Here is a 53,383-nt window from a genome sequence, read left to right as displayed (position 1 = left end):
ACCAAGTCTGTTGATCATAGAGTGCTGCAAAGCTTCAGCTCTAGGGGAAATAGGATTTAGTTTTCCTTTTTATTTTATTTTGTTTTATTTTATTTTTGGATCTAGTTTTTTTTTTAACAAGCAGACCAAACACACCTAGGATATAGCTTCCCCTGTTCCCCCCACCCTGCCCCGCAAACAAAATGACAAGAGAGAGACATTCACTCCAATAGAAAGAACAGGAAGAACTAATGGCAAGGGATTTAATCAATACAGATATAAGTAAGATGTCTGAACTACAATTTAAGACAACAATTATAAACATATTGGCTGGACTTGAAAAAAGCATAAAAGACACTAGAGAATCCCTAACCACAGAGATAAAAGAACTAAAATCTAGTCAGGCTGAAATAAAAAATGCTGTAACTAAAAAAAAAAAAAATGCTATAACTGAGGGACACCTGGGTGGCTCAGCAGTTGAGTATCTGCCTTCAGCTCAGGGTGTGATCACGGGTCCAGGGATTGAGTCCCACATTGGGCTCCCCACAGCGAGCTTGTGTCTCTGCCTCTCTGTGTAATTCTCTCATAAATGAATGTATAAAATCTTTTTTAAAAAATGCTCTAGGGATCCCTGGGTGGCACATTGGTTTGGGCCTGCCTTTGGCCCAGGGTGCAATCCTGGAGACTCGGGAACGAGTCCCATATCAGGCTCCCGGTGCATGGAGCCTGCTTCTCCCTCTGCCTGTGTCTCTGCCTCTCTCCTCTCTCTCTCTCTCTCTCTCTCTCTCTCTCTCTGTGACTATCATAAATAAATTTTTAAAAATTAAAAAGAAAATGCTCTACCTGAGATGCAAACCCAAGTGGATACCATGAAAATGAGAATGGACAAAGCAGAGGAATGAATCAGTGATATAGAAGATACAATTATGGAAAATAATGAAGCTGAAGAGGGAAAGAAAGGTATTGGATCACGAAGGTAGACATAGGGAAAGCAGCAACTCCTTAAAGTGAAATAACATTCATATCGCAGGAGTCCCAGAAGATGAAGAGAGTGTTCAAGGGGCAGAAGACTTAGTTGAGAAAAGTATATATAAAAACTCTCCTAATCTGGGAGAGGAAACAGACATCAAAATCCAAGAAGCACAGAGAATTCCCATTAAATTCAACAAAAGCTGGCCATCACCAAGACTTACCATAGTCAAATTCACAAAATACAAAGACAAGAAAGAATTCTGAAAGCAGCAAGGGGACAAAAGCCCTTAACCTACAAGGAAAGGTAGATTAGGTTCACAACAGATTTGTCCACAGAAACTTGGCAGGCCAGAAGAAAGTGGCAGGATATATTCAACATGCTGCATGGGAAAAATATGCAGCTAACAATACTTGGAAAATATCCAGCAAGGCTATCATTGAGAAGAGAAGAGAAAGAAGAGAAGAGAAGAGAAGAGAAGAGAAGAGAAGAGAAGAGAAGAGAAGAGAAGAGAAGAGAAGAGAAGAGAAGAGAAGAGAAGGAGTTTCCCAGACAAAAACCAAAGGAGTTCATGACCACTAAACCAGCCTTGCAAGAAATATTAAAGGGGACGCTTTGAGTGGAGAAAAAAATCAAAATCAACAAAGACTAGAAAGGATCAGAGAACATCACCAGAAACACTAACTTTACAGGTAACATAATGAATGGCACTAAATTCATATCTATCAATCACTCTGAATGTAAATGGACTGAATGCTCCCATCAAAAGACACAGGATGTCAGAATGGATTTAGAAAAAAAAAAAAAACAAACAAGATGCATATGCATCTACATGCTGCCTACAAGAGACTCATTTTAGACCTAAAGATAACTGCAGAATGAAGTGAGAGAATGGAGAACCATCTATGATGCTGATGGATATCAAAAGAAAGCTGGAGTCGCCATACTTATATCAGAAAAACTAAATTTTCAACAAAAGATTGTAAAAAGAGTTACATTAAAATTAAAGGATCTATCCATCAAGAAGATCCAACAAATGTAAATATTTATGCCCCAACTTTGGAGCACCAAATATATAAATATATAAATCAATTAATAACAAACATAAAGAAACTTACTGATAATAACACAATAATAGTAGATGACTTTAACGCTTCACTTACAGCAATGTACAGATCATTTAAGCAGGAGATCAACAAGGAAACAAGGGCTTTAAATGACACATTGGACCAGATGGACTTAACAGATATACTCAGAACATTTTATCCTCAAGCAGCAGAAAACACATTCTCTTTACACATGGAACATACTGGGTCACAAATCAGCCCTCAATAAGTACAAAAAGATTGAGATCATATTATGTATATTTTCAGACCACAATGCTATAACTTGAAGTCAAACCACAAAAAAAAAAAAAAATGGAAAGACTGCAAATACATGGAGTTTAAAGAACATCCTACTAAAGAATGAATTAGGTTAACCAGGAAATTAAAGAAAAAAATTAAAAAGTACATGGAAGCAAAGAAAATGAAAACATGACAGTCAGTCCAAAACCTTTGGGATGCAGCAAAGGCAGTCCTAAGAGGGAAGTATATTGCAATACAGGCATACCTCAAGAAGCAAGAAAATTCTCAAATACACAACCTAACCCTACACCTAAAGGAACTAGAAAACTAACAGCAAATAAAGCCTAAAGCCAGCAGAAGAAGGAAAACAATAAAGATTAGAGCAGAAATAAATGGTACAGAAACAAAAAAAATCCCTGTAGAACAAATAAACAAAACAAAGAGCTGGTTCTTTGAAAGAATTAACAAAATTAATAAACCCCTAGCCAAATTTATCAAAAAGGAAAGCAAAAGGACCCAAATAAACAAAATCATGAATGAAAGAGGAGAAATCACAACCAACACAACAGAACAAATAATTAAAAGAGAATATTATGGGGCAGCCCTGGTGGCTCAGCAGTTTAGCGCTGCCTTCAGCCCAGGGTGTGATCCTGGAGTCTCGGGATCAAGTCCCATGTCGGGCTTCCTGCATGGAGCCTGCTTCTCCCTCTGCCTGTGTCTCTGCCTCTCTCTTTCTCTCTCTCTCTCTCTCTCTCTCATGAATAAATAAATAAAATCTTTGAAAAAAATATTATGAAAAGTTATATGCCAACAAACTGAAAAATCTGAAAGAAATGGACAAATTCCTAGAGACATACAAACTACCAAAGCTGAACACGAAGAAATAGAAAATTTGAACAGACCCATAACCAGCAAAAAAAAAAAAAACCTTAATCAATAATCAAAAATCTCCCAATATACAAAAGTCCAGGGCCAGATGGCTTCCCAGGGGGATTTCTACCAGACATTTAAAGAGATAATACCTATGCTTCTCAATAAATAAATAAATAAATAAATAAATAAATAAATAAATAACAAAAAACAAAAACAAACAAACAAAAATACCTATGCTTCTCAAATTGTTTCAAAAAATAGAAATGGAAGGAAAACTTCCAAACTCTTTCTATGAGGCCAGCATTACCATGATTCCAAAACCAAAGACCCTCCTAAAAAGAATTATAAGCCAGCATTCCTGATGAACATGGATTCAAAACCTGGACAGCAACATGTAGAAGAATGAAACTCTATTACTTTCTTCCACTGTACATAAAAATAAATTCAAAATGGATGAAAGATCAAATGTGAGAGAGAAGATCATCAAAATCCTAGAGAAGAACACAGGCAGCAACTTCTTTGACCTCAGCCATAGCAGCTTCTTAGTATACACCTCCAGAGATGAGGCAAGGGAAACAAAAGCAAAAATGAACTATTGGGGCTTCATCAAGATAAAAAGCTTCTGCACAGTGAAGGAAATAATCAACAAAATTAAGTCAGTTTACAGAGTGGAAGAAGATAGTGCAAATGACATATCTAATAAAGGGTTAGTATCCAAAATCTATAAAGAACTTATCAAAGTCAACACCCCCCAAAAAAACCAAATAATCCAGTTAAGAAATCAGCAGAAGACATGAATAGACACTTTTACAAAGAAGACATCCAGATGGCTAGCAGACACATGAAAAGATGCTCAACATTACTCAGCATCAGGGAATACAAACCAAAACCATGATGAGTTACCACCTCACACCTGTCAGAATGGCTAAAATTAACAATACAGGAAACAGCAGATGTTGGCAAGGATGCAGAGAAAGGGGAACCCTCTTACATTATTGGTGGGAATGCAAACTGGTGCAGCCACTCTGGAAAACAGTATGGAGTTTCCTCAAAAAGTTAAAAATAGAACTACTGTATGACCCAGCAATTGAACTGGTAAATATTTAATCAGACAATACAAAAATACAGATTCAAAAGGTACATGCACCCTGATATTTATAGCAGCATTATCAACAATACCCAAACTATGGAAAGAGTCTAAATGTCCACTGACTGATAAATGCATAAAGAAGATGGGGTAAAAAAAGAAAAAAAGAAAAAAACAAACAAAAAGAAGATGTGGTATATAGACATAATGGAATATTACTCAGCCATCAAAAAGAATGAAATCTTGCCATTTGCAATGACATGGATGGAGCTAGAGTGTATTATGCTAAGAGAAATTAGAGAAAGACAAATACCATATGATTTCACGCATGTGGCATTTAAGAAATGAAACAGATGAACACATGGGAGGGGGGAAAAAAAGGTGGGAAATAAACCAAAGCATAAGAAACTCTTAATAGGAGATAGAGAACAAACAGAGTTGATGGAGGGATGCAGGCGGGGGCTGGGCTAGATGGGTGATGGGTATTAAGGAGGGCACTTGTTATGAAGAGGATTAGATGTTGTATATAAGTGATGAACCACTAAATTCTACTCCTGAAACTCCTAACTAGAATGTAAATAAAAATTAGGAAAAAAAAAAAAAAGAGAGAGGAGGAAGAAACTTTGAAGACACTTTTCCCACACCAACTCAGTACTTTCCCCTTCCTTCTACCCTCCACCTCCACCATGGAAGTGTCCAAAAAACTTCCATAGCTTTTTTTTTTTTAGATTTATTTATTTATTTGAGAGAGAGCGAGAGCATGAACATGCATATGAGTGGGGGAGGGGCAAAGGGAAAGGGAGAGAGAATTTTCGAGCAGACTCCCTGCTTAGTGTAGAGCCCAACTTGGGGCTGGATCCCAGAACCCTGAGATCATGACCTGAGCAGAAATAGAGTCAGCTACCCAACCTACTCAGCCACTCAGGTAGCTTTTGTTCAAGCCTACCTCAACAGTGAGGTAGCACTGATTTGCACTGATCCGCCTGGACCCCCACCATTCATCAGTCGATGGAAGAAAGTGCAACAAAGAGGTCTTTGCTTTCTCTGCTTTTAGCATCTTGCTTAATGACATTGTAGTAAATGATTTAAGGCTTTCATTTTGGACTTGTTGCTTAAATCAGCTATTCAGACACTTGACAGCTCTGCTCTTTATCAACACACTTGAGTTTCCAACACTGATTCTATTACATTCTCCACCACTAAGAAGTGTGAAGCCTTCTGAATGATAGAGAGGCCTTGTGAAGGCATGACCAAGGTGCCAATGTGGAAATACTATGCATGGAGAGCACCACTCCCCGGACATGGTGTGTATATACCTTGAGTCAACAACCACTGTAAGATGCCCAGTGCCCATCAGGTGGAATACAAGGGTCCAGGATACAGGAGTTGGGAGGAACAGCCCTGCTCATCATCTCTTCTAGTGATCCCCTTGAGAAATTTGTGCTCCCTTCTCCACATCTTGAGACCCTGGATCCAGAGGTCCTGGTTCCAGGAGAGTGACACTTACACCAGGAGACACAATAGAGCTCCAGAAAAGTGAAACTATAGCTACCGTTCTGCCATTTTATTTATTTATTTTTTTAATTTTTATTTATTTATGATAGTCACAGAGAGAGAGAGAGAGGCAGAGACACAGGCAGAGGGAGAAGCAGGCTCCGTGCACCGGGAGCCCGACGTGGGACTCCATCCCGGGTCTCCAGGATCGCGCCCTGGGCCAAAGGCAGGCGCTAAACCACTGCGCCACCCAGGGATCCCCGTTCTGCCATTTTATAGGCTCCTCATACCGAAAATTAGGAGGCAAAAAGTCAATATGGCAGGTTTAACGGACCTTATTGGCAGTAGCTGTTATGTACTGGGGGTAGAGCAAATCGTTGACACCAGATAATCCAGTAGGGCTTCTTATATGACCACTCACCAGATTGAGCCATGGCCTGAGAAAGGTATGGTGGTGACCAAAGACCTTTATCCCTTTGGATATGGTAGGTGCTCATTAAATATTTGTTGCATGATTGAATAAAGGAATTAATGGAACAAAGTATGAGGATTGCTGAAACTTTTAAGGGCAGCAGGTAGCTTCTACTGCCCAAATAATCTTTCTCCATCAGCAGATTAAAACTTATAATTTTAAGGTCAGAACTGAATCCATTTGCCTTAAGGTTCTCATTTCACTTAACATGAAAATGCCCTTGGAGCGCAAGGGTGGCTCAGTCAGTTAAGCATCCAGCTCATAATTTCCACTCAGTTCATGATCTCATGGGTCATGGGATTGGGTCCTGTTTCAGGTTCCCCACTCAACAGGGAGTCTGCCTGAGATTCTCTCTCCCTCTCCCTCTGCCCCTCCTTCCACTTTGTGCACACTCTCTCTCAAATAAGTAAATTGATCTTTAAAAAAAAGAAAGAAAATGCCCTGTGCATTGGTAAGAAAATAAATTGGTACAGCTTTATTGAAAATAAACTTGGCAGTTTATGAAAATGTAGAACATCCATTCCCTTTCATCTAGGGCCAGCCCTTCCAAGAATTTATCCTCAAGAAATACACACACATTCGAAGATGCATAATGCACTGTTGTTTCTAATGGGGGACAAGGAGAAGATGAAAGGGGAAAAAAAACTAACCTAATCTAAATAGCCATTGGTAGGGGATTGGTTAAGGGGAAAAAATTTAACCATGACTCTCCTCTTCCATCAATCAAAGATTATCTTGGGGCCTTCACTCCATTTTTCCTCCAGGATGTTTCTGAGAGGTATGAGCCAGTTCCTTAATGCAAGAGGGAAGCCTGAGAAGCACAGAGGACAAGAGACACAGTCAAGTGGCTCAGAGCCCACGTGGAACTGGAATGAGAGACAGGTGAGTCTGGGAAAATCTAACCTGATGCATAAGAGCATCTGATATAGTGAAACGTATTTTTTAAGAATTCTCATCTGTTAAAGATACATTACATACAAGAATACTTACAAAAGAAATGATATGCTGTCAGAAATTTGTTCTCAAATAATTTGGCATCAGGAGAAGATGGTGGGCTTATAGATCCAACAAGATTGACTCGATGATGGGTGTATGGGGGTGCATAATTCTGTTCTCCCTTTTTTATATACTTGAAATTTTTCCATAATGCAAACCAGAAAATTTTAAGGAAATGTGCTCTTTTGTTTCTTAAATTATTTGAAGTCTTCCCAAGTTCCCAGTTTTAATCACTCAATAGAAATGTTTGGCATCAAGCCAAAAGATAACAACCTGAAAAAAACCCCAACCAAATCAAGGCAGAAAACTGCTTGTTCCAACTGGGTGATGTAATGTTTCCAGAATTCAGAGAAAAGAGGGAGAATCATAGGTGGGGAAGTCAGAAAGCTTCACAAAACAGGTGGGACAGTAAGGAGACAGGTCTAATAGTTATGAGCACATACCCCACAATGATACGGGGATTATGGATCCCCACAAATAGGAGTGGCAGCCAAATGAGCCCGAAATGTGTCCTCATAGCACAGTCCTTAGGGGAATGCACTCCTGTAATATTAGCATTTGATCTTGGGCTCTTCAAAAATTCCTCAGAACTCCATCATTTCTCCCAGACACACATCATACCCATTCTTAGTCTCTGCTCCCAGGTGGCAGTGATGTTTGTGATGCCCTTCCTAACATCCGTCTTCTACCAACCTCCAACTGCTAGTCCTAAATAAAGCTGAGGTGCAGAATACACCCACTTCAGCAGATGGTGGTGTGTGGTTTTGCAGTTTGCAGTGTGGTGGGCTAACCAACCCTTACTGGTACAGAGGGCTACAGTGGCCCTCTTTGGCTGAGCACTCATAAGCACACTCAGTGCAAGGTTTCACATACACATACACACATTACATACATACATATAGTACCATAATGAATTTTTATTATATAAATATACTTTTATGGAAAACATTTTAGACAGTTATAATTAATCAGTCCTGAACAGGGTTAAATAATAGGATATGAGTATGATATATGTGCCAGGCATATTTACACATAATATCTCATTTAATTTTTTACAACAACAGCCTTATAAGCAGGTATTATTATTATTATCCCACAGATAAAACCCTCTTGAGTAAGTAGCTTACTCAAGATCACTTAAGCGTGGAGTCAGGATTCAAATCCAGAACTCCTGTGTTTAACTGTTTAAGCTATACCATTTACTCCGCACACAAAATATCCTTCCTGATATGACCAGATTCTGGTGCAGAGTTCTAAATGAGTACTCCTTTATTACCCACACCTGTAGAGCAAAATACCTCCCCCATATTTGCCTTTGGGGAGGAGAAGTGGGATTAGTTAAAGCCAAGATCCTTGGAGAGAACTGGGCTATATGCGGGGAAGCTGCTAGCCCATCTGGTAGCACTGTGGAATCTAGAACAAAGTTCTCCTTCCTCCATGGCGAATGGCTGGAGTCGGACTGGATTCCAGCAGGTCTGGACCTTGCCTACCATAGTTGGTGAGCCTGGCCATAAGAGTGGAAGGAGTAGTGAGAAGCCTCCCTGGAGTATGACACACATCTCACCACAAAAGCTGGGGCCCATAGAGTCTCCCCTCTTCTCCTGGGTTGCCAGAGGGAATGAGTAACTGCTGACTTGGCTGGCTCTCTCTCTGCCTGCACTCTTGCTCCAACAGCTAATGGTTTCAAAAGCACCAAAGCTTGTGTCAAGGATCTCAACCCAGGGTAGAGCAGATCCCTCACAATCCACTCTGTCATTGCAGCCCAATGTAGTAAAGGGTGGCCACCAGTCAGTCAAGTTCCTCACCTCCATTTGCCCCCCTGCAATCTAACTCCCACCCCCTTCCGTGTCCCTGAAACTCTTTCCACCATGTTCAGTTGTTATCCTCTGGGGACTGCTCTGCAGCATTCACTACTGACAAGGATTGTTTCTGGGATCTTCTCTTTTGACTTTTGAGATTCTCCTCCTATTTCTCTGGCTGTTCTTTCTTAGTCTCCCACATGGCATTTTCCTCCTCAGCCTCTTTGACTACTGGTCTTCTCTAGGTTTCATGCTTGGATCTGCCTTTTCCCTTTCTTCAGATGCTTCCTGGGTGACTGCATCCATTTCCAAAGCTTCCCCATCATCTCTTCTGAGGATCTCTGAATCTGTTTCTGCTGCCCAAATCTGTCTCTTCTAAACTGAGAAAAAAAAATTAATTTCAACACACCTTTGTTACACATTTTTTAAATGAAGTGCTTTCATTTTATAATCTTTTAAAAATAGGTTTTCAGCAAAATCTTGGAGCTGAAGATTTTGGTCATCCAAAGTCTGGAAAATGCCCACCATTTAACTCACTAAACAAAGACCATCTTTATTTTAAATCAGCTTAATCATACTTACTGTTTCTTAGTACCCAACTTCATTTTTCAATTCAAACAGATGAGTTAATACTTGTTTCAAGAAATAGTGTAATAACCACGGGGAGACAAAATATGGAAAGCAATTTGTAAAGGTGATGATTAAAAGCAGTTAAGTCAATATTAAAATAACGCAGATACAATGTGACTAATGTATCCATTTTTATAACAGCTATAAAAACAAGAGTAAAGGTACGTGTGGTTTCTCATTCTTTTAATTTATAATAATATACTGTAAGGTATAGTTTAAATAAATTATGAAGTAAGAAGTATGATGAAAGGTTTTAAATATTTTTTCAGTAACTGTGTGTATCTATAATTCTGATATTTAGCTTTCAGGAAAATTTAAAAAGTACCATATAAAAATAGATAAAAACTGTGATCATTCCTACTGCCTTCACCGCTATTTTTGATAGACATCATGATCAAACTTCTCATATGTAGGTAATTGAAAAGAAAAGCAAATGATTAAAAGGCATTTCATCAAGTACTGCTAAAAACTTTGAAAACTAAAAATTCAGTTGCTAGCATAAAATTTTCTTATTTTGTTAATAAACAGTAGGATATATTAAATATTTTTATAAGATGGGGCTGGCTATATCTGGAAAAAATACCTCATAGTATGTTTGATAAATATCTTATTGAATATTGCACCCCAGCTAAAATAAATCATATCAAAGTTTAATCTGCTAGCTTGACGCAAAGTAAGGTAATGTGTTGGTAATTCGGGAAAATATTACAGCTTGATTGAAAAGAATCAGCATCATTAATCTGCACTGCTACAGCTGTGTGAAGGAAGGTTCTTTCCCAGCCAAAGATACGTCTCTGGGAAAATAGCCCTTTCTTATTGAAATATAGTTGACGTACAATGTTGTATTAGTTTCAAGTGTTCAACACAGTGACTCAACTCTATATGTCACTCAGTGCTCACCGTGATATGCGCAGTCACCATCTGTCATCATATGTTATTACAATCTCATTGAGTATATTCCCTATGCTGTACGAAAGTTCATCACCATGATCTATTTGTAGCAGAAGTCTGTACCTCTTGATCCCCTTCACTGATTTCACCCATCCTCCACCTCCTTCCCCTCTGGCAACATCTGTATGATTCTATTTCTGTTTGTTCATTTGTTTTTTAGATCCCACATATAAGTGAAATCATAGGGTATGTGTCTTTGCTTGATTTATTTTATTTAGGATAAATATTCCCTGGGTTCATTCATGTTGTCACAAATGGCAAGATCTCATTCGTTTTTAATGACTGAGTAACATTCCAATAGCCTGTATGTTTTAGAGATTCATTCTGAAATGTTTGCATAGGGAATGATATGATTATCTAGGATTTGCTTCGAAATTGTAAGGGAGTGGTAAGAACCATACTTTACCTGTGTGGTCTTCCTCCCAAAACTCATAACCATTGTTTAATCATGAGAAAAATATCAGACAAATCCCAATTGAGGTATGTTTTGCAAAATACCTGAGCAGTATACCTCAAAACCATCTATGTCGGGATCCCTGGGTGGCGCAGCGGTTTGGCACCTGCCTTTGGCCCAGGGCGCGATCCTGGAGACCCGGGATCGAATCCCACGTCGGGCTCCCAGTGCATGGAGCCTGCTTCTCCCTCTGCCTGTGTCTCTGCCTCTCTCTCTCTCTCTCTGTGACTATCACAAATAAATAAAAATTAAAAAAAAAAACATCTATGTCATCAAAACCAAAGTCTAAATAATTCTTACAGACCAGAGGAGACCAAGGAGACATGACAACGCAACTTAATGTGGTATCCTGGCTGGAATCCTGGAAGAGTAAAAGGACATTAGGGGAAAACTACCAAAATCCAAGTCAGGTATGGAGTTTAGCTAATGGTATGTGCCAAAGTTGATTCTTCAGTTGTGATAAATGTCGTATAGTAAGATGCTACTAATAGGGAAAAATGGGCATGCAATATAGAGAACTCTGTACTATCTTGTACAACTTTTAATAAATCTAAGACCATTCTAAAATAGATTTTTTTAAAGATAATAGAAATAATGGAGAAGGAAAAGCAGAGAGCTATGTTGCTGGACCAGGAATGGCCATATGTTGAGAGTTACTGGGGCTATATAATGGAAGTCCATTATACTGTTCTGTCTACATTTGTGTATGTTTAAAATTCTCTTTTATGTGTGTGTATATATATAGTGTTGGGGATCCACAAAACCATCCTCAGTTTCTATAATTTGCTAAATTCAATAATTTGCTAGGAGGGTTCATAGGACTCAGCATATAACTGTACTCACAGCTATCATTTATTACAGCAAAAGGATAGAAAATAAAATCAGCAAAGAGAAAAGACACATGGTGCAGTCCAAAGGAGACCAAACAAGCAGTCTAGAGTCTTCTTCCTCTGGAGATATATGGAATGCATTTAATTGCACTGAAGCATCTGTGACAACACACATCATGCTATTTATCAGGAAGTGCATTAGAGAAGCCCAGAGTTTTTACTGGGATCTGGTCACATAAGCACCCTCTAACTAGCATATCAAGATTCCAGACTCTTAGAACAGATGAAGCATAAACCACATTGTTTGCACAAACATTTTAGACAGAGTGAGCCATCTTTATCATTTAGGGAAAGTGTCTTATCAGTGTAGGGAACTTTTACCAGTCAAGTTCCTAAATGCCAGCCAAAGGCCAACCTTGCAAGCAGGCCTTTCTAAGAATAGCAGTCTCAACCCTACACACAAACACACACACACACGCACACATACACAGAGGCATAAGACTCTCTGAGATATAGCAGAGAGAGGCTTCTTAACCCACACCCTCTTCCTGCTATGGAAAGTATCCCCACAACCCTCACTTGGATACCTCATCTATTATGCTGGGCCACAGGTGCATGTCTGAGGGAGGAAGGGAAAACCTGTGAGGTTTGGAGAGCTGAGAAGAAGAAATCCCAATTTTCTCAGTGGGCATAGCTCCAAACTAGCTTGGAACTCTGTACTTTTTCCTTGCTTTTTCCCTTCTGTGTATGAGACTAAAGTTCTGAGAAATCGACCCTAAGGATAGAAGAGAAAGAGGGCAGGAAGGAAAAATGGGAAAGAAAGATGAGACCTTAGAGAGGAAGAGACCAAATCAGGCCAGTAAACTGCTCGTGGGTATCTCCTGGATCCATTCTTTTTTTTTTTTTTTTTTTTTAGATTTTATTTCTTAATTCATGAGAGACACACAGAGAGAGGCAGAGACACAGGCAGAAGGAGAAGCAGGCTCTTTGCTGGGAGCATGATGCAGGACTCGATCCCAGGAACCCGGAATCAAGATCATGACCTGAGCCTCAACCACTGAGCTACCCAGGCATCCCTCCTGGATCAATTTTTAGTAGTATGAGGGTTGTGACTGTCCAGTAGCATACCGAGTTTGAGGTTCCATACAAGTGGTGATATCCAGAATCTGGAGTTTGTGAAGAGCTGAGGAATACAGGGCTACAAGGGTTCCCATCCCCTTCAAATAAGGTAATACATACAATCTTAGATATACCGCAGTACATCAGCAATGAGCCTTTTTGTTAAACCTTGTATTCTGTGAAGAGTGTATTTATATGTGCATAGGGGTGTTAAAGAAATTACTGTAACTTCTGTCACCCTGTTTGGCATTAAGAAAACATTTTTTTCATGTGCAGAAATCTCAAGAAATGGAAGTGGTCCAAGTTTCTCTTAATCTCTTGCAGGCCCATGAAAGAGTACTGGTTGGTGACACACAAAGTAGGTGTCATCAGCACCTAGAAGCAATGGTGATGAGGGATAAAAGCAGGAAAACTTTCACATTTAGCCCAAAAAGCTGACCTACTGCCTCCTTAATATATATATATATTTTTTAATTTTTACTTATTTATGATAGTCACACAGAGAGAGAGAGACAAAGGCAGAGACACAGGCAGAGGGAGAAGCAGGCTCCATGCACCGGAAGCCCGACGTGGGATTCGATCCCGGGTCTCCAGGATCGCGCCCCGGGGCCAAAGGCAGGCACCAAACCGCTGCCCTACTGCCTCCTTAATTCTGATAAGGATCAGAGAGATGCAGGTTGCTAGATTCTTAAAAGGATCTCATGACTGCTGATGTGGGAAATAAAGGCAGAAGAAAAATTATTCAATTTCCTTAGTACCTACAGCCCATTGACAAGTCCTTAAAACAGGCTCAACTGTAGGGACTCAACTCCCTCAATGTTAATACTTTGCTAAGAGCAACAGGTAATCTTTTTTTTTTTTTTTAGATTTTATTTATTTATTCATAGAGACACAGAGAGAGAATGAGAGGCAAAGACACAGGCAGAGGGAGAAGCAGGCTCCATGCAGAGAGCCTGATGTGGGACTCGATCCAGGGTCTCTAGGATCACGCCCCCGGCTGCAGGTGGCACTAAACCGCTGTGCCACCGGGGCTGCCCAGCAATAGGTAATCTTGGCCCAACCCCTAGGATCCTGTAAGTCTACTTTAACATAAAAAAATTCCTTTGGAAACCTCCTTTATTTCTACCTGCCACGATACACGTTGGCAATCATCCCCCCCAGGTATATGATCCACCAATATACAACTTGAAGGGTCTCACAACGGAGTTTTTACTGAACAGTAATAAATGACCTTTCCTACGAATAGCTAGACCCAGCAGGATCTGGAACAAGGAAACCTTGTTTCCAAAATACCTGGTAGGGTTACACCACCCCCAACTCCCTCCCATCTTGAAAGTATATAATGGGCCCCTCCTCATGACCCCAGTGCAGCTTTTTCTCCTCCTGGATCCCGTCCCTGTGCCTTGATAAAATCATTTTTTGCACCAAAGGTGTCTCAAGAATTCTTTCTTGGCCCTTGGTGTGGAACCCTAAGTCTTTGCTATCTCAACTGCCTGTACATCTCGCCAATAGTTAATATTCAAGCTGAGTAAGCACCGGAGAAATCTTGCGAAAGTAGTTTTATGAGCCGAAATTTGAAGAAAATATTTATGATCTAGTACTTCCTGCATGTCCCCTGCCCCTTGAACATTAAGCTTATAACCACCAGTTTCATGCAGCAAAGGTGCAGCTCTTCCAGCCTATGGGTCCTACCCCGGTGCTACTTAAATGCACTTGCTAAGCTGCGCCGTAAAACCTCTCGAGAATTCCTTCCTGACCAGGCTAGGCCAGTGATCCCACGACAACAGGAAAGAAGAGGGCCCCCCAAGACAGCTTCTTTGGGAGAAAGAAGGGCTCTGGGACCAGGCACTTAAGGGACTCACTGGAGAAGCAGCTCCAGAGGCTACCCAAGAACGGCCAAAGAGGAGAAAAAGCAAGAGGAACGAAGTCGGGGAAAGATGGCCAGAGAGAGTAAAGAAAATCCAGAGGACCTAAACCAACAGTTGCATTCAAGGGAGGAGTCCATCAACGACAGAAACCTCGCTGATTTCCTCGGGTCGGCCCCAGCCACAGTGACTCTGCGACCCCTGCTCCCTGGTGACTTGGCACATCTCTTTGGGCTCCTGGACGGTTGCAACCGGTGATTTACGATTTCCTCCAAACACACAGCTCGGGCAGGTCTGGATCTTACTCATTTTTCTCTTCCACGGAGCCTTATGTCTACTGCTCAATGGGTATCAGTGAAACGACTTGAAGAACACCTGGAAATCCACGTGAATCCCGACGCAACCTCCTAAGCCGCGCCAGAAACCAAGCTGCCGGCCCCCGGCCGCACCGCGCAGGCGCAAAGGCCGAGCCCGCGGGGCTTCCTCCCGGTCTTTGCATTTGGCGCGAAATCCCGGCTCCGGGGGCGGGGCCGAGGGAGAAGCCGCGCTCATTGGGCAGGTTTGGCGCGAAACCCGCGAGCTCTCGCGCCACGATTGGTCGCGGCCGCCGCCGGGGGCGCGCGCCGAGCGGCAGCGTCTGCGGGGAAGCGACCGCTGGCTGAGGAGCGTGCGGGCTGAGGCCCCTCGGCGCCGGCGGCCATGGACCTCGGGGCGGCGGCGGAGCCGGGCGCCGGCAGCCAGCGCCAGGAAGTCCGCGACGAGGTGGCCGAGAAGTGCCAGAAGCTCTTCCTGGATTTCCTGGAGGAGTAAGTCGGCGCGCGCCCCTTCCTCGCGGAACTTCCCCGGGCCGCCGTCCCCACTTCCGGAGCCCCGTTCCCCGGGCCGGCGTGGGGGGGGGGGTGCGCGGCCGACGGGAGTAGAGACCCCCGCCCCCCCCGCCCCGGGCGCCTGGGTCCCGTCCTTCTGCCGTCCCCGCCCGTAAGGCCGGCGGCCCCGTCGGCCCTGGGCGCCTCGGCGGGCCCTGGGGCACCTCGGAGGACCCTGGGGCACTTCAGCGGGCCCTGGGGCACCTCGTTGGACCCTGGGGCACCTCGGCGGACCCCGGGGCGCGCAGGGTAGGTGGCAGGCTCGGCCCCGAGGGCACCCGACGGCCAGGCCGCTGCCGTGCTGGGGAGCCGTGCGCGGAGAGGACGCTCGCGGGGACCCGGGCCCGCCCGAAAGCGTCGGGGGCGCGCTCCTTCCTCGCGTCCCCCTCCCTCTACGCGCACCTCCCAGGGCCTCCCAGGCTCCTGGGCCCTCCCTCCTGCCGCTGCCGCCCCTTGGGTTTCTTAGTGCAGATGCATCACTTCTTTTTTCCTAAGACTGTGGACTTCCGAATGTCTTATGAAGTCCTCCTTTTTTTTTTTTTTTTTTTTTTTTTAAATTGTAAGACATGCGTGACATGGATGTTACATGTTATGTTACATCGACCTACAAAACTTCCCAGCTAACTTTTTTTTAAGAGTAGAGTTGAGTGGCGTTAAGGGCATACGTGGAGCTTGTCAAGCAGCCCTTGGGTGGATCGGCGCCGGCCCTCGCGGCAACTCCTGGGCTTCCCAAAAGTTGACACTCTGCGACCCCTAAACCGTCGCTCCCCGTTCCCCCCACCCTGCCCCCAGCACCTGGCAGCCTTCCTTCATCCCCCTTAGTTCAGATGAATTTCACTGTTCTGGTCGCCTGGTCTGCTTGGAGTCGTACCGTATTTGTTCTTTTGTGACCAGCTTATTGCACTTACCGCTGTAACATCCTCAAGATTCATCCCCCTATACAGCATGGGTCAGAATCTCTTTTTAAGGGTGAGTAGTGTTTCACTGTGTGCCTGTACCCCTTCCTGTCCGTTCGTTCATGGACGCTTGGTTTGTTTTTTTTTTTTTTTTCCCACATTTTTACTATTGTGAATAATTCTGTCTTAAGAGATCCTGATATATCCTGATATATTTATTTATGTTTTTTTTTTTTTGAAGTTTTTCTTTATTCATGAGAATCGCAAAGAGAGGCAGAAACATAGGCAGAGGGAGAAGCAGGCTCCCATCAGGACTCATGTGGGACTGGATCCCGGGACCCCAGGATAACAGACACCCTGAGCTGAAGGCAGACACTCAACCATTGAGCCACCCAGGTGCCCCAAGATTCTGATATATTTAAAACAATAATTTAATTTACGTTCCCTATCTCTGCCTGACAGCTATTTATCTTTCAAAGCCTAGCTACAGACTCAGACTTCCTTTGTCAAACCCTATAAGGTTTTTTTTTTTTTTTTTTTTTTTAAGATTTTATTTGTTTATTCATGGGAGACACAGAGAGAGGCAGGCTCCATGCAGGAAGCCCAACGCAGGACTTGATCCCAGGTCTCCAGGATCACGCCCTGGGCTGAAGGCAGTGCTAAACCACTGAGCCACCGGAGCTGCCCCAAACCCTATAAACCTTTAAGGCAACATCAATCCTTTCTTCCCTCAGGCTCCTAAGGCGCCATTTTCCGTTATCTCTGGTGTAACTTGCTATATCTACCTGTCAGCCTCTTTGTCTTGAATGTAAATCTCATCCTTAACCCCACCTGGCTGTCACACCATACTACATAGGTCCTCAATTAATGTTTCATCTTAACAAAGAATATAATTGTTTTCACTGCCTTGCAGTACCATACAGCTAGGTGCTAGGGATAATGATAAATAGGACAAATAATCACTGTATTTGGGGAAGGCGGGGAATGTTAACTTGCCCTCAAAATTCCAACTCTGATTTGCCCTTGTTTATGGAATAAAGTCCCAAATTCTTCACAGCTCCTCTTCCCAGTTTCATCCCACAAGCAGCCTGCCACCATCCTTCTTCCTATACCTTTTCTGACATTGCCACTTATTTATCAACACCTATAGCCAGCCAGTCTAACCACTACTGGGATTTTTTTTTTTTTTTTTGGTGATTTTGTTGTTGTTTTTTGCTTTCTTTCAAATTCTAAATGTCTTTCAAGGCTGAATTCCACTGTCCCTTTTGAAATGCTTGAGGCGTTTCTGCGTGTTCTCCTAGAGCAGAATTAGTTTATAATCCCACAGCACATTTCTTGTACCTCTTCCTTTTTTCCTCTTTATTTTATTGTGAAAAACAATAAAATACATAATCTCACTTAACATGAGATCTACCCTCTTAAATTTTTAGCTGTACAATATATTATCATTGACTTTAAGTACAATGTTACACAGTGGATCTCTTAAGACTTATTCGGTCTCATTTGGATGAAACTTTATGCCTATTTATTAGGACCTCTACATCTCCTCCTTTGCTCTAGCCTCAGGCAACTACCATTCTGCTGTCTCTGTCGATCTATTTATTTAATGTAAGCTCTGCACCCAACCTGGGACTTGAACTCCTGACCCTGAGATCAAGAGTCGCATGCTCTACCAACTAAGCCAGCCACCTGTCCCCATTCCACTTTGACTATATGAATTTGACTATTTTAGATACCTCATTCAGGTAGGATCATACGGTATTTGTCTTTCTGTTAATGGCTTATTTAGTGTAATATCCTCAGAGTTCATCTTTGTTGACACATACAGTAGACTTTCCCTTTTAAGGCTGAGTACTGTTCTGTTGTATGTGTATACATTTTCTTTACCCAGTTGTCATGGACGTTTATTTTATTGATTTATTTATTTTAAAGATTTTATGTATTTATTCATGAGGGACAGAGAGAGAGGGGCAGAGACCTAGGCGGAGGGAGAAGCAGGCTCCATGCAAGGAGCCCGATGCGGGACTCAATCCTGGATCCCTGGATCACGCCCTGAGCCAAAGGCAGGTGCTCAACCACTGAGCCACCCACCCAGGCGTCCCGTCATGGACATTTAGATTGTCTTGTTAACCTCTCTGTAGTAGGAATGTCTCTCAAGAGAGTGTCAGTCCTAGGTCAGGAGTGACACCATCATTTTTAGCTTTAAGTATCTAGGGCATAATGCTTTGCAGGTAGATGTCCAGTATATAACTATATTTAAACTGCATTTCTTGTTTTAATATTTTCCAATCTTAATTATATGTAACAATAATTTTAAAATAGTTGGCATTTTTATTACAAAATATTAAATTAAGAAATGCAGATTAAAACCTGAAGCCCACATTTTTCTGTGTTCTGGGCTTGCTGCAAAGCATTTTACAGACATTCTTCTTTAAACTTCAGAGTAGAGGCACCTGGGTGGCTCAATCAGTTAAGCATAAGCATCTGCCTTTAGCTCAGGTCATAGGCCCAGGGGGCCTGGGGACAAGCCTTGCATCTCTGGCCCTGCATCTGCCCTGCAGTGGGTTCCCTGCTCAGCAGAGGAATCTGCTAGTTCCTCTGCCCCTCCCCCTACTCATGTTCCCTCTCTCTCTCCTTCAAATAAATAAAATCTTAAAAAAAAAAAAAAAAACTTCACAGTAATCTAATGAGATAAAGCAATGTCCTAATTTATTTTTATTTCTCTAATAGGGAGGAAACCAGATAACTTGCCCCAAGTTATATAATTAGTAAAATTAGCCTGTCTGACCCTAAAACTGATAGTTTTTAACCAATACACTGAATTATGAGGCATTTAGATTATTTTTTTTTAACCACCTAAAAATTCTTTTTTTTTTTTTTTTTTTTTTTTAGAATTGTATTTATTTATTCATGAGAGGAGCAGAGACATAGGCAGAGGGACAAGCAGGCTCCCCAGGGAGCAATTCGAGATAGGGATCACGCCCTGTGCCAAAGGCAGACACTCAACCACTGAGCCACTCAGGCGTCCCTTTACCACCTAATTCTTAAATTTAATCTGACTTGCATGTATCTGCAGGTTCCAGAACAGTGATGGAGAAATTAAGTACTTGCAGTTAGCAGAGGAGCTCATCCGTCCTGAGAGAAACACATTGGTTGTGAGTTTTGTGGACCTGGAGCAATTTAACCAACAACTTTCTACCACCATTCAAGAAGAGTTCTATAGGTATGGCATATTAATCTTCTTTACTTTAAATAGATATGAAGCCTGTGAATCCAGCTTTTCTTGGACTGGGTTTGTTCATTTGGGAGGCAGAAGGGCAGCTGTCTCAGAGACCCTTTGATAGAACCAGTGGTTATTTTAGTATTGCTCTGCACTAATTTAGACCTTTGTGTACCTGAATATTTTTCACATGCAAATGTTGAAAACCTTTTTTCTATGTAGTTTTCCCAAATTTCCAGAGGATTGCTTACTTTCAGGCATTCAGTGCTATTACTGTGTCATTCATTTGATCCTTTCCTTTGCCCCCAGGAGTAGGTGTTTTGAGAAGGTGTGTGGATCCTGTTCATGATCAGGGGTGTCTTTAAAGTAATGATACCGTTCTTAAAGTTTAATCTTTTTCTGATTATAAAAGTAATGTGTATATTATAGGAAATTTAGAAAGTAGACATAAGTAGAGGGAATACATACATAACTATGGATAGTGGGATTACGTATATATTCCCACCATCCATAGATAACCATCATTAGCAGGTCTGCAAATGTGGAGTTTCCCAAGGATATTCTAGCACATTTCATTGTATTTCTGAGTATATGTAACTATTGAGATCATGCTGTGGATGTAGTCTCTGGTCTTTTCACTTAACAGTATAACATACTGTTCCATGTCATATAAAATCTCTTGAAAATATTTTAATAGCTGGTATTTCTTTTCTTTTTTTTTATTTTTATTTTTATTTATTTATGATAGTCATACAGAGAGAGAGAGGCAGAGACACAGGCAGAGGGAGAAGCAGGCTCCATGCACCGGGAGCCCGACGTGAGCTTCGATCCTGGGTCTCCAGGATCGCGCCGTGGGCCAAAGGCAGGCGCCAAACAGCTGCGCCACCCAGGGATCCCCTTCTTTTCTTTTTTAAAGATTTTGTTTATTTATTCATGAGAGACCGAGAGAGAGGCAGAGACACAGGCAGAGAGAGAAGTGGGCTCCATGCAGGGAGCCCAGTGTGGTGGGACTCAATCCTGGGACTCCAGGACCATGCCCTGGGCCAAAGGCAGACGCTTAACTGATGAGCCACCCAGGCGTCCCGATAGCTGGTATTTCTTTGGGCAGAAACTAGACATTAATAACGAAGGCTTTCATTTAATTTTTAATTGCTGTATAAAATAAAAAATATCTTTTTATGCAAATCTTTGTCCGCACTTGGATTAAATAAATGTGACAATCTGTATAAATAAAACCAGGTTAAAATAAACATTATGTACAGTTGGGAAAGAGAAATGAAGACCCAGGAGTAAGGAAAGACAGCCCTATTCCTTTACTTGGTGAACTGAGAGATAGAAGACTTGTTTCAATGTTTCTAATCATATCTGATCATCAAGAATGGTTGTGGGATAAGCAGCAGGGTTTATTGAGATAGTACACAGCAGGAAGAGCTGTATTGACAAGTGAGAAGGAGATAGAAAATCCAGGCTGGTGGTAGAAACACCCGTACCCATACCTCATACACAGGCCATGTAGCAGTTCTGTCTGCTGAAAGTAGCTCATTTTTCAGAAGCTTTCCAAATCCCACTGCTTAAATCAAGCTGCAGCAACTGCTAGGAACTTCTATCAAGACACTTCAGTCTAACCAGTCAAGTGAAATGTTTCTGCCAATGTGCTCCATGTCTTGAGCACACAAATTTCTCCCCTCATCCATTTCTTATCAATCAAGAATTAAACCTAAAAGAATATACCAGGCCAGAGACTAGTATGGGAGACTGTCTTGTTGGATCGTAAACCACCTAGATTGTTGAATCTTGGACATAAGAGTGACCTGCAGTGTGGGTGCTAAATGATTTTTTAAAGATAGTGGATTTTTGGGTATAGCATTTCATCTTCGTGTTTCTGTTGTCTTAGATCTGTGGGGTAATAGGAGAGGATTGGAAGAGGCTCATAACCCTAGACTAGGCAAATAGAGGTGTCCTGTATAGTTAAGGGTTGGTTATAGCCAGATGAAATTGTTTAGTCTAACATGAAACATAAAGGGGGCCTTGGTAGGTCTCTTGAAGATGTCATGTGATTTTTGTTCATTTGTTTGCTTTTCAGAGTTTACCCTTACCTATGTCGGGCCTTAAAAACTTTTGTCAAAGACCGAAAAGAGATTCCTCTTGCCAAGGATTTTTATGTTGCATTCCAAGACCTGCCTACCAGACACAAGTAAGAAAGCCTTCTTTGAAAAAGCAGGAATTCACCAAACAGTATAGGCATCAATTAATGATTAAAAAACTCAGGAGGTTTAGTCTTTTTTTTTATTTTTTTTTTTTTATTTATTTATGATAGTCACACAGAGAGAGAGAGAGAGAGAGAGGGGCAGAGACACAGGCAGAGGGAGAAGCAGGCCCCATGCACCGGGAGCCTGACGTGGGATTCGATCCCGGGTCTCCAGGATCGCGCCCTGGGCCAAAGGCAGGCGCTAAACCACTGCGCCACCCAGGGATCCCGGTTTAGTCTTATATGTATAAAGAGTTAGGTTCATTTATCTAGAAAGTTTGATTTTGGAGAAATACATTTTTCCAGGGAGATCAAATGGGAAGTTAAATAAAGCCATTTCTGGGGATTGTCAAATTTCAGGATAGCTTTCAGGGGACATTGGGAAAAAAATAAAGTGAGAAAATATAAAAACTGAAAACAGTCACAGAAATTGATGAATCTTTGGAAATTTTTGACAGCTTAAATGGCATGACTTAAAACATTTTTTCCTTTCAGCAGTTAGTTAAGATTTTATTTATTTATTCATGAGAGAGAGAGAGAGAGAGAGAGGCAAAGACACAGGCAGAGGGAGAAGGAGGCTCCATGCACCGAAGACTTCAGCTTCGACATGATCAGGGTTCTGGGATTGAGCCCTCCATCAGGCTCTCCACTCAGCGAAGAGTCTGCTTGTCCCTCTGCCTCTCCCTGCTTGTGCTGTCTTCTCTCTCAAATAAACTCTTAAAAAAAAAAGAAAGAAAGAAATTGAAGTGATATTTTAAAGACTTAAACTTCTGAAATTACTTGAAAAATTGCTAAGTTATTTAATATAAAATGAATTTGTGAGGTAAAGGAAATGTTTCCAACTTCTGAGTATGCCATTTCTTTCCTATGATAACTTTGCTATGAAACTAATACATGATTATTTAGAAATTGTAGGTAGGCAAAAAACGTTTGCATATAGAATAAAATGGGATCATATGTTTTATAATTACAATTTCTTTGGTGTCATTTAGTTTTTCATATTGATGTTTTTTGCTGTGAATGCATATACACTGTAATTTAGAAATGGTCGCATTGACTAAATCATTCTTGGAGAAGAGTCCAACGAGTTCTTTCTCTCTCTCTTTTTTTTTTTTGCTGTTTTTTTGTTTTAGCATAAATTTATCCTTAAATACCCTCTCATTAAAATGAAAACATTTCTTAAGTTAGAAATGAATATTTACTAATGGGACATCTGTTTTTAAATAGAATTCGAGAACTCACCTCATCCAGAATTGGTTTACTGACTCGAATCAGTGGGCAGGTAGTACGGACTCACCCCGTTCACCCAGAGCTTGTGAGTGGAACATTCCTATGCTTGGACTGTCAGACAGTCATCAAGGATGTAGAACAGCAGTTCAAATACACACAACCAAATATCTGCCGAAATCCAGTTTGTGCCAACAGAAGGAGATTCTTGCTGGACACAAATAAATCAAGATTTGTGGATTTTCAAAAGGTATTTATTTATTTTTAAAGATTTTATTTATTTACTTGAGAGAGAGAAAGAGCGTACAAGTGGGGGGAGGGTCAGAGGGAGAAGCAGACTTTCCACTGAGCAGGGAACCCAATGCAGTACTCCATCCCAGGACCCTGGGATCATGACCTAAGCTGAAAGCAGATGCTTAACCCACTGAGCAACCCAGGGACCTCTCAAAAGGTAGTTATTAATGTCTGTTTAGTTCAGGTTCAGTATATGCTAATAATTCACCTCTAGGCACTTGAAGTTATTATAAGCTTATTTAGATGATGTTAAGCATGTAAGTTGAGAATCATTATATATAACTATAGATTTAAGCCCAAAACTCTTAATACAAATTTCAATGATCAATATATAAATGTGTTTTGACCTTTAATAACTTGGATTGGAAGCTCCTTCAGACTGTGACAAAATATATTTATCAGAGAATAGATAATAAACATAAGATGATGATGATGGTGAACTAGTGTTAAGAAAACTTTGAAGAAGTGGAAACTTGTTAAGACCTCGTGTTGGTGGTTAGAGAGGAAGGCATGAATAAAAGGACAAGCAGAAATGTACATCTTTGTTTGCTTGTTTGTTTTAAATATTTTATTTATTTATTCCTGAGAGACACAGAGAGAGGCAGAGACATAGGCAGGGGGAGAAGCAGGCTTCCTGTGGGGAACCTGATATGGGAATCAATCCCAGGACCCCAGGATCATGACCTGAGCAAAAAACAGATGCTCAACCAGTGAGTCACCCAGGTGCCCCAACATGTTTGTTGATAGCAGTGATGATTATCATGATTGAAATGGAAGATCATCTGAGGGATGATTTGGTGTGAGGTGTGAGGTACTCCAAGCCTTAAAAATGTCAGGCTGGGAAATTTGGATCTATCTTGATAAATAAGGGGAAGGTATTTTCAGGAGATGTGAACTTTTCTTTTTTAAAGGAAGATTAATGGGACATTGGTGTGTAGTGTATAATAAGAGACTAACAATTAGGCACTTGTAGTTACCCAGGCAAGAGTTGGGAGATAGCAGTAAGAATGAAGATTGTGGGTGGAGCCCATCTGAGGTCCCCACAGAACTTAGTAAATCTGTGATAGGCAAAGGAAAAGAAAAGTTGCAGCAGCTCAAGCATTCAAGTATGGGAGAATGAGTACCAGCTTAAAATAATTAATATTAGCTTCGGTTTTTCATCCTTAGTGTTTTATGTTTTTATTTTTTTTTAAGATTTTATTTATTTATTCATGAGAGACAGAGAGAGAAGCAGAGACACAGGCAGAGGGAGAAGCAGGCTCCATGTAGCAGGGAGCCTGATAACGGGACTTGATCCTGGGACTCCAGGATCACGCCCTGGGCTAAAGGCAGGCACTAAACCGCTGCGCCTCCAGGGATCCCTCCTTAGTGTTTTAATATCAATCTGGGACTTAGTTTATATCAATCACATACTCTGCCAACAACTTTGGGTAAGAGGTGCTTTATATTTGAAAAAAAAAAAAAAAAACATGATATAACAACCAAATACAAAGTGTAAATCTAGATTGGGCCTTAGTTTGTAAAAAATACAAAAAACAGTTGTAATGAAGGACACTTCACAATTGAGGAAATTTAAGGATGTACTAGATAGTAGCAGATCTTATTTGTCTTGCTGTGGTAATGATACCATGTTTACGTAGCAGATGGTCTTCTAGGAGATGAGTATGAAAATAATTAGAAGTGAAATATCTTGATTTTTATAATATCTTTCAAATAATACAGTAAAGATATGTGTGTATCTAAGTAATGTTAACAGTAGTGTTGAAGTGGCATGTATAAAGTATGTGAAATTTTCCATAAGATTTCCCTGAAAATTTAGTGGAAGATGGAACAGAATAGATCTTTAGGGATCCCTGGGTGGTTCAGTGGTTTTAGTTTTAGCACCTGCCTTCGGCCCAGGGCGTGATCCTGGAGTCCCGCATCGGGCTCCCTGCATGGAGCCTGCTTCTCCCTCTGCCTGTCTCTCTCTCTCTCTCTCTCTCTCTCTCTCCCTCCCTCCCCGTGTCTCTCATGAATAAATAAAATCTTAAAAAACAAAAAAGAATAGATCTTTACATAGTTTGAGAAAGTAAGCAAGTAAAACATTTCTTTAATAAGAGTAAAAGTGAAGTTTTTATCTTTTTTATTGATTTCAGTATAGTTAACATACAGTATTATAGTTTCAGGTATATAATATAGTGCTCTAGCAGTTCCATATATTAACTCAGTGCTCATTGTGATAAATGTACTAAAAGTGAAGGGGGTTTCTTTGTGTTTTTTATTTCAAAGATTTTATTTATTTGAGAGAAATCGAGTGAAAATGGGGGGAGGAGCAGAGGATGGGGGACAAGCAGACTCTGGGCTGAGTGCAGAGCCCAGTATGGGGCTCAGTCTCATGACCCTGAGCTGAAATCAGGAGTTAGACACTTAACTGCCTGAGCCACCCATCTACCCCTAAAGGTGAAGTCTTTAAGTAAATGTCATCTCTTACCAAATTGGAAGGAGTTTTAGCATAGAAAATTTTTAAGATGAAGTTTGGCAATTGTCAAAAGTGCAAATGGTAAGAGTTTGGAATATGTCAATATTTCTGGCATTAATTTAGATTATATGGCATTTGAAAAATAATCTTTTCTCCTTGGCCATTGTTATAGGTTCGTATTCAAGAGACTCAAGCTGAGCTTCCTCGAGGGAGTATCCCCCGAAGTTTAGAAGTGATCTTGAGAGCTGAAGCTGTGGAGTCAGCTCAAGCTGGTGACAAGTGTGACTTTACAGGGACTCTAATTGTTGTGCCTGATGTCTCTAAGCTTAGCATACCAGGTCAGTAATCTTCAGCTCAAATTTAACAAATTCTCATTACCTGAAAACAGAACATTCAACTTCTAGAATCTTCATTGTCTTGTTTTTGGCTACCCATCAGGTTGAGCAAGGAAAGTATAAGATAGAGACAAATTGATTTTGCTACAAAAAATACTGTTCTGAAAAATTTCAAGGCCTAAATTAAATATTTGGATTTATAGGTTTTGTTTATTTGAACAATTTTGATTCTCAGCACCTTTGGTGTTTGAGCTGTGAAACAAACTATCATTCTTTCAGGAGCGCGTGCAGAAACTAATTCCCGTGTAAGTGGTGTTGATGGATATGAGACAGAAGGCATTCGAGGACTCCGGGCTCTTGGTGTTAGGGACCTTTCATACAGGCTGGTCTTTCTTGCCTGTTGTGTTGCACCCACCAACCCAAGGGTGAGTCTTTAGTGGAATGACCTCCTCTGCAACAGTCACAATATAGGCTTCTGAAAGTACTGAGTTATCTAGTCAGTGTTAATGGTGGCAGGGTTGGAGGGTGGGTTGATTCTTTAGGGTTTGTGTTTTTTTTTTTTAGGGTTTGTGTTTTGTGTGTGTGTGTGTGTGTGTGTGTGTTTTGTTTTTTGTTTTTAAGATTATATCTATTTGCAAGAAGAACATGAGCAAAGGGCAGAAGGAGAGGTAGAAGCAGATTCCCCACTGAGCAGGGACTCCATGCCGAGCTCAATTCCCAGGACCCAGAGATCGTTAACCTGAGCTAAAAGCAGACACTTAACCAACTGAGCCACCCAGGCGTCCCTGATTCTTTAATTTTAAAACCAAATCTTTTCATGTCTTCCTGACCTTGAAGAAAAGCCTGTTTTCATGTTTAAGAGATCAGTGCTTTAAGAGCATTGATATAAATTATCCATGATAAAATTTTTTAATTACCACAGTTCTTCTTTCATGCTCCTGGAGAAAATACAAATAGAAAAATTTAGTAATCTGGGAAGTAAACTAATTTGCTTTTTCTGTGAGTGATGGATTCCTGGCATTATAGTTGTGTAGAGCTTGTGTCTGCATCCTAATGGGAAAGCAATGAGAAAAAGTTTGGAAAATAGTCCAGTATTGGAAGAAGATGGGTGAATGTAATATTCTGTTACTGCATGTTCATATCAGTGATTAACATTTTCTTATGGCTCATCTCTTGAGCATTCAGATTCATTTAGATAGCAATATAAAACAGTGGTAGCTTTTTTGTTTTTAATTCACTGGAGAGAACAAACTGTAAAGTATCTCGATTAACTTAGATCTTACTAGTTTGGGGGATTTTTTTTTTTTTTTTTTTTAAACCTTTGTAGTCAACAGATTCTGAAGTTGAAATCCCAGGCTGGTTTTTGTTTGTTTGTTTATAATGAAGCTCTGTATCACTTTCCTTTGTTTTCATGCAAGTGTATTTTCCTTTGTCCTCCACCCTTCAGTTTGGAGGGAAAGAACTCCGAGATGAGGAACAGACTGCTGAGAGCATTAAGAACCAAATGACTGTGAAGGAGTGGGAGAAAGTGTTTGAAATGAGTCAGGATAAAAATCTGTACCACAATCTCTGTACCAGCCTGTTCCCTACTATACATGGTAAGAGTTCCTTCCATTTATGGCATAAGATTGAAATCAAGATGATTAAAAAAAATAGCAATAAATACTTAATGTTCACTATACTAGAACCTCAAATTTTTTTTAAAACAGCAGTAAGTGATTTCTTACAGCACATAAAGCAGATCCAAAGGTTTTTTAGTGGATTTACAAGGGATATTAAAAAGTCATTTACAATAGGACAGATACTACATGATTCCACTTAAAGTGAAGTACCTAGAATAAGCAAGTTCGTAGGGACTCAAAGTAGAAGGAGGTTACTAGGGGGAGGGAATAGGGAGTTAGTATTTCATGGATAGTTTCTGTTGGGAATGATGAAAAGTTCTGGAAATGGATAAGAGTGGTGGTTATAAAATATAGTGTAATTAATTCCACTGAACTGTATATTGAAAAATGGTTGGAATGGTAAGTATTTTGTTATGTATATTTTACCCTGGTTTTTTTTTGTTTGTTTGTTTGTTTTTTATTTATGATAGTCACACACAGAGAGAGAGACACAGGCAGAGGGAGAAGCAGGCTCCATGCACCGGGAGCCCGACGTGGGATTTGATCCCGGGTCTCCAGGATCGCGCCCTGGGCCAAAGGCAGGCGCTAAACCGCTGCGCCACCCAGGGATCCCTTTACCCTGGTTTTTTAAAAAGAAATAAGTCATTTAGTCTTCTTTTTCTAGCTTTAGGGTAGAACCGTACTTAAGTACATTATAATGTGCTAGATTAATATCCTGATTTTTTTTTTTTTTTTTAATTTCAAGAAGGAAATTCTTGATGTTTCTTGGCTATATGTACTATGTCTATACCTTCAGTGGTTTCTTTATGGTTTTCTTGGCTCTCAGTTGCTAGTTGCTCACCATTATTTAACCTGTTTTTTGGAGTATGTGACTAAAGTTTCAAGCCTCGTGCTTTACCCTTGCTTTTTCCATCCTTTCATAGTGAATTATGACAGGAACTCAGAGGGGTTATGGGTATTTCTCATATATATTTTTTTAACTATTTAAAAAGTAACCTATTTTCTATCTAAATATTTGGCCAGTGACATTGAACTGAAATCCTTTATATTAATAATCCTTTATGAATTCTAGAGTATCTTCCCTTAATTAAGTGTTCAAATTTTGATCCAGCTCTACTCCCCACCCAGAAACTTAATCTATTTCTGCATAACAAATTACCCCAAAACTTAGTGGCTTCAAACAGCAGTGTCTCTTACAGTCTGTGGGTCAAGATTTGAGAAAAGTTTACTTGAGTGGTTCTGGCTGAGTGATGCCTACTCAGTCTTTGATGAGGATACAGCCAAGACATTAGATGAGGCTGCAATCATCTGAAAGCTAGGCTAGGCTGAAGGATTTACCTGTTAGTGCTGGTTATTAACTGGAAACTCATTTTTCTTGCCACATGAATCTCTTCCGCAGGTCTGTTTTCATGTTCTCACAACACAGCAGCTTCTTCCTCTAGAGTGTGTGTGTCTCCAAGAGAGCAAAGCAGAAGGAAATAAAATGCTTCTCAGGACTTAGTCTCAGAAGTTAAGCACCCTCACTTTACCATATGCTATTTTTTTAGAAGGAAGTTATAATAAAGTCCAGCTATTCCCTAAGGAGAGGAAAATTAAGCTCTGTTTTCAAGTGAGAAGATTTAAACAATTTGTGGACTATTTAAAAACCATGACACTTCCTGACACATTTATTTCAAAGATCATAAGTCAAAGTTTGTTTGTGAAATGGATTTTTTTTCTCTGCCTTTAAGGGATGGTTTGCCCAGCACTTAGTTGATAGAATTCACAAAAAGTCATAATAATTAGCACAGAAAAAAATTTTTAACAGCACATATTTAAAGATCCAGTTTTTTTTACTATACATTTCCTTTTCATGTAGGATTCATAAACAGCTTGTAGAAGAAACCATAGATCACATTCAGTATCTTATCTAATCCATAGCAGTTCATTTAGTGAGTTTATATTCAACACTGTTGGTGATACAAAAGAAGTAAATCGTGTATTGTTTCCTCAAACTCTTGATACAACAATAAATTCTATTAGAATTTGCAAATACAGTGTGCTGTGGTGGACATAGTTTATTTATGGAGTTATTTGAGAAGTACTACATCAGGAAAGACTTTGTGAGAAAGTAGGACTTACAGACAAGGAACGGCTCTTAGGATGGTGAGCATCAGCATCTGTGCCATCTGTGGTGTATAGGTGAGAACATTGGGATAGTGGTTAGGTGGCTTTAAGTTTTACGAAGAAGAACCAAGATTAGAAGCCAGGTATTTTTACTTCAGTCTTACACTTCACTTCTTTCTAGAGCTTTCTTGGCTCTAGGTCGGTAAACATGCCTTATAGTCATTTTTGAAATTGTTTAACCTCATGTTGAAAAATAACCTTGCGGGATCCCTGGATGGCGCAGTGGTTTAGCGCCTGCCTTTGGCCCAGGGCGCGATCCTGGAGACCCGGGATTGAATCCCACGTCGGGCTCCCGGTGCATGGAGCCTACTTCTCCCTCTGCCTATGTCTCTGCCTCTCTCTCTCTCTCTGTGTGACTATCATAAATAAATAAAAATAAAAATAAAATATTTAAAAAAAAAAAAGAAAAAAGAAAAATAACCTTGCGTTTTCTTTTTAGGCAATGATGAAGTAAAACGGGGTGTCCTGCTGATGCTCTTTGGTGGTGTTCCAAAGACAACAGGGGAAGGAACCTCTCTTCGAGGGGACATAAATGTTTGCATTGTTGGTGACCCAAGTACAGCTAAGAGCCAGTTTCTCAAGTAAGTGTTTGCCAAGGTAGTACATTGGAAAAAACAGTATGCATAGTTCAGGCTTTCTGTGCTAACAAGAATGCAGTGTGCCTTTATTAAAGCAGCAGTATAAATTACAACTGTTGAATATATAACTTGCTTATATTAAATTACCTTAATTTGGTTTTGTTTTTGTTTTTTAAGATTTTATTTATTTATTCCTAAGAGACACAGGCAGAGGAAGACAAGCAGGCTCCTCACAGGGAGCCCGATGTGGAACTCGATCCTGGGACTCCAGGATCACGCCCTGGGCTGAAGGCAGGCGCTAAACTGCTGAGCCACTCAGGGATCCCCTTACCTTAATTTGTTTTAACAGAATGTAATAACATTTTACAATTTTTTTTTTAAGATTTTATTTATTCATAGAGACACACAGAGAGAGAGAGAGGCAGAGATACAGGCAGAGGGAGAAGCAGGCTCCACGCATAGAGCCTGACGTGGGATTCCATCCAGGGTCTCCAGGATCATGCCCTGGGCTGCAGGTGGCGCTAAACCACTGCGCCACCGGGGCTGCCCACATTTTACAATTTTTTAGAATAGGAAAAAAAAAATTTTAGAATAGGGAAAATTTACCTATAATTCCAATCCCATTTTGAGTTGTCTTAATCCTTGTATAATACCTTTGTGTAATCTTTTTAAAAGTTTTTCAGTATGTGAATATTTTCATGGTAATAAATCACAACATATTTTAATTTTAATTTACCCTAAATATGTTTCCTTATTTTCACATTTTTTATTGGTGTACTGTAACTTACAAAATTATTTTCCTAGCTTGCCTTCATTTATTTTAATGATTATGGATGTCGGTACAGTGAACATCATGATTTGTATAAAATTTTGTTTTGTTTTGTTTCCTTTGGGAAAATCCCTAAGCATAGGATTGCTGAGACTAAGAATACAAACATTTTTAAGATTCTTATATAGAACATGCTTTCCAATAGTGCAACAAGGATGAGATGTGTTATGCTAACCATCAGCATGTATACTACTTTGGCAATTTTCACCTATTTTTAGAAGCTATAGCAAATATTTGCTTACTTACAAACTTAAAAGAAACCTAGAGGTCAAAATAGTAGCAACTGGTTTTGAAATACTTGCTGTGTTCTTGGTACTGTGTGAGTGTATGCATCTTGTGTTAGCAGCACTCAGACAGGCACGTAATATAATCCTCTTTTTTGAGGGAGGCAAACAGAACTCTGAAACTTAGTTCCTTATCCATCTTCTCATAGCTAATAGGTGACTGCTGAACCACGTGTATTAGAACTCATTCGTATCTGATTGCAAAGCTGTGCTCTTCATACTATATCAAGCTGCTTTTCCTTTGGGAAATTTGTAACATGGCACTGTTCCAGAAACATTTTTAGTTGATTTGGAATTTTATAACTAAATATTATTTCCTTCACATATATCAAGGACTAGGCTTTAGATTTGAAAATATCCTATGTTGAAAGAGATTATCCTGGAGCGTCTAGGTGGCTCAGTTGATTAAGCATCTGCCTTCAGCTCAGGTCATGATTCTGGGGTTCTGGGATAGAGCCCCACATCCTCCAGGAAGCCTGCTTCTCCCTCTTCCACTACCCCTGCTTATGCTTGCTTGTTCCTTCTCTGTCAAATAAATAACATCTTTTAAAAGGTGGGGGAGGGAATTCTCTCTTCATTTCCTCTGTTCCCACCAACCGCTTCCTATCCACCACCACAAAAAGATATGCTATAATATTGCTGCTAATTCTGGTAACAGAATTATATTATACATGATTATTTTATTTTATTTTATTTATTTATTTTTTTATATATATATATTTTTTAAGATTTTTATTTTATTTATTTATTCATAGAGTCAGAGAGAGAGAGAGGCAGAGACACAGGCAGAGGGAGAAGCAGGCATCATACAGAGAGCCTGATGTGGGATTCGATCCAGGGTCTCCGGATCACGCCCTGGGCTGCAGGCGGCGCTAAACCGCTGCGCCACCGGGGCTGCCCCTATACATGATTATTTTAGAGAGAAATAGCCTTTTATATCTAGTGGGTCTTTTAGCATCTTTATTGCAATATATTTTCCATATCATAAAATTCACCTCTTCTAAGTATACAATTCAGTGGTTTTAGTATATTCGCAGAGTTGTATGACCATCAACATACTGGGTTTACAACATTTTCATTACCCAAAAAGAAATCCTGTACCCTCTAGCAGTCCTCATTTTCCTCCCTGACCGTAGGCAACCACTAGTCTACATTAGTGTCTCTATCTTGACATTTCCTATAAATGGAATTATATACTATGTGATTCATTGTCACTGGCTTCTTCTGCTTAACATTATGTATTCAGGATTCAGCCTTGTTGGAGCATACCAGTACTTTCTGTTATTGCCTAGTATTCTATCATATGTATTTACCACATTTCATTATCTATTTGTCAGGGATGCCTGGGTAGCTCAATAGTTGAGTGGCTGCCTTTGACTCAGGGTGTGGTCCCAGAGTCCCCAGATCAACTCCCGCATCAGGCTCCCCATGAGAGGCCTGCTTCTCTATTTTTGTAGTAAGTTTTAAAATCAGAAAGTGTGAGTCATCCATCTCTTCTTTTTCCAGATTGTTTTGGCTATTCAGAGTAACTTGAGTTCTTGCATGAATTTTATTTTATTTTTTACTTAAAAAAATTTTTTTTTAGAGAGCACACATGAGTGATGGGAGGAAGAGGAGAGGGAGGGAGAGAATCCCAAGCAGGCTTCACACCCAGAGTTGAGCCTAGTGCAGGGCTTGATCTTACAACTCTGAGATCATGACCCAAGCTGAAATCAAGAGTTGGACACCAATTGAGCCACCCAGGGCCCCCCCACATGAATTTTAGGATCAGCTTTGTCAGTTTCTACAAAGAAGGCAATTGTGATATTAACAGAGATGGTATTATTCTTATAGATCAACTTGAGATATATTATCTTTTTAATAATTTTTAAGTCTTCAGATCCATGAACATGGAATATCTTTCCATTTATTTAGGTTTTTATTTTTTTTCAACAGTATTTTGTTATTTTCATAGTATAAACTTAGTGCTTCTTAAATTTGTTCATAAGGATTTTACTCTTTTTCATGCTGTTGTAAGTAGAACTGTTTTCTAATTTTCATTTTTGAGTTTTTGTTGCCAGGATATAGAAATACAATAGATTGTTGATCCTTTATCTTATAGCCTTACAAGAACTCATTTATTCATTTTTAGTGGATTCCATAGGATTTTCTATCAGGTCATGTTATTTGCAAATAGTGATAGTTATTCTTTCTTTCAAATATAGGTACCTTTTTGTTTTCTTGTCCTGGCTAGACTTTTCAGTATAATGTTGGATAGAAATGACAAGAGCAAACATCAGTGTCTTGTTCCAGAACCTAGGGAGAAAGCATTCAGCCTATTACCATGAACTATGATGTTACCTATGGGTTTTTTGAAGATTTTATGTATTTATTTATGAGAGACACACAGAGAGAGGCAGAGACATAGGCAGAGGGAGAAGCAGGCTCCATGCAGGAAGCCTGATACGGGACTCGATCCCGGGACTCCAGGATCACACCCTGAGCCAAAGGCAGATGCTCAACTGCTGAACCACCCAGGCGTCCCAAACCAACCTATTTTGGAATAAATCTCACGTCTAGTTTGTCTTGTTTTTTAAGTGCAAGGCCTTCTAATGGATCCATTGTTGCCAAACTATTATTAAAGCCTTCTTTTAAAATGATGTTCTTGGGATCCCTGGGTGGCGCAGCGGTTTGGCACCTGCCTTTGGCCCAGAGCGCGATCCTGGAGACCCGGGATCGAATCCCACGTCGGGTTCCCGGTGCATGGAGCCCGCTTCTCCCTCTGCCTGTGTCTCTGCGCCTCTCTCTCTCTCTCTCTCTCTCTCTCTCTCTCTGACTATCATAAATAAATTTTAAAAATTAAAAATAAAATAAAATAAAATGATGTTCTTGTCATGTATGAACTTCATCTTCCACTTGACAGGAGTGGGTTTAAATTGACTTCAAAGCCCAAAGGGAAAAAAAAATAATAAAAATTTTAAAAAAATTTTTAAAAAGCCCAAAAGAGATAAGACTTTCTATTTAGTTTGTGACATACATCTTTATGAATTGCTTATGCCTAATGCCTCTCTCACGTGTTCTTTAAGAAATTTTAATTCTTGATTGACATAAGCCCTACCAGCTGACATTTCTAGAAAGTATGCTTTGTAGTCATGCGTTAATGAATATAATAACTTTGAATAGGCACGTGGAGGAGTTCAGCCCCAGAGCTGTCTACACTAGCGGCAAAGCATCCAGTGCTGCTGGCTTAACAGCAGCTGTTGTGAGAGATGAGGAATCTCATGAATTTGTCATTGAAGCTGGAGCTTTGATGCTGGCTGATAATGTAAGAAGAACATTTTATACTTTTGGTTATAAAGAAATCAGAATAGCCTCCTCTTGATCAGCAAAGGCCTAGAAGTTTCTATTAATAAGATATCCTTTTTTAAAAAACCATTTTTAGTAAATAATTCATAGTTTCATTAATCTAGAATGTATTGCCTGCCCAGAGTATGTGTGTTTGCTGTGACTAGTAGTTCCCAGCATTTTTTCCTTTCCAGACCATGACACCTCTATGAGTATGTCTGTTGCACTTTACATGTATTTGACATGAGTATGTTAGATCTGTAAAGGCATGTAAGCTGTAGCTATACGTTTATAGATGTTATGTTCCAAATTTACCCTTCATTTTCCCAGCCTAAAATCAATGCTGAGGTGACCCAGAGTATTTGACCTAGAGATTTACACAAGGTTTTGATGTTAAATAAAAATGCAGTAAGTACCTGTATGTTTTTAATCTTGCTCTTGGTTTAAAATGAGCCAACACATATGGTTCCTTCTAGCAATGGAATCTGACGAACTAGCCTACTTTAGTAGAGGAAATGAAGGAATTAAGATTGCTTACTTACCTACCTTAAAGTTGTTTAGAGAAAAGGTCTCTGGTAGCAAACTTAAGTTTATACTTGCCATTTGGCATCTCAAAGGCAGTTTCTTATGCTAATTTTTTGGTTACAAGGGTGTATGTTGTATTGATGAATTTGATAAGATGGATGTGCGGGATCAAGTCGCTATTCATGAGGCTATGGAACAGCAAACCATCTCCATCACTAAAGCAGGAGTGAAGGTATGTGTATTCACTTGTTCTGCTGCATCATGCCTTAACCTTAAAGATTAGTGTAGCTCTCGAGATGTTCACTTGGATAAAATGCATTATTTCAACATAAAATGCTGATCATTGAAATGGGAAACAGCCCTGAGGATTATTAATCCATATTCTAGGAGCTTTTTAGGGTACTATGAAAATGTGTTGTAATGACAGAAAGTAGAGGAAGTATTGGTAAAACTTTTAGCATTTCACTTCCCAAAATTTCCACAAAGCTTCTATATTCTTTGATAATGTGTACTACCAGTTGTAACAAAAAATAATCAAAGTCAACATTTTTAAAATGAAAATAATAAGTACAGTATTGTAACCAACATTAGAGAGAAACCAAACTTTTTAAATAATGTATTCAAATAGGTAAGGAAAATTTAAGTAGTAGAAGAAAATATATATTAAAAGGTGAAATCTTCTCCTGCAACTCCTATCACCAATAAATTTTGAGAGTGCTGGGGCACCTATGTGGCTCAGTCACTTGTGTCTGCCTTCAGCTCAAGTCATGATCTGTGGGTCCTGGAATCAAGCCCCACATCAGCCTCCCCTGCACAGTGGGGAGTCTGCTTCTCCCGCTCCCTCTTCCCTCCTTCCTGCCACACTGCACCTGTTCTCTCATGCATTCTCTTTCTCAAGTAAATAAATAAAAATCTTTTTTAAAAACTGTCCAGAGTTTCTATTAAAGTTACAGCCCTTTCAGAAGTTTTTCATACGTAAATAAGCATAATGCATGTATTTTATTTAGTTCTTCATTTAACTTCATAATTTTATTTTGGCAATCTTTCTATACCAGCACATGTTAGATCCATTTTTATTACCACATGGTTTTCGAGTCTGTGTTCCCTGTTTTGGCTCATTTGACTCCCATAGAGTGATATTTGGTCATTTTCAGCTTTTTTATTAGAAGGCATATTAACAAAAACATCTTATCACATGCATCTTCTAGCTACAAGATAAAATTCCTAACAACAAATTGCTGGTAGTATGTCATACCACCACTGTTACATGGGAGTGCCTATTTGCTATATGCATTAGGAGACTTTAATTTTGATGATTCGGTAGATGAAAAATGCCTTAATATTTTGTTTTGCGTTTAATTATGAATAAAATCAAGCATTTTGTCCTATGTTTATTTGGTCCATCCAGATGTCTTTTTAAACCTGTAACAATGATTTCTTTTGTGATCAGGCTACTCTGAATGCCAGGACATCCATTTTGGCAGCAGCAAACCCAATCAGTGGACATTATGACAGATCAAAGTCGTTGAAACAAAATATAAATTTGTCAGCCCCCATCATGTCCCGATTTGATCTCTTCTTTATACTTGTGGATGAATGCAATGAGGTAACTGTGAGCTGTCACTGTTGGCTTCCTTTGTTATTTCCAGTTTGAATAACTAAGGGAGACAAGGCTGTAGGATATACTGCTAAATAGCTGGTACATGTGTTTGCACTGACTTTCATTTCTCTCAGAATGGCACAGGATTAGGCAAAAGGTTTATTAAGCAAATCAAAACAAAGTCACTTGAATAGCTGGTTCCACTTAATTGAGTTGAGGAATATTGAGTTTTTGTTGTTTTCATTACTCTTTTTTAATTCTCAAGTGATAAAAGGAAATACTTTACAGTTAACTCCCAGCCGTACTCTTAAAATTTTTATAAGAATTTTTTTAGGGGAAAAAAAATAATTTTTTGGATTTTTTTTTTCCAGTAAGCTTGGAAAAAATTGGGATACCAAAGAAATTTTCCCCCCAAATCATGAGTCATTTATATCCCTATATCTTCCTATCCAGTTGATGAATGTATATCACTCTTTTTTCCTAATTATGTAACAGTTTTAAGGTTAACTATAAACTTGTGGATTTACTTGAATTCTAACATGTTAGTTATTAAAGTTATTTATATCTATACTTAAATATTCAGCGATATTGGACAGTTCAGATGTACACAGTACAAAATGGCATTATATGGGAAATAACATTCTAGGCTAGTCTGTTCATTACTGAGCATGAAAGTCCTACATTATGTTAGGCAACTCTTGCTTATAGTGAAACTTTATTATCTAAATAAAAGCTGCCTTCCATTTTGTGAATGTTTGTGGGGTTTTTGGGTTTTTTTTGTTTTGTTTTTTTCTCTTCACAAATCCATATAAATATACAACCCAGTCCTCTCCTTTCCCCATTTCCACCCTCATAGCTGGGAGTTGTCTGATTTTCATGTATTCCTGTTTGTACATGATTCTTTCGTTTTTAAGAGTTTTAATTGGTAATAATTTTAAACCTAAAGAAAAATTACAAGATATCTAATAGTGTATGTAACATTTGTGTACCCTTTATTCACATATTAACATTTCTCCATATATCTGTGGCTTTTTTTGTACCATGGGAGAGTAAATTGCATATTTTAGTGATTTTTTTTTTAAATGTTAATAATAATTCTCTGATTATCTTCATATATTGACAAGTGGCAATACAATATTGTGGCTAAGACCATGAACTCTGAAGCTAGGCTGTTCAAATCCTGGCTCAATTTTGTGTTGTGATGTAAGACAAGATATTTTACCTCTCTGAGCCTCAATTTAGTTATCTGTAAAATAAGGCTAATATTACCTACCTAATAAGATTTTTGTAAGGGTTACATAAGTTAAATGCTTCTAGACACACTTATGGCAATAGAACCTGGCATACACTGAGCACCCTAGAAATCTTAATTCTGCTATTCTTATTAGAGTCAGTTAATTCTTTCGAGAATATTCTTAGAGTGAGGCGAAGGTATGCATTAAACTTGGTAACCATTGATACATCTTTCAGTGGCATATTAGAGCTTGTTTTTAGCTATAAGTAATTTATTAATGCCAAGGATAATCTGGAGTAGATATCATTATGACTGATCAAAGTGATTTTCTTCTTTTAAATTAGGTTACAGATTATGCTATTGCCCGACGTATAGTAGATTTGCATTCAAGAATTGAGGATTCGATTGATCGTGTCTATTCCCTTGATGATATTAGGAGGTATCTTCTCTTTGCAAGACAGTTTAAACCCAAGGTAACTTGCCATTTTGTCCTGGAATAGGGCACTTAGAGGGCAGTAAAGGATCTTATGAGAATTAACTGAACCTATACTTGTTTAGGGTTTTTTTTGTTTTTTGTTTTTTGAGGTTGTTTTGAGAAAAAGGTTTCTTTGGAAAGTTGAGGGAATTTCCTAAAAAAAATCTGAATAAATTTCTTTTACTTGTTAGGTGCTAATAAAAAGATTTTATGAGTCAAGAATTTTGAATCATCAAATAAAGTAGGACATACTTTTATTTCAGCTATTATTCCTAAGAATCTTAAAATTGTGTGAGTTCAGATCAGTAGTCTACTGAATGTCCTTGAATCTTTCTCTAAGGAAGATTTGTATTCCTTTAGGTCATTGTAATGAACATGGCTTAATATTTTACAATAATTGATATAGTTCATTTAATTTAATCTCTACTGGATCCAGGACATTTATTTTTAAAGTAAAATTTGTAATCCATTTGTTCCATTTAACATTTTTCTAAAATAGAATTTAAAAAAAAAATTGATTCTGGGTGAGGTTTTTGCACTATTGTCTGGCTCAACTTTTGGATTTTAATTATCTGTCACCTTCACTGATTATCCATAATATTGAGGTTGATTCTCACTGTCCTGAAAGAAGCTTCGAACCCTATTTAAAGCTAAGGACTATTGGTTACGTATGTGTAAGGTGGCTTTCATTCTCTATGACTGTGTACTGGTCCTTCTGTGACCTTGGCATGCTTCCCTAATAGGAGGAGTTCCTCGTTCTGAAAACGAGTATTCTTTTAGTATTCTCCTTTTGTTGTTAGTATTTGACAAATAATAAGGTTTACTGAAATAGCTGTGTGACTGTGTGTGTGTGTGTGTGTGTGTGTGTGTGTGTGTAGACCTCTCTTTTTCCCAAAGACAGCATAAGTTAATTAACTGAGTTTCAAGAATATTCTGAGCATTAATTTGTTTAATGAGCTTTGGCATCTTGAGTTTAAAAGGCATTACATCGGGCAGCCCGGGTGGCTCAGTGGTTTAGTGCCACCTTCAGTTCAGGGCGTGATCCTGGGGACCCAGGATCGAGTCCCACATTGGGCTCCCTGCATGGAGCCTGCTTCTCCCTCTGCCTCTCTCTCTCTCTCTCTCTCTGTGTGTGTCTCTCATGAATAAATAAATAAAATCTTTAAAAGAACAAATAAATAAATAAAAGGCATTACATCCAGTGCACTGCTTCAGCTTGTTCTGCATCTTTTAGAAGTGGCATTTGCTTAAATACCCTGCTATAGACCTATTGATAAAATTAGTATATGAAATTCACAGGCATCCTCAGTTCTTTTGAAATCCATTTCAGTATTCTTTATTGACTTCAAAGTTTTGATCCTCTTAGTTCCCCAAAGTGTCTCTATCTAGAAGGCTCTTAAACTTATGTTTAATGCAGCTCACATCGAGTAGAAAAGCTCTGACTTCTATAATGTTCTGAAACAGATTTCTAAAGAGTCCGAGGACTTCATTGTGGAACAGTATAAACGTCTCCGCCAGAGGGATGGCTCTGGAGTAACCAAGTCTTCATGGAGGATTACAGTGCGACAACTTGAGAGCATGATCCGTCTCTCTGAAGCAATGGCTCGAATGCACTGCTGTGATGAGGTATCAAAGTCACTTTAACGTAATGAGAGGAAAGAGCAATTGATTTATTGGTTTATAAGCATGTTTTTATCTTGAGTATGACTGTTGAGTGCTCATAGGATACATGATGCTGGGATTTCTCCTTTAAAAGTTACTATCAGGGCAGCCCCGGTGGCGCAGTGGTTGAGTGCCGCCTGCAGCCCAGGGCGTGATCCTGGAGACCCGGGATCGAGTCCCACATTCGGCTCTCGGCATGGAGCCTGCTTCTCCGTCTGACTGTATCTCTGCCTCTCTCACTGTGTGTCTCTAATAATAAATAAATTTTAAAAATAAGTAAAAGTTACTATCAAGCATTTATTGAACATAGATTAATATAATAAAATAATCATGTCATAGGTTATAGAGAACATAAAGAGGGGTTACCATTAGTAGGTAGATGATCCCCCTGAAGTATTGTCAGAAAGTCGATCATAGCCTAAAGTTACATCATCACATCACAAGAAGGGTAAGTACAATGAAGTAAGTTATTTTGAGAGAGAACACACTTAACTTTTATTACAGTATATTGTAAATGTTCCATTTTATTGTTGTTAAGCTTTTACTGTACCTAATTTTTAAATTAAACTTTATCATAGGTGTGTATGGATAGGAAAAATACAGTATATGTACGGTTAAGTAATATCTGCAGTTTAGACATCAATTATGGGTCTTGGAACATAATCCCTGAGAATAAGGCGGGGGTGGATACATTATACCACATTTTATTTATTGTTGATCCATCAGTGGACATTTGGGCTGCTTCCACCTCTTGGATGTTGTGAATAAAGTGATGAATATGGGTATTCTTCATGTTTTGGATATTAATCCCTATCACATATATAATACGCAGATACTTTCTCCCATTCTATAGGTTGCCTTTTTTACTCTATTGATTGTTTACCTTGATGCTCAGAAGTTTTTGAATTGGATATCGTTTCATTTGTCATTTTTCCCTTTTGTTGCCTATGCTTTTGACACCATTATCAAATCCAATGTCTTAAGGTTTTTCCCCCTGTTTTCTTACATATGTTTTTATAGTTTTAGGTCTCCAGTCTTTTATGAGATAATTTTGTATGTGATGTAAGGCAGGAGGAGTCCAACTTCACTCTTTTATGTAAGATACCAAGTTTCCCCAGTACCATTTTTGGAAGAGACTATGATTTCCCCAAGGAGTGGTCTTGACACCCTTGTCAAAAATTATTTGACCATATAAGGATTATAGATAACAGTCATAGAATATATTCCCCCTTGTGTCTGGTTTCTTTCACACAGTATTAATACCATAAGATAATCATCCAGGTTTTGTGTAGTGGTAGTTTGTCTGCCTCACTGCTGTATAATATTCCGTCCATATATCACAGTGATTCACCCATTCTATTTTTTTTAAGATTTTATTTATTCATGAGAGACCGAGAGAGAGAGGCAGACATAGGCAAAGGGAGAAGCAGGCTCCCTGCAGGTTGCCTGATGTGGGACTCGATCCTGGGACTCCAGGATCACACCCTGGGTGGAAGGCACCACTGAGCCACCCAGGCATCCCACCCATTCTTCTATTAATGGATATTTGGATAGTTTCCAATTTGGGTTCTTAAAGGATATACATGTCTTTTAGTCTATATGGTGGTATACATTTCTGTTGGGTGTACACCTACAAGTGGAATTGTCATAGGTTTCACATGTGTTCAGTTCAGTGAAGACTGCCAAAATGCTTTTCCATAGTAGTTGTATCAGTTTACATTCCGACCAGCAGTGAATGAAAGTTGTTATACATTCTTTCCAATACTACATATTGTTGGTCCCTTTAAACCATTCTGGTGAATTTATGGTGTTAACTCCTGTTTTATATGTGTGTGAGAAAGCTAAAATGCCACTGTGGTCTGTAATGGAGAAAATCTGAGTGGTGTATCAAGAACACTGACTTTCTGATTTGCTTCATTTTGATTGGTTTAGGTCCAACCTAAACATGTGAAGGAAGCTTTTAGGTTACTGAATAAGTCAATCATCCGTGTAGAAACACCTGATGTTAATCTAGATCAAGAAGAAGAGGCCCAGATGGAGGTAGATGAGGGCCCAGATGGCATCAATGGTGAGACATTTGTTCATTTACTCTTCTGGAGTTACAGACCAAAATGTTCTCTGAGATGTTATGATAAAAGTAAACTTGTTGGGCAGCCCAGGTGGCTCAGCAGTTTAGCGCTGCCTTCAGCCCAGGGCCTGATCCTGGAGACCAGGATCGAGTCTCACGTTGGGTTCCCTGCATGGAGCCTGCTTCTCCCTCTGCCTGTCTCTCTCTCTCTCTCTCTCTCTCTCTCTCTCTCTGCCTCTCATGAATAAATAAAATCTCTTTAAAAAAAAAAGTAAACTTGTTGATGGTTTTGAAACCTATATAGCAAAAGGGGGAAAAAGTGAATATTGAATTGGACTATTTAGAAGGTAAAATACAATTAAATAGCTGATATAAAATATATATGCTTGAAAAACTGAAAGAAAATACACTAAAATGGTGAGAGTGGACCTAATTCCCCAGCCTTATTTATTTTTATTTTGCTTCTGAATTAAAAACATGTTCTTGAGTACATTGAAACATAGATATTTAAATTTTGTACATAACATTGCAAAGTCATGTACTTAAACATTTGATAGGAAGAGTGTTGGAGGCACAAAAACAAGATTCAGATGATTGATATTTCACTTAGGTCCTGTTGACAGCCCTGCTCTTGTGAATGGAATCAATGGCCATAGTGAAGACATAAACCAAGATTTGGTTCCTAAAGCCTCCTTAAGGCTGAGCTTCCCTGAGTACTGCCGAATATCTAACCTTATTGTGCTTCACCTCAGGAAGATGGAGGAAGGTAAGACTAAACCTAGTGCGCACATGCTCAGTCATTCATGTAAGATGTATTTGCATAAACCACTTCCATTGCTGAAGATTCTATTTTGTCAGAAGAGATAATAAATTGTTACACAAGCCTATTTACATTAAAAAAATCTATGGGATATTAGTCTGACAGTCTGGACCTAACAAGTTCGTTGTCAGAGGGCATCTGTGTAATATCCTTGGCGTATTTTAATATTTTTGAGAAGTCGGGATCTGATAATTTGTCAAGAAGCACTTAACAAGTGTTTTTAACAGATGCAAAATCACTGTTCCTTTCAATAGCTTTACTTCAAATGGATGGACTCTAGGTTATTTATATTTTATAGGCAAGTAATTAAACTGAAAAAACCGAATTAGTATAGATACATTTAATACTAAAAATGAAGTAAAATCCTCATTTTTCCATAGGTAAAATGAAATATCTGGACACTAGTACACTTCCTACCTTTACTGCTTTACTGGCTGTTCTAACATGCCTATAGTCAGCCATGAGGCAGAAGGAAAAATGATGAAATCAGGGGGTCAAACTTAAACTTTAATTTGGTGGTTAGTCATCAGGTAATTCTTATTTAAAAGTCCCAAAATTCTGGCTTCCAGACCTCATCTCAGTGTTGTGTCTGTAATGGAAGAAGAGAATAGCAGAAATTGTCTTAGCTTACTAAACATTTGAGCCTATAGTTTTTGCTTGTGTCCTTGGGTACTGTAGACTGGTGCGAGGAAGGAGAGAAAGCAGTAAAGAGGCCACTAGGACAGACAGGTTTTAGCTGACCCTCTTCTCACATAAAACATTTGGGAGCTCACATGTTCTTGTGTTGACATTATATTTCATTTTACTCTTTTTCTTGCAACTGAATTTTAAACATGGCAAACCATTAATGGAACAGAGATAAGATTAGCACTCAGACACCATCTGCATTCCGCAGTAAATTCTGCTAGGTCTTCCTTAAAAAAAAAAAAAAAAAAAATACTACTCACCCAGTCAAGTTAAGTTATGAATTTTCAGTCTTCAGGTGGCCAGCTGTGCTCTAGTCTAACCTAAGGGTACACACGGGGAGTACAACTATAAATAAAGAAGGCCACATACCAAGAACATTTAGATAATGAACTTTCAGTACACCCATAATAAAACTTTCCAAAGGCATAGTCAGTAAAGCTAGATTTTCCCATTTTTGATTTTGTATTTTATTAGCTAGAATCAAGACTAAGTATAGAGTTTTATTATACTTTGTTTCTCTGACAGTTATATTATCCAGGTTCCAACTTTTCTTGTGACTTTATAGAGTTCTGCTTTGGACTAAAGTAGACAGTCATTCAGTATAGGTAGACCTTGCTGAAATAAATTGTTAATTTTTAAATTTTGAATGAATGCCCATGGATTTCACTTCTTGGTTGATCTTACCTACATAAAGTCTTCTTGTTCCAAAGAGGAAGAGTTATTTAAGAAGTTTGCTGTTAATTTATGCTTTTAGTTGCTATTGGCAAGCATTCTCATAGGTGATGAAGCATAGAAGGTGAAGGAAACACCTTCATATTTTGAAATCTTAATAAGTTTAAGAAACTTGTTTCTTATAATTTCTTTCTTATTAGATTTTTTTTCCTCAGGATAAAGTGAGGCATACTTTAATACAAGTAATACGACAGGTTATTTCAGGCTTATGCTGGAACATTGCAAATCTTGTTTCATCAGATACACTTTCTGACAGGTTGATGGTTATTTACTCTGTACATTATCTTTTTGTGTATGCAAACCCCAAGGATTCGCAATACAATTTGCTAGAAGGAAAATTTAATCCTTTTGAAATGTATTTTTGTTGCAGAAGAGGATGAGTCGGCATTAAAGAGAAGTGAGCTTGTTAACTGGTACTTGAAGGAAATCGAATCAGAAATAGATTCTGAAGAGGAACTTATAAATAAAAAGAGAATCATAGAGAAAGTCATTCATCGACTCACCCACTATGTACGTATAGAACTACTCTTGCATAATTATTAATGAGGGAAGGAGTCCACGGCTCATATCTGCAGATTCATAAATGTTCATTTATTTTGTATCATTGGGACGTAGTCAGAATTATGAGTTGTAAAATAGAGAATTTACAGCAGCTCATTGACTCATTTCCCCTGCAGAAACAAGCAGAACCTAAGTTCAATCTGGGAAGGTGGATTTAGGGTCTTACTATCTGAGTGTTTTTAACCTTTGATTTTCCCTCCCTTTGTCATAAACCTGCAAGTATTCTCACCCCTATCTCCTGTTTTCTATGTTTGCTCTTCCCCATAGCCTCACCTCTCGCATCATCCAGCTTACAGTCTGGTCTGTCCCAGTGATCACTCTTTTCTCATACTGTAAACTGTAATCTCTCTGTTCTACTTGATTGGCAAAACCCCAGCTTTGGTTAAATATAATTCTTTTACTTTACTGCATCCAAGCAGTTAAAAGTATTTTGAGATAGGCATACAACCACAGGCCATGTCCTACTTTAAATACATGACCACTAGTCTTAGGTGGACCATTCCTTTCTGCATCTTACCAACCTCACACTCTTACTGCCCAGTGCTGTGACTTCTCCCACTCTCTTACAGGAGCTTTACAGGCATACCTCCTCCCTACTCACATCAGTTGGTCATTCTCTGTATTCAGCTTGTCCGTAGCATTTGTCACTATTGATTGCTCCGTCTAAGTCACCATATTCTCCTGGGTCTTCTCCTGTCTTGCTGATTACTTCCTCTTAGTCTCTTTTCTCAAGTCTTGTAACTTTTTAAATGGAGTACTGTGCTCAGTCCTCAGACCTCTTTTCTATTTACATTGATTACCTGAATGATCTTATTTGGTTTGGAATTTAAACCCATCCACTGATGACTCCCAGATTTAGCTCTCACCTCTCCTCTAAACTCCAGATGTCTAGCCAGCTGCTTACTTGTAAACTACAGGCATCTCACGCTTAATTTGTTCAAAATAGTTCCCTTCCCCCCACACACAGTGTTCACATTTACTTGTTCTAAGCCAAATCCCTTAGAATCATCCGTGATTCCAATTTCCCTTCACAGCTTTTCCTTTTAGCAGTAAACCCTGTGAGCCCTGCCTTCAGTATGTGTATTCTGTGTTCTGTCCTTCCCACCTTCACGTCTTAAGCTACCATGCCCAGATTTTCACAGGACCCTCCTCGAACTGTCCTCTCTTGTACTGGCTCTGTGTCCAGCAGCCAGACAGATCTTTTAACAAATCAAAAATATTTTAAGATTTTATCTACTTACTCATGAGAGGCAGAGACACAGGCAGAGGGAGAAGCAGGCTCCATGCAGGGAGCCTGATGTGGGGCTCGATCCTAGGACCGTGGGATCACAACCCCTGCCAAAGGCAAATGCTCAACTGCTGAGCCACCCAGGCATCCCACAAATCAAAATGGTTTAGTGCCCTACCTTCCAGTCCTTCCTCACATTTACAATAAAATCCAGTCTCCCTACCATAGCCTGCAGAACTTACACAATCAAATCTCTGTCTCCGTCGTTCACCTCATTGCATAGGACTGTTCCTGTTGCTACTCAGTGGTGCTGGCCTTGTTCTATTTTTTGGACATCAAACTTGTGTCCACTTGCCCTTTGTCTCTTTACCCAGATCCCCTCTTCCAGTCAGTGTCTGCTCACACGGTCCCTCTCAAAGAGGTAGTTCTTGGCTGGCCTGTCCCAATAAGAGCCTCCTTCTTGGTATCACACACTAACCCTCTTTCCTGTTATTTCATAGTGCTTATCATTGTCTGGCAGCAGATGTTCAGCTTGTCTCATTAGAATGCAAGCATCACGAGGATGGGGACTTTGTTTTGTTGACCACTGTATCCCCAAGATCTGTAGTGGTGCCTGGTACAGAAAGGTCAAATATTTGTTGAATGATTGAATTTCTCTGTTTAAATGGCAGATTTACCTGTCCTGCAGGTGTTAACTATATAAATGTTACAGGTGTCACATATCTGGGTTGTGTTATCTGAAAAATCATTTACATGTGGAAGTAGATGAGTATGATTACAAGTGTTTGTGTGTTGTGGGTGAGGTATTGAGAATAGCTACTTCGATCAGAATTTAATAAATAATACCTATGAAAATAAAGCTGAATTGGGATTGTGTGCATTCAGAGGTCTTTCTGCTGGGCAGTGTGTTTGCATCAGGCCAGTCCTACCCAACCTAGTGTCTCCCGGAATCAGTATAAGATAAAATGACCCACACAGGAAATCCACATTGGGATACTTGGTGAAATTAGCTGATCTAATTTTAAGTTTACATTACCTGAGCCAGCTCACTACAAAAAACTAGAGAAATTATACAGTGCTGATCAAGTGTTCTTTCTATGAGGGTGTGTTAGTACATAAAGTGAGTTCTTGAAAGTGTCCAGTCCCTCTTAGTTTCAATAGTGCTCATACTGTGGGACATTTCTGCCTTTTAGGATTAAATCACTATTTTCTGAGTTCTCTGTACACTTGGCTGGGAGTCCCTCTCCTTTCTGGGTTTGTTTTGTTTTAGAAAGAGAGCACACATGCCCTGTGGGGTGGGAGGTGGAGAGGGGTGGGAGGAGAGGAAGACAGAATCTTAAGCAGCCTCCATGCCTGACTTGAGGTTTGATGTCACAACCCTGAGATCGTGACCTGAGCTGAAATCAAGAGTCAGACACCTAACCAACTGAGCCGCCCAGGTGCCCCTCATTTGTGTGGGTATTTTAGAATGACTTAAGGTACATTTTAAGCTATGTGCCATGTTCTACCTTTTTTTTAACTCCTAGCTCAGAATGAAAATTGTTACATGTTAATTATCTTTAGATTAATACTTTAATCAAGAAAACACCACTTTTATCAGAGCGATAAACAGAATGATAAGCATATTTATCAGAGGATTTTTACAGTTGCATAATCTTAAAATTCATGCGTTTTATCTTATCGTTTTTGGAATTATATTTACAAACTGTAGTATACCAGGAAACCTTACTAAAATCACAATGTCTGTTGAGCTTATCTATTTTATAATTTCTCAAAATAGGTTTATGGTATGATAAGGTCTGTATCCTAATGGCAAATGAGTTTAGCAGAACCTTGATAAAGATTTTAAGGTATAGTCCTTTTTCATAGTGCTTCTGAAGGGTAAATGGAAGAAAATGGTAGTTGCAAACACTCAGAAGGGTCAAGTTCCCTGGATGGGAGTGTTTTTACAATACCGCTGAAGACCTGAAGACAAATGTTTGTATTTCACAGGATCATGTTCTAATTGAACTCACCCAAGCTGGATTGAAAGGCTCCACAGAAGGAAGTGAGAGCTATGAGGAAGATCCCTACTTGGTAGTTAACCCTAATTACTTGCTTGAAGATTGAAATACTGAAAGTATCTGAGAGACTGTTGCCCTTCCCTCCTGGCCTGGAGTCTGGATGTAGCTCTACTAGCAAGAGAAATGTTTCTGGGGCAAGACTTCAGGAAGATTTATTTTGAGGAATAAGAACCTTGTTGCTGGTCTTGGTTTCTGTAACTAAGACCTTCGTTTCACATGTATAAGAAAAAGTCCAGTACTTCTTTGGTATGAGAATAGCTTTTTACAATTGCCAGCTACTGCTTTTCTTCATCAAAATAAAATGATGTATTCTGCAGTTGTCTATTAGATTTATTTCCTCCTTACTCTAATTACTGCTTTCATCTACAGTTGACCCTTGAATGACATGGAAGTTAGGGGTACCATAGTCCCCATGCAGTCAAAAAAAAAATTTGTATGATTTTTGACTTCCCGTGAAGGTAGTAGCCTACTGTTGACTGGAAGCCTTACTGATAACATAAATAGTTGATTAACACATACTGTGTATGTTATATATACTGTATATTGTATTCTTAAAATAATGCTTTCTTTTTTTCAATGTTTCTAGGCTACAAAGTTTGTCTACAAGTTTTTTCAAATTGTTGCAGATCTCTAAAGAATTTTCCAATGTATTGAAAAAAAATCAATGTGTAAATGGACCCACACCATTCAAATTTGAATTATTCAGGGGGCAGCTGGACTCACAAACATGAGTCTTTCCCTTTTTGTTTAATGTGGAGCAGATGGGTGAAAGTGTATAGCATTATAAGCCTCTAAGATTGGTTCCTATGAGGAGTCCTTAGAATTAGTATGAAGGATAAGGAGCTTTAGAGATTACTTTCCAAGATTACAGTTCTGTGTTTTATTTTTTAAGACAGTATTTAAAAATGAAAAGTTTATTGTACTTTTTTCATTATTAGTAATACAGCAGTTTGCATTGTTGTACCTTTTAACAACAGATGACATTTGGGGGCCTGCAGGACCAGTTAGGGAATATTTATATGTTGTATGTGGGTTCACTATTAATTTCACATTTCAATGGCTTGAAAACAATAGAGTGAAGAGGACTGGGAATGGATAGAGAAATTGTATGGTTAGCAGATGCAGACTATAAGCTCCTCAGTCAAAGGTATGTTCCTAATTAATGACAGTAGGAGAAGCTGGTGGGAAGAGGAAACCTTGGTGTACAGGATCTCAAACTGTGTTGAGGCAGTTAGGAGATGCTAGCATAAGGTGAGACATTCAGGGAATAGGAAAAATATTCTAGTGAAAACATAGGAGATAGTAAGAGCGCATCTCTGCACTGACTCCCAACATGATAAAATGAGATAAGGAGGTCCTGGAAAACAGCCTGATAGAAATTTGAACCCTAGTATTTTGGTGAATCTCCCTTCTTCCCTGTTTTGCCATTTGAGTGGGGGCTCCAGAGCAAGGTGAGGTCATTATTATAAGTAAAGCCCCAGTTGAATAAGTAGGCTTATATTCCACATACCCTTTTCCTCTATATGTTATTTGTCAAGGAGGTGAAGTGGCTAATGGATGATGGAGCATGTATAAGATCCTTAGGAAGAAATTAGACAAGTATTTAGTAAGTGGATAATGTTTCTGAATGGGAAGACTTTAATGTTGTAAGTTAACTGATCCATAAATTTAATCTGTTTCCCACAAAATCCCAACAGATGCCCATCAATAAGGAAATGACTACATAAATTGTGGTTCAGCTCTACCGTAGGATATATAGACAAAATGCAATAAACCTATATGTTTGAAATGGAAATACCTCCAAGACACATGGGGGAAAAAGTACAAATATAGCCATAGGCATACCTAAATATATAAAGCAAGCATTAACATACCTAAAAGGAAAAGTAGATAGTAATATACTAATAATAGACTTCAGTACCCTCTTTGATCAATGAATAGATAGTCCAGACAAAATACCAATAAGGAAACATGGACTTACTTATTGGAGAGGGAGACACTGAGATAGGGAGCACAGAGGGAGTAGCAGACTCCCTGCTGAGCAGAGAGCCTGAAGTGGGGCCTGATCTCAGGACTCTCAGATCATGACCTGAGCTGAAGGCAGACGCTTAACCGACTGAGCCACCCATGTGTCCCAGGAAACAAACCTTAAATGACATACTAGACCAGATGGACTTAACAGGCATATACATGACATTTCATCCAAAAGTAACAATATACTAAGCACTCGGAACATTCTCCAGGATAGATCATATGTTACACAACAAAATAAGTCAATAAATTTAAGAAGATTAAAATAATTAAGCATCTTTTCTGACCACAATGTAGTGTGAAACTAAAAATCCATTACAAAAGAAAATGGAAATGAGTAAGTATGTGGAGATTAAACATGCTACCAAACAACCAGGTTTTTTTTAATATATTTTATTTTTTCAAGAGAGACACAGGCAGAGGGAGAAGCAGGCTTCATGCAGGGAACCCGACGTGGGACTTGATCCTGGGTCTCCAGGATTAGGCCCTGGGCTAAAGGCGGCGCTAAACCGCCAAGCCACCTGGGCTGCCCAAACAACCAGTTTCAAAGAAGAAATCAAAAGTTCTAAAATACCTTGAAACAAATGAAAATAGAAATACAACATACAAAAATTTATGTAATGCAGCAAAAGTAACTCAGAAGGGAACTTAATTTTTTTCTTATTTTAATTTTTAAAAATATTTTAGTTTTTAAAAAAGATTTTATTTATTTATTCACGAGAGACCACACAGAGAGAGAGAGGCAGAGGCACAGGCAGAGGGAGAAGCAGACTCCATGCAGGGAGGCCAACGTGCAATCCCGGGTCTCCAGGATCACGCCCTGGGCTGAAGGCAGCACTAAACTGCTGAGCCATCGGGGCTGCCCAAAAATACTTTATTGAGATTCAGTTTGCCAACATACAGTATAACATTCAGTGTTCATCTCATCAAGTGCCTTCTTAGTGCCCATCACCCAGTTATCCTGCCCCCCCATTTCCCTTCTGCAATCCTTTGTTTCACAGAGTTAGGGGTCTCTCATGGTTTGTCTACCCCTAGTTTTTCCCCACTTAGTTTTTTTCTTATTTTATTGATTTAAGTAATCACACCCAACAGGCTGGAATTCATGACCCTGAGATCAGGACTCACACCCTCTTCCAACTAAACCAGCCAGGGGCCCCAAAGAGGGAAATTTACTAGGAATAAATAGTTACACCAAGAAACAAAGATCTCAAATAACCTAACTCTTCATCTCAAAGAACTAGAATAAATATTAGTAGAAGGAAGGAAATAACAGGAAATAAAGACTAAAATAACAATTAAAAGCTATGAAACAGCTGGCTTTTGAAAAGAGGAAAAAGAAAAAAGACAACCCTTTAACTAGACTCACCAAGAAAAAGAGGACTCAGAATCCAAAAGAAAGAGGAGACTTTACAACTGATAGTACAGGAACATAAAAGATTGTAAGAGACTACTATGAGCAATTGTACACAAACAAATAGAACAACCTAGAAGAAATAAATTCCTAGAAATATACCAACACTGAGTCATAAAGAAATAGAAAATCTGAACAGACTAATTATTAGTGAGGAGTTTGAATCAATAATCAAAACTTCCCAACAAACAAAAGTGTAGGATTAGATGGATTCAATGGTGAATTCTACCAAACATTTAAGGAAAATTAATACCAATCCTCCAATTCTTCCCAAAAAACAAAAGAGGCTGAAACACATAAAATTGTTTTACAAGGCAGGCTTTACCCTAATAACCAAATCAGACAAAATCACCAAAAGAAAAAAAATTACTGGCAATGTCTCTGACGAATGTTGATGCAAAAATCTTTACTATAATATTGGTATACCAAGGGCACCTGGGTGGCTCAGTGGTTGAGCTGCTTTTGGCTCAGGTCGTGATCCCAGGGTCCTGAGATTGAGTCCCACATCAGGCTCCCCACAGGGAGCCTGCTTCTCCCTCTGCCTATGTCTCTGTCTCTCTCTCAGTGTCTCTCATGATTAAATAAAATCCTTTAAAAAAATATTGGTACACCAAATTCAAAAATTAAAGGATTATAAGGATTAAAAGGATTATAAACCATCATCAAGTGGGATTTGTTCCTAGGATGCAAGGGTGAATCAACATCTGCAAATCAATCAATGTGATACAACACATTAACAAAATGAAGGACAAAAATCTTATGATCACCTCAGTAGATGAAGAAAAAAGCACTTGACAAAATTCAACATCCTTTTATGATAAAAACTCAGCAAAGTAGATATAGAGGGAACAGATTCAATAAAAGCCATATACAACAAGCCCACAGCTCACATCATGCTCTAAGGTCAGGAAGGAGCTAAGAACGTCCAGTCTCACCACTTTTATTCAATAGAGTATTAGAAGTCCAAGCCAGAGCAATTAGGCAAGAAAAAGAAATGAAAGACATCCAAACCAGAAAGGAAAATGTAAAACTGTCACTATTCACAGATGATATATTACATATAGAAAACTCTAG

General features: G+C 39.2%; 1 protein-coding gene across 1 annotated transcript; it reads left to right on the top strand.

Moving 5' to 3' along the window:
- Positions 1 to 15,496: 15,496 nt before the first annotated feature.
- MCM6 (minichromosome maintenance complex component 6) lies at positions 15,497 to 49,183 on the top strand. Its single transcript, XM_077861533.1, has 17 exons — positions 15,497 to 15,671; positions 19,704 to 19,850; positions 21,931 to 22,041; positions 23,323 to 23,572; positions 26,247 to 26,412; positions 26,689 to 26,834; positions 27,857 to 28,007; positions 30,637 to 30,778; positions 35,051 to 35,192; positions 35,862 to 35,969; positions 37,188 to 37,343; positions 38,916 to 39,044; positions 40,511 to 40,672; positions 42,641 to 42,776; positions 43,387 to 43,542; positions 45,386 to 45,525; positions 48,797 to 49,183. The coding sequence occupies exons 1-17, from the start codon at positions 15,565 to 15,567 to the stop codon at positions 48,911 to 48,913; spliced, it is 2,466 nt and encodes an 821-aa protein (XP_077717659.1). The 5' UTR covers positions 15,497 to 15,564; the 3' UTR covers positions 48,914 to 49,183.
- The last annotated feature ends 4,200 nt before the right edge of the window (positions 49,184 to 53,383 follow it).

The sequence above is a fragment of the Canis aureus genome, chromosome 20 (assembly GCF_053574225.1).
Source record: "Canis aureus isolate CA01 chromosome 20, VMU_Caureus_v.1.0, whole genome shotgun sequence".
Lineage (NCBI taxonomy): Eukaryota > Metazoa > Chordata > Mammalia > Carnivora > Canidae > Canis > Canis aureus.
This window is presented reverse-complemented; position numbering and strand designations above follow the sequence as displayed.

What these genes read in the sequence shown, in the direction of transcription:
- MCM6 (XM_077861533.1), top strand. Translation starts at nt 15,565, where the DNA reads ATGGACCTCGGGGCGGCGGCGGAGCCGGGCGCCGGCAGCCAGCGCCAG. An exon ending in TTCCTGGATTTCCTGGAGGA is followed by an intron (nt 15,672 to 19,703) that starts GTAAGTCGGCGC and finishes ATGTATCTGCAG; the next exon opens with GTTCCAGAACAGTGATGGAG. An exon ending in TTGCACCCACCAACCCAAGG is followed by an intron (nt 26,835 to 27,856) that starts GTGAGTCTTTAG and finishes TCCACCCTTCAG; the next exon opens with TTTGGAGGGAAAGAACTCCG.